This window comes from Herpailurus yagouaroundi, unplaced genomic scaffold (assembly GCF_014898765.1).
Source record: "Herpailurus yagouaroundi ecotype Mexico unplaced genomic scaffold, PumYag 159, whole genome shotgun sequence".
Classification (NCBI taxonomy): Eukaryota; Metazoa; Chordata; class Mammalia; order Carnivora; family Felidae; genus Herpailurus; species Herpailurus yagouaroundi.
In genome coordinates this window covers 36,476,264-36,540,159 of record NW_024412400.1, presented here as the reverse complement: position 1 = coordinate 36,540,159, position 63,896 = coordinate 36,476,264, and the positions used below count along the sequence as shown (strand labels likewise).

The 63,896-nt window shown below is 38.0% G+C and overlaps 1 protein-coding gene across 1 annotated transcript; it reads right to left on the bottom strand.

The window, feature by feature from the left end:
• Nucleotides 1-7,586: 7,586 nt before the first annotated feature.
• SLC25A36 (solute carrier family 25 member 36) lies at nt 7,587-44,884 on the bottom strand. Its single transcript, XM_040480336.1, has 7 exons — nt 44,665-44,884; nt 30,822-30,986; nt 27,089-27,166; nt 23,469-23,569; nt 15,680-15,746; nt 12,245-12,534; nt 7,587-9,698 (listed from the first exon to the last, which is right to left on the bottom strand). Exons 1-7 carry the CDS (start codon nt 44,703-44,705, stop codon nt 9,505-9,507), a joined length of 936 nt encoding a protein of 311 aa, XP_040336270.1. The 5' UTR covers nt 44,706-44,884; the 3' UTR covers nt 7,587-9,504.
• Between the last annotated feature and the right edge of the window lie 19,012 nt (nt 44,885-63,896).

Genomic DNA, 63,896 nt, shown 5'->3' with positions numbered 1-63,896 from the left:
ATGGCTCAGAGCCTGGAGCCTGTTTCCGATTCTGTGTCTCCCTCTCTGTCTGCCCCTCCCCCGTTCATGCTCTGTCTCTTTCTGTCCCAAAAATAAATAAAAAACGTTGAAAAATAAAATAAAATAAAAATAAAATCCTAGTTTGGCAGCACACTGGAAGAAATTGTTCCACTCTCTTCTACTATGCATGTGAAGTGAGTGGTCGGACTGGCTGTCACTGCTTTGACGGATATGTCAGGGGTAAAATTCTGGCTGTTTTTATCCCCAAACCTCTGCTTTTGGTTATCTAGTTTCACGATACTGTGTGTAGATACGGGTTCCTTTTTATGTATTCTGTTTGGGAATACTTAGGATTTTCAATCCACGGAGGCGAGTTCTTCATCGGTTGTAGACAATCCTCAGCCTTCATCACTTGAGCTGACCCCTTTGATCCACTCTCTCCGCTTCCCTGGAACAGCAGTCCACCTGCCGGGGGCTTCCTGTGTGTCCCGCCTGCATTTCACCGTCTCCTCTGTATCTTCTGGTGACTCTTTCGCAGCATTCTGCTCCATCTTTCAGTTAAACAACTTTTATCAGCCTTGTCCAACTGTGCTTTCTACTTTAGTTTTCACTTCTAGAAGTTATATTTGGTTTTCAAATCTGCTCAGCCATTTTTTAGCGTCCCATTCTCCTATTTTCAAGCACGCCTTATATTTTTAAAAATGTGCTCATTTGCATTTTACAATCCATATTTGGTAACTCTAGAATCTTTCTTTTGGGGAGTAGGCTGTTTTCGCTTTTAAGGGTTGTCACCAATGGTGTGGCTTCCTCGTGTGCTTATTATTGACTGGGTACTGCTCACAGTCCTTGAAATTATTGATATGCTTTCAACATGACCAGGGATGAGTGTTTTTCCAGAAAAGACTGGTCTTTGCTTTTACCATGCACTTGGGATCCTGTGTGTCTGGAACCACCTTAGTTCATGATCTTAGGGTCTCCTCCCCACTCTAGCAATGCAAAGTTGGACTTTAATTCTGCTCGGGAGTATTTGGTCTCAGGGATCGGCTTTTTTTTTTTTTTTTTTTTTTTTTTTTTTTTTTTTTTTACTTCTGTGTTCTGCTTAGCACCAAGGAAACTTTGTCTAGTCCCTTGTAGATGGAAGAATCCAAATATACTACCGGGGCCCCAACTTAAATGGGGAGGGTTCTATCAGACTCCTCAACTTAAGTGGGGCCTGGCCACGTATGCCTGTCTTACTTCTAGATGCTCATTCTTCATTATTATGTTCACTCTCAGATGTTAAGATTTTTATAATATATTTTTCCAGTCTTTTAATTGCACTCATTAGGTGCACTGGCCCTAAAACCTAGCCCACTGCAGGTAGCAGAAATAAAAATCTTCACTTCGCTTTGATGTTCTTCCTATCACATTTAGAGGCATGTTTTAATCCAAATTAGGATGCATTGGGATTCATGGAGTCATGGATTCATTTATCAACTCTTGGAAGGTTCCAATTATTTTTAAAGTATTGCCTCCTCTCTATTCTCATTTACTGAATATAATGACGTTATTTTAGACATTCTCATTCCACGCATTATCTCCTAACAGATCTTTCATAGCCCTCTTTATCTGTTTCTGGTCTTCTAGATAACTTAGATCTTCAAGTTTAAATCACTTCATTTACCTCTATTTTTTACTTACCCATTGAGTTCTTGATTTCAGGGCCTATAGTTTTCATTTTTATGGTTAACTATTAAAGTCTGTTTATTCCTTATTTCATATTGTATGCTTGTCTCTGTAATTACAGCTACTACCTACTCTGTACTTTGCCTCTAAGTCCTTGATGGTGTGAATCTGTTGCTTCTGTAATCACTCCCAGTGGCAAGTCTTATGTGTTTGGTAATAATTAAGCAATGCTCTGGGAATCTGTATGCCTAGCTTTCCAAGATTCTGCTTCTACTGGTACCCAGGGGAGTACCCGCCCCCCCCCCCCCCATCCTGGAAGCACCACAGCCTGCTGACTCCTTTGGGCCTGGACCCCAGATATAATTGCTCCTGGAGATCAAAGCCCCAGCACCAGTCTCCACCGTGATGAATCCAAATTTAGTTCTAATTGTTTGGCTTGGGGCTTGGGATGGGGAAGGAAAAGGGGAAAGTCCTTGAGGAACCCTTCTATTTTTTTGTGAGCAATGCCTCAAAAAGCATGTTGAGATCTAAGTGTCATGGAGGTACGTAGCTCAGAGGTCCTGCTTACTTGATACCCAAATCAGATACTTTTAAAACCTCCATTTTACTTCTTACAACATTAAGCACCCTTATTTTATGAACTGTATTTAGGTAATTCCGTTACCTCAAGTCTTCATGGGTTTCATTCTGTAGCATTCAGTCAAATTAACTTTTCCTTAAACATTTTACTTTGATTAAATTCTTTAAAAGCATGTTTAAAGTGAACAAATCTTAAATTTACAGCTAACGTATCTTCACAGTACGTACAAACCTGTTTAACTCTACCCAGATGAACAGGTAGGATTTTTCCATTTCTCCAGTAAGTTCCACCAGGCCCCTTGTTAAGTCAACAGTTCTCTACTGCCATGTCCGCCAATTTGACTTCTATCATGCGGACTACTCTTGCCTGCGAACCTTCATATAAATGGAATACATTTATGTATGTATTCCATATACATGTGTATGTCTGTGCCAGACTTCTTTCATCTAACATGTTTTTGATACGCCTTCACGTTACTGGATGTAGCAGTAATTCCTACTTTGGTTTTTGTTTCACAATTATTCCACTGCACGGATTTACAATTGACTTTCCCTTGATGTCCACATTGAGAAATAAAACAGCTATGAACACTTGTAGAGATTTTCATTTCTCTTGGAAACTCCCTTCTCCCTTTCCCAACAGTAATAATTCTGGATTATAGAGTAGCAATAAAGTTTCTTAAAAACTGCATCTTTCCAGGGCTGCCTGGGTGGCTCAGTTAAGTGTCTGACTTCGGCTCAGGTCATGATTTCACGGTTTGAGCCTCACCGTCAGTACAGAGCCTACTTTGGATCCTCTGTCCCCCTGTCACTTCCCTGCTCTCAAAAAAATAAACATTGAGAAAAAAACACTTTCATCTTTCCAAAGTAGCTATACCATTTTACATTCTTAACAGCAATGTAGCAGTTCGTTTCTCCATTTTCGGTGTTGTTTCTACTTGTTCCTGTACTGGGTATATTGTAGTGTTATCTCCTTTGTGGTTCTAATTTGTTTTACTAACCATGTTAAACATCTTTACATAGGTTTATTTTTTTAAAAAATGTTTAGGTTATATGTGTTTATGAGTATATCCTGTCTATTGTAAATATTTTCTTGTAGTCTGGGGCTGCATTTTTACCATTGTTGTTTTTTTTTGTTTTAAACTTTGAGGGTTTAATGGTTAGTGCTTTTTGTGGACTCTAACCGCCCCCCCCCCCCGCCCCCGCCAAGGTTGCAAAGATACTTCATCTTTTTTCAAGGTTTGCAATGTTAATTTTTGCCTTTAGACCCACAGCCACCTTTTATGCATGGTGAGGTAATGGCTCTTTTCATACTAATATCCAGTTGGTCTAGCACACTTATGGAGGGGGGTGGGGGGGGGAAACAACAAATATACGCATATAAAACAGGAAAATTTGGATCAAATAACCTAAGCCACGAAAACACCGCACAGTAAGTTCATACAATGGAGATCAATCTTACTGGATAACCTTGAAAGGGAGGATTCAGAAACAGCGACTGAAAGTGGGCCTTTATCTTTGATGGAAGACTCGAGGAATTGAGCTTTGGAAGTGTGGGGGACTGAGACACAGAAAACAGGTGTCTAGCACTAAATTTCACTGAGCTGGATGTGATAAGCTCCTCTGAATGAGACTAGATTTAGAATCCTAGATCTACCACTAGTTTCAAAATCTCAAGACAGTTACTTTTTGTTATCAGTTCCCAAGAGGGAATCAGAGAAAGTGGGTTATTTCTCCTGATGGGCTACTAGAACACCTTGATCTTTGTTTCAACAAGAAATGCCCCTCCCCAAATCAGCCTGTCAAATTGCTATTGTTCCAACGTTTGGTTTCAATACTGTTTTCTCCAGGCAACCTTTCCAGATCTTTCTAAAAGAATTAATTGCCATAACACTTCCAGAGAACATAGGACATACCCTAACACCCAATGAACCTAGTGTCTGACTTGCTGTTGTTACACAAATGCTTTGGGGGAAAAAAAAAAAATCCAATGGTTCTCAGTAGCCTCAGGATGTAATCTATGTAGATCAGCTTCAAGAACAGTAAACTGTAAATAGTAGCTCTATTTCTTATTATCCCCCAGTAGGTTTCATTCTGAGCCAATCCCCGTAGGTCTTTCCTCTAAATGAAGGGTTTTTGTTTTGCTAATCACCTCTGTGTCGTCCCAAATGCTACTGAAGACTCTAGTGTAGTAAATAAACATAGAACTAAAACTCAGAACAACACCAAGTAAAAAAAACCCCATTGTGACTGGTTTCCCCCTAATTATCACTTGGGTATTCACCCAATCTCTAGGCTGTTGGAAAACTTCATGAAATCACTGTATAAAGAGCACACTCTGTGAACTTAAAATTACTGAATTGATTCCACATATTAAGATAGTCAGCTGGTTTGTGCAATGCAAGAAAATCAGGAAAATAAAGGAAACCATTTAACTACATCTTGCTTTCTTGCCTGAGTTTATCGGTTATATGAAGGTCATACCTGAACCTCAAGAAATCACACACTCACAAATTCCTTCCTCTACCACAACTCCTGCTATTCACTAATAAATGAATAAATAAATAAAACCTGGGACACTATTAAAATATGCTGGTCATACCAACCTCAACTATTATTTTCCCAATGTCTTCACCTCATCCACTATTTCAGTCTTCAGTGGAAAGCAATCAAAAGGTTTGAGTTTTATGTTTGAGAAAAGGAACACAACAAATTTGTCCGATTTCCTTCCTCACTTACAAAACTAGGTGATGTTTGATGGTTGCTGTTAATTCGTGAAAACTTAAACAAATGGACAAAATGTAAAATGGGTAGTTACTATTAACATTTATATCTGTGTCACGTGCTGCAACTTGTCATACATGGATTCATTTGGTTATTATAACAAGTTTCCAGCTTTTTAATTTTTTCTTAGCTTTCTGAAAGGCTGAAACCAAAACTAACAAAAATTCATGATGTTAAAAAAAATCATTATAACCCAAGGAGTTATCAATCAAATAACTTAGTCGGTCTCCAACTTCTCAGATATATTTTGCAAACTGGATGTTTTGATACATAAAAAAGTATGGTACCTAAAGATCAATAAACCTGTGGAAAATATGGCAGAACAGAAATACCTTACTGAATTACAAGGGAATTCGATTATTTGACCTTTTGTTTCCTCTAGAGACATCACTATACGTCTAGCAGACAGGGGGCTAACACCTTGAAAATGGCAATGCACTTTGGTTCTTCACATAATCCTAAGAAAGTATAACATTCTCACCATAATATTAGAAGACATTATAGGAAAAAACCCCCATATTTTCATAAGGATGTTTTAATTTTTTAATTTAACAATTCAAATAAAATTCAGCTAGTTAACATAAATAGAATAAATGCACATAATTTACAGCCATGTACACAAAATGCAAGAATAACAAACCTCACGTAAACGGTCAAAAGATACCAACTCCTTTGAAGCTGATTATTTAGCTATGACTAATAGATCATAATTGTTCACATATGAGGGGTACACATTCAAATGTTTTTTAACGTAAAAACTGAAACCAGAATTTTCAGTTTCTAAAAGGGATAGCCTAAAAAGCAGTGTTTAGATTAACAAGAAGTGTAAGGGGATGATGGAGAAGAGACTTGAATGGGCAGAATGCACACTGTATTAAACACCTTCATATAATTAAAACTCCTTCTAATTTAATTCATTTAGAAATACCTTTACTCTTAGGAATGTTGAAGTCATGATCAGTACACAGAAAGGCTCATCTATTATATTTATTAAGCCAAAAGGGGTCCCTACAGTACTAAAGTTCTGGCAGAAGAGCATGTAAACAACAAAAGATAGGCATGAACAATGCTGAAGAGTAAGGGGATAGATTGATTTCTAGCACTTACATCCTTCAAGTTCAAATTGGTATTTTAGTGATTTCAAACAATCTAAAAATGCTGACATGTTTATACTCCAGTAAAAGAGTAAACACTCATCATTTTTAACAACCTGGTCCTAATACAATAATGCTACTCTGCAACGGGCATTAGGTTTTAGGAGACAAAAGCTTGGATGAATTAATCTAACAATATTCTATCCTAGTTTCAAAGTTATAAATAAATTACTTGTGGGCCCAATCTAGGAAGGCTGGTTCCACAAAGTTACATACGTAATGAAAATTAAGACAAAGCTTTGGTGATACAGTATTTGTTTTTTCCTCTATTTAAAAGCACTGTATTATACCCCAGTCACAGGGTTGGTAGTTCTCAGATTTGGACTTTGAGATTTAGCAACCTGTCTATGTGCTACAGGTACCAAAGTTCTATCTGCTGCTCTATGAGCATATCTTTCAGTATCTACTTCTTTAATGTGAATAAGTTCAATTCAATTTTCTGAGAAGACTGCATAATAAAAGTACAGACCAGTCTGAAGAGTGCTGCCTATCTCTATGCTAGAAATAAAGTCATCTGATAGAAAATAGATGAAAACAGTTAAAAAAAAAAATCCTTTAAGTATGCATTTTTTTAAACATTTGCATCAATGAAAAAAATCTCCAAAGAAATGTTTCAGAGACAAAATTTATACACAACTTTTATATATAGTCTTTTTTTTAAAATTATCTCTATCACACATAAAGTAAACTATGGCAGATTGTGCTTTGGGAAGAAAAAGAAAAAAAAAGCTTCATTGCTCCTTTCCAGTTGTTGTACAAAGAAACAAAGTCTAAGACTCTAAGATCTGGGGCGCCTGGGTGGCTCAGTCGGTTGAGCGTCCGACTTTGGCTCAGGTCATGATCTCACGGTTCGTGGGTTCGAGCCTCGTGTTGGGCTCTGTGCTGACAGCTGGGAGCCTGGAGCCTGCCTCAGATTCTGTGTCTTCCTCTCTCTCTGCTCCTCCCCTGCTCACACTCTGTAAATCTCTCTCTCAAAAAAATAAATAAAAACATTAAAAAAAAAAAGTAAAAAAGACTCTAACATCTGGTCTTCCAGTACATAGAGAATACTCTATAGCAGAATATAATGCACTAAAGGTCAACATAAGTTTTACTTGCTAAATACAAACCAGAATAGAATACATGTTCATCCTTGAAGGACACTTATTATGAATTTGCTACAGCTAAATAAGAAGATGTTCCTTAGCTGCTGGTTTTCAGATCATTCTTAATCATCTGTGGTGTACTGAGATCATTAAGATTAGGGAGAATGTCTGTCCTACATTCAGCACAACTAATGTTTATGCATCTTCACAAGGCAAATGGCACTGTATTAGGCAGTATAAGTGGCACCTGAAAAGGCAAACACTCTAGATTGAGACTTTCTCTACAGATTTAAGTGAGAACCCCCTATTATTGGGTTGCTTTTTTTTTTGGCATGTTTCTCACAATAAATGTCAAAGCTAAAAGTCACCATAAAAGGTATGAATAATCCCAAAGGTAATGAAACTGAAATTGCCTTTGGTCTCCAAAGAGATTGGAATATTTTTAAATTCCAATCAAAGCACCTCAAAAACATCCAGTTACTGTTGATTATAATGAGTTAAGAAGGTGAGGAATTTAAGAGGGCACTGTGTTTCACTGGTGACAACAGAGTAAGCTTGCAATGACGTGCTACAATTTTCTATGTTAGGGGCACTAGAGCGTACATAGAATATGTAAAACATTTATGTTATTAAAGATCTCCAAAGCACTGTATCTAAAACCCAGAAAAATGTTTTGTTGAACACTGTTTCTGCCTAATACATGACCAATGGTTAAAAAAAAAAAATCCTAAAGTGGAATTCTCTGTTACTCTCACCCCACCACCACCCCCCCAAAAAAGGCCACAAAGTGCATTCACAAAGAGTCATTCTTAAGATAAAGCCATTGCACAAAATGTACAGTTCATCTATACTGAAATGAGTACCACACTGGAGTTTAATTGTAGATGTTTTATACACCAGTATAGCAACATCCATTAGCAAAGTCTCTTAACAGAATTATAGCAAACATCTTCATAAAGGCCATACATATAATACATTTAAGTATTAAGAGGTACAGGTGAACTCAACAGCAAAATGTAAAAGCTATATCCTGTTAGCACACTGAATCTGAATTAACTTGAATCTTTCTATGATTTACCATTCAAGAAATTAGGATAGCATACATTTCTTGTCAAAAGCAGTTTGTTCATTTACAAAATTGTAAGTCAATTAGGATCACCACCTGTTCGATCAGATGGCAAAGGGCCCCTCTTCGATGTTGATACTGCCCCAGATATTTATAATGCCACCTTAAAAAAAAAAACCTATTACAGCAAAGCTGAAAATTACCATTTTCTCTACAAAATAAATGCAATTTATATTGATCATCTGGAAATAATTCAAAGGTTCAAATTCCTAATGGAGAAAGATTCAGAAGTGGTAAATTTTTTCCACTTTAAGAAAATAATACCTAGGTATGACAGATGATAATTTAAGTCCATAACTAATAAACCACTGAAAAGACAACTGAAGTCATTCACGTATCATAAAGATAGAAAAGATCGGAGGACACGCTCAAGTTATTGAAATGGCCAAGAATCAACATTTTACTGGTTTTTTCTGTCCCAAACTATTACCACTGAGTTTGATATGTTAACAAACAATTTAAGCGTCCACATTTTGCTAAACATCATGTTCCTGTTAGCAGTGGAAACCAAAACATTTTAAAGCTAAAAACACACAAGATATTTAGATACTATTTCATTAGCTGTCAAAACTAGTGATGAATAATGCCAAATAATTAACTTTAAAATACTCCAGATCCTCTCAAGGAAATGTGAAAACAATACTAAGGATCTCACTTATTGTTATTTTACAATTTTACAGAAATTACACAGAAGCCAGAGGTAAGACATTTAGGACTGTCAATACTATCTTTGGATAGTTACAATATTTATATAATTATGGATGGCTTTATTAGAAGACTGAAAAGTGCTCATGGAATAAACACTATATTGTGCCATAAATCAACAAAATGCAACTATGTCCCATGGACATGGTAGAGAAAATGGCAATTTGGAGGAAGTAGTGCTTCTAAAGGCTTTTTCTTGGGCAGCCTAGGTTTTTTTCACATTACTGAAAAGACCAAGTAATGCGGTTATTATGATTACTTTAATTCCTACAACCAAACTTTCCCTTAGGCATAGTTACATGTTCCCAAACTATTTTCTTCTGTCCACCATGCTGGCTTCGATACTGCATGGTCCACTGTCATCTTTTGGTCTTCCCTCTTCATAGTATACAGCAGCCTGAAGTTGCTATCCATTGAGAAGGTAGACCACTAATTCATAGGTGGCCATCATAATGGCTGTGTTTGGAATCTGTCTCACCAGATGAGTTGTTAGACCACGGTAAAGAGACCCATAACCTTCTTCTTGAACAACCAAAGACAGTGTCTGAAAAAAAGATCTATATTTTGTTCCCTCTTCACGTAGTCTTGTTCTTACGACTTCTGTTTAGGGGAGAAAAAGTCATTTTAAAACATTAGTGATATCTTTATACCCTCCTAATGCTGAGTATATCCCATTTACCAGTCTTTTAAGTGTACACTTCGGATAAGGAGTGATTTTTAATGCGTAACTGATTGAAACTGGTTATATTAGAGTAACACCAAACTTTTTTTATTAAAAAAAATTTTTTTTTTAATGTTTATTTATTTTTGAGAGAGACAGAGACAGAGCGTAAGAGGCAGAGAGGCAGAGAGAGAAGGAGACACAGAGCCCGAAGCAGGCTCCAGGCTCTGAGCTGTCAGCACAGAGCCTGACGCGGGGCTCAAACTCACAGACCGTGAGATCATGACCTGAGCCCAAGTCGGACGCCCAACCAACTGAGCCACCCAGGCGCCCCAGTAACACCAAACTTCTAAGTCAGCTGGCTAAAATCACTAGTAGTAAGTGGTAATTATAACAGGTTCCTTAATGGTAAAAGAATAAAACAAAAGTATCAGTTGTATACTAATATAGACAAAGGGGAGAATAGATTTTGTAAGAAAAAGGTAAAGAGACAGGAAAAGGAATGTAGGTGGTATCAAGGACGAATACACAAAGATATAGTGACAGAAAAGATTTTAAGTGGACCCTACAATGAAAAAATAGAACAACTAATCTATTCACCACAACTAATCTATTTGGTCCACAAATGCCAACATGAAATTTCATGTTCATGAGGCTGGATATGTTCAAAATACAGCCAATCAGCTGAAAGGTTCCATCTGGGAAGCAACTAAGCAAAAATTATAAAGTTTTAGAGCTCTAAGAAATCTAAAAGATTACGTATAGTTAGTCCGTATTTCTTAGTTTTGAAAGATGAGGAATCAGGACTGCTGAGAGGTTTTAGTCAGTTGAGAGGCTGGGACAAGAATTCAGAGCTCTCTACTGAAGAGTCTGTTTTTCCAACACACTACTCCTGATGGGCCTGAGGAAAATGGCCTAGAGACATTTTCACTGCAAATGTGAATATCTGAAATCTCTTGTGTCCTCTCTTAAAAATTAATGCCATTTACTTATTCCACTCCAAAATACTATTTATAAATTACCTCTTCTTGTAGTGACATCATCTGACTGGAAGGAACAGGGTGTTTACAATTCTAAAATTCTGTCTCTCACCTTAGCAGGCCATGGTTCTAGGCATCCTATAGGAGCCAGAACCTAAACAATGCTGATACTGTCCTCTTTTGACTTCTCTTAAAGAAAGAAGTTAGGAACTTCCCTCAGGAAACTGAGAGAACTTCACAGTGCAAATTGGTTAGACTTGGTTTTACTTGTAAATTACATCTTACGAGTAAAATTCTCATTTTACTCATAGCCCTGTTTCATTTATCTTGATACAGCTTTGATTACAGGGCTTTAGCTTCACAAGGGTGAAGCTAAATGCTCATCAGTGTAACAAGAGTGAAGCATTTAGATTAAAATTCCAAAGCGGGGGTGCCAGGCTGGGTCAGTCAGTGGAGCATGCAATTCTTGATCTTGGGGTTGTGAGTTCCAGCCCCATACTGGATACAGAGATTACTTAAAAAATAACACCTTAAAAGGGCACCTGGGTGGCTCAGTCGGTTAAGCGTCCTACTTCAGCTCAGGTCATGATCTCATAGCTCATGCATTCTGACAGCTCAGAGCCTAGAGCCTGCTTTGGATTCTGTGTCTCCCTCTCTCTCTGCCCCTCCCTTGCTCAAGCTCAAGCTCAATCTCTCTCTCTCTCTCTCAAAAATAAATGAACAAAAATAATCCCGAAGCAAAACAAACCCCAAACAACAAAATCAAAGGCTACCTTTAAACAAAACAATAAAAATTACAAAAAAACCCCCAAACCCTCAGCACATCGCAAGACGAATTCTTAAGTAATTTTGTTATCTATTAATGAAATACACTAATACTGTAAAACTTCAGAGAGAAATAAATCATATATACTTATTTGCCAACATGAAATAATGTAAAATAGGCTGGCCTTTGGGATTACAGACCCAATTTCAAATTTGGGCTCCTCCACTAAAAAAGGTATGTGATCTGAGTAAGCTGTGTGACCTTGGACAACTCAATCTTAACATTTCTTGTTTCCCATTTGAAAATAAAGACAAATTCTGGGTATGTATTAGCATGCTTAGACTTCAACAGAGACGGTTAAGTACTTCACACAAATTTTCTTGTAGATTAGCACTAATGTATATAAAGTATCTAGCATACCATAACCGTATCCATAGTTTTTTTTAATTTAAAGAAACTTTCCCAAAAGTCACCAGGCTATAATCTGACAGACTCTGGGCTGAAATGTGACTATCCAAAGCCCATGCTAAATCACCACCATGCTACTATAATATATACTGACCAATTAAAACCGTTACTTACAGATTTAATCCCATTATGATGAACTCCTAGGAAACCATATATTGTTTTACTGGAATTCAATAAAATTATAAATGTGCTAATAAGTGGGCCATTGGCTGACACAGGAAAATTTCTAAATTAATAGAATTTTACTCCTATAAACTCAAACACCTCTTACCATGTGGATAGGCTATAGTTGTGGCACAAGTTTTTGAGGTGGCAGCAGCTAGCATCATTCCCACAAAATCTGATGCTTCTTTTACAGACTCTTCATCATTTTCCATTGTAGAAGCAATCTTATACTCCAGTAGTTTTTGCTTAATACTTTCATAAATAACAAAATGGATAACAGTCTCTGATATGCCAGCATATGAAGCAGACATGCCCCTATAAAATCCTTTAAGTCCATCTGTCTGATACACTTTACGAATACATTCAAAAGCGCCCATTCGTTTTTCCCCACGGTTCCTGAAAAGCAAAAAGGAAAAATCTTATCAATAAAGTAGTATAGGTTTTTAAATAAGGTAAATAAAGTATAGACGAAATCTGCCATTCCAGTACAGAATGATCCCCTGTAACTCATGAAGAAGTGAAACCAAAATTTTAAAACATTCATTTTAGATTTCCTATTCTTCTGCCTGAACTTTGTCATATTAGATGGGTAACATGTAAATACTTTCTTTTACAAATGCAAAATACAGTATATTCAATCTTCAGTTTCATGTGCTCATTGAAGTTTGTATTGTAGGGATAAGCAACAAAATCCTTTGGTCCCAATACGCTGTGACTGCAGCTCAAGATAAAACAAACCATCACATCACATTGAATCCAGTTCAAATGAGAAGATTTCTTCGGACTTAATAACATAAAAGAGTGATTGAGACACCAGTGATGACAGTGTATCATAAAGCAAGTACAATTAATCTAGTATCTGTACGTCTGAGGGATTCTTCCAAACCCACTCAGTTCTTCCCTAAAAATGACTATGTGAATTAAAGTCAAATTTCCTATGATCCTTTTAAGGCAACAGCCAGTATCATGGTGAAAAGTGAATGAGGATCTCTATAGTTATCAAGTAGTTATTGAGTACTGTGTCCAATAAAACTTCCTTAGTGCTACTTAATGGCACAGCATTTACTCTTACACATATACAATTTTGAGTTTGTAAAAATATTACTTTATACTATGATTCTCCCAATAAAACCTTACCTATAAGAAATGGGTTTATTTATTTTTTTTTTTAATTTTTTTTTTTTCAACGTTTATTTATTTTTGGGACAGAGAGAGACAGAGCATGAACGGGGGAGGGGCAGAGAGAGAGGGAGACACAGAATCGGAAACAGGCTCCAGGCTCTGAGCCATCAGCCCAGAGCCCGACGCGGGGCTCGAACTCGCGGACCGCGGGATCGTGACCTGGCTGAAGTCGGACGCTTAACCGACTGCGCCACCCAGGCGCCCCAATATAAGAAATGGGTTTAAATGCTACCTACAGGGAAAAAAATAGAAAATTTACCTATTTATAAATTAATACAGCCTGTTTCAGACATAAAATAAAAACACAATTAAGATACCCACCTGATAACCTACAGATTCCTCCAGTTTTATGAACTAATTATTGTTTAGAGCTAATGACTGTCCTCAACTAATGACACTGTATGAATACTTTCTCAGTTGAGTGATCCATACAACCAGTTGTAATCAGTTTCTGCCATCAGAGACTTCTTCACAAGAAGTTAAAATGCTACAAGTCCAAAGGGTAATATACAAACACATCGGCCCTGTTCTTGATCTCAGTTATAAATGAGCATCCTCAAACCAGCCTTTCACTATTACCCCAAACCCACCCCATTCCCCACCACTCCCAAGCCTAAGAACTTGTGCTGTTGTGCGTTAAAATTAGAAGTGAAAAAAATAATAAAGAGTTTTAAGCCATACTTTTCTCAGGACCCCCTACAGATCCACCTTATAACATCCTGCAGTATACCCCTGGTAGCTTATAGTAGTATAATATGGACCGGCATCTCACATTTCTTTAACCTTTGGGTTGTTTTAGCTGCCACTACTTTTCAGATCTCTTAGCTTTAAGAAATAAACTTTGAGGGGCGCCTGGGTGGCTCAGTCGGTTAAGCGTCCGACTTCGGCTCAGGTCATTATCTCACAGTTTGTGGGTTCGAGCCCCGCATCGGGCTCTGTGCTGACAGCTCAGAGCCTGGAGCCTGTTTCGCATGCTGTGTCTCCCTCTCTCTCTGCCCCTCCCCCACTCTCACTCTGTCTCTCTCTGTCTCAAAAATAAATAAACATTAAAAAAAAAAAAAAAGAAATAAACTTTGAGTTTTGCTTCACCATTTAGGATTTCATTAAAAATTATTCAGATGAAACAAGAATTAGAGCTATTTCAAGTCTCCAAATAGCATACAGTTCAACATGATAAAATGTAAACAACAGATATTTAAGCAGGCATAATTATTAATGGTTTCTCAGATCAGTTTTATTTATAGTCTATGAGATATAACACTACTTTCCCATGCCATAAAATGTAAAAAAGGTGGAAATTTGTTATAGTCTACTTCAGAAAGGCTGAAAGTTTCAAAAGTCTCATTATTATTATTATAATACACCAAAAGGATCATCTCTCCATAAAAGTAATATTTTTCTTATCGTCCATACGAAAGACCAACAGGAATTGATATGGCAAGACTCTAAACTGCACTGCTTCTGGCCTTTGCTCAGTTCCCAGAACACACCAGAGGCCCTAACCTCAAGACCTATGAGGTTTGCACAGACCACTGCCTCTGCTTAAAAATGGGCTCAAAACAACATTCCCTAACTATTCCACCTAACGTTGGTCCCCAATGTCTCTTGGTATATCCCTAGAACACAGCAGTATCTGCTCAACATAGATCAAATGAATGAACTGTGCTACCATAAAGTGGTCAGTGGTAACAGATCAAGTCTATGAATATATGAGAGCTAAATCCCATGCCAGGCCTCTCTGTACATAAGGCTACTAAATTTGAGCAATGCTCCTCAAAGATTCAGTCTAGACCAGTTGCTCCTGTCGGTTAACTGTTGGGTGGTTGATTATAATCATTCATGTAGTGAAACTATCACTGCTTGGCCTAGATTAATATATATTCTTTTCCTTTTATTTAAAAACACAACACATAGGGGCACCTGGGTGGCTCAGTTAGTTGAGCTCCTGACTCTTGATTTCAGCTAGGTCATGATCTCAGGGTCGTGAGATCAAACCCTGTGTTAGGCGTGGAGCCTGCTTAAGATTCTCTCTCTCCCTCTGCCTCTCTCCTGCTCTCAGGTGCACTCTCAAGAAATAAAATAATAAGGAAATAAGCAAGCAAGCAAATAAATAAATACATAAATAGAAACACATAATCTACATTCTTCCTTAGCAAGTGTCATATTGCCAACTATTATATATATCTCTTTTGCTTCTGATGGCAGACCCAAGTTTCAAAAACCAAACAAAAAAACAAATTCAGCAGCCAAAAAAGGGAAAAACATAGTTAAGATACATGGCACTGAAATCTCACATATAAATTTATAGGAAAAAATTAGTTGAAACCAACTTTAATTTTGTTTTAATGAATTAACATACCTTGCATCGAGCTGTAACCGAGTCTTTACAAGCCAAATGGGGTTGGTCGCTGTGATTGCAGTAAAACCTAAACAAACATGTTTAAAATGAACTCTGGTAAAAATGAAGAACTATTAAGTTAAAGGTTTTAAATAGTATATAAATCTATATTAAAGAAAATGCATAATAAATATTTAAACTATTAAGTGATGTATACTTTACACTTTTATTTTACAAACCCATATAATCATGAACGTTTGTAGTTTATTTCCAATCTACATTCTCAAATTCTGACCGTAACTAAACAATTCTTTTAAGAGCAAATTCTGATTATATATAAATTCCTCTCCCACCATATTCAGAATATTCTCTGGGGTACCCATCTACACTCTACGCTAAATTTAAAACCCCATGTTTACAGACAAACCTAATAGAAATTTGGTATATTCTAGGGCTTTTTAGCATGCAAGCTCTACAACAGCTACTTGACATCCTTAAATCACAATTCCCTATCTTAAAAGTTACTATATATGATCTTAATGGGGCTGTATAACAGGACTGTTGTTTGCCCTTATGAATGCTTTATATAAACATATGCTTACTAATACTGTTAAAATAATGGTATCACAGAAGTAAGGTTTCTGTTAGGGTTAATAGGAAAAGATCTATTTTTCATCCACTTAAACACATACAAAAACTCAAAAGTTCGAAAAGTAACAAACTGAAACTTCCCTCTCACTTATAGACACTTAAGAGAGAAACTCAGAGTAGAAGGTAGTTCTAACTTACTTTAAAACTTAAGTACTATATATTATCAGTGCAGAGGGTGGTCACCTAAGATGGCTCATTCTAGTTAGTAAATTAACATTTCTGGAACAGGGTCTCTAGACTACTGCATATCTTTTACTTGCTATCTTCCTACTGTTACTGAAAAATAGCCCATGAAATGTCATCTTGAAAACGGGAATTTATGCTTCATCTTTATAAAACAGGGCTTTGATCTATTGCTTGTGAACACTGAAGATCACTACAGAAACCTCACAGAACTACTTCTACCAAGCTAGATTTATTCAACTGGCCTTTAAATCCAGTGAAACTTACATGCAGAAATGTCTAAGGATCTTAACTGTTTTAATACTATCAACTAGCTTTTAGAAAGGTGGAATATAACCAGCACATTTAATGTGAGTAAAGTGAATTCAGAAAGAAAAATGCTGGGGTGTACTTAAAAATAATTTTGGTTTCTAAGTTAACATATACTGCAGAACCAATCATTATCCTTCCTTGGCTTTTGAAGTTACTATGGGTATACCTAAAATGCAAAATAATTTTACTAAATTGTACAAAGTAGTATTTAGTCTCATAGGTTCTTTTCCCTACCATAATGTCAGACAGTTAGCTAACTCAAACGTTATTCCCTTAATCCACTGTTTTAACACCGTAGAAATAGCCAGATGTCTCACAAAAAGATGCTTAAAATTGAATCTATTTATAAAACATGATAAATGGAATAGAAATTTGGTTTGATAACTTGCCCAATTTTCTAATAGTTCTATAGTCTCCATTTCTCTTTAGTGCTTTTAATACTGCATACATATGTATAAAACTAGTATGGAAACAATTTTCTATGTGCCAGTATTAAAATAATAAAAATTTAAAGTGTTGGACCAGCTGTCAGGAGCATTTTTAATAAATAAGAGTTTCTTTTCATATATAAATTCTGAGAAAAGGAAAAGAGAAGAAAAATATGACCCTGTTAGATCAGTTTAAATATTCTGGAAAGATTTTTCTTGCATGTTCCAGCTTAAAGGAGAATAAAGTTAAAAGAATTTTTTTTTCTTTTCTTGACTCTCATTTTCCTAAGTGAAAAACTCAAACTTAATACATTCAAATTATATTTTAAAGTAAATGTGCACCTGACAGTATTCTGGCCATACCCCTAAATTGATGATTCTTTGTTTTTTAACTTAAATAGTTATTATTAGCTAAATATCTGTATAGCAATATTAGGGGGTTTATTAGTAGAAGCCCACAAAGCTGCACAAGGCAACAAAATATTCTGCATTATTCACAATAGCCTTTATTAATTATCCTGTGGAAATTAAGAAAAAATATTTGCTTTTCATTAAATTTTGAAAGCCTAAAACTGGGAATCCTTATGCCGAACTTTTACCTGTCTAGGTAAAAATCTCATTCAATCTATTATACTTTATTTGTAAATAGGAGCAAAGTTTTTTTAATATTAGTTGTATTTTAAAAAATAAACTTAGTACCCAAACTTGATACTCTCCCAAGTCACAAAATTCCTCAATTAAAAGCTGAAAAAAATACCATATGTAAACTTTAAAATGTTGCATTTAATTATTACTAGAAATTAAATTTTTAATATCAGTGAATAAAATTTTAAATTATTCTGTACACATTAATGAACAATGATAGGGTGCAAACAACAGGTATTTCTCACTTAACTAAAATTCATTTCCAGATACAAATTGATCTGTAGAACAGGACACATTAAAATTCAGGTAAGAGAGTGCTGCCATCTTATCTCTTTATAACTGCTACTATCAGTAACTTGTGCTTTAACTAGAGTTGTTCTGGCTCAAGTCCACCAGTAAAAAGCCAGATCTTAATAAAGACACTAGCCTAAATGCTGGCGAACCATTAGACAGAATCTAGGCATAATGCACAGCTTTTTAGCTATTGGCCTTACCATAGTTAAAATTCTAGTCTTGGAATTTGATGCTATTACATTCTCTTAACCACACTTTATTAAACTAACTAGATATTAGGCTAATTAAATCTATAAAAACATAGTCTATTAATTCAAGAAATGAAAGAAGTGGGAAGAAACAAAAATCTGTCACCAACTTAGAATTATACATGGTAGGGCAATTTGAAGTTCGCCAACAGCCAAAGCTAAACAGATCTTCCTACTTCTAAGACAAAGGTACTGGGAATAATCCCTGAAGTTTAGATATTTACTGTAGTTTTTTATTTTGGCATTTAAATTTTGTGAAATTTTGGTAATATGCTAGTTCATATTAATATTCTGAGTACCTGTTAAACACTAAGAGGTATCTGAAGGATCTACTTGTAAGATAATAAGAATTAATATTGCTCTAGTCCGTTAAAGCAAAGTGGCAATGTAATGGCCATACTGTTATAGTTAGTATGTATAGTAGTACAGTTAGAATGTTATTAGAAAAATGTTTAAAATTTTCAAAATGCAACTTTTAGAGTTCTGCTTCATCTAACACTCCATTTGATAATGTAAACCAGATTAAGAGAAATCCTGCTTATAGGAAACTTGCTGAAAATGTCTATTTCATTAAGTGAGTGATACCTGTAGTATTGCATTTTCTGTACTTTTTATTTCATCAAGTTCTGTAAGAACAAAGCCCACCTAACCTTCTAAGAAAAATACATTAAAATTATAAGGAAAAAAAAAACCCAATTAAAACTAAAACAGCTTAGATCCCACATATTCTTAACCTGCATTTATTGGAAAGTAATGTAGATAGATTATTTTTGCAAGGAAGTAGAAAGCTAGTAAGTATCAACAGACAAGAGAATAGAGAGCACTGTATTAGACTTTTAAAATCTGTTATGCTAAGCAAAGAGAACTATTATTTTTCCTGAAAGCTGTAGGATGGTATACCTTTACAACTATGTTTATCTTAAATACTGTCATCAAATTCTTTGGAGGTCAAGGCTATTATGGCCAAGCTGAAGACCCCAGGCTTTTATTACACGATGACTGAAAAATTACCCCATTCTTCCTTCTAGAAGGAATAGTATAAAGGGATCAGAATTAAAGTTTTATAAAATACTCAGAACGCACACACAAATTCAGGAAATAAAAGTTCTTCCCGCCTTCTATTAATTCCATAGCTATCATAAATTCCCAGGGTGTGTTTCTTAAAACTAGAGGCTGCAAGAGATGCTCAGATCAGTACTCACGAGGTTTAAGTTAGTCCATATTTCTACAGGAAGTGACCTGCGGATGGGGAGCATGAGATGACACGATCTCACTCTTTTCTCGGGAGAAATGTACAGTAAATGCCTAAAATAGACACAGGCTTTTCTGTATCATAACAACAAGCAGTGACCTCATCAGAAACATGTGTACAAAATGAATCCCATTGGAAGGATTTCAGAAATATTTACTGTGAGATCTAACTTTTTTGAAAATTTTAAGTTAAAAAACAAAAAGGAATATCAGAATGGGCCATAAATTTTTTTTAAAAAATGCACCGAGTACTGAAAATTCTGCCATCTGCAGCAGTTTCAGAGTCCAAATACTTACCTAAAAGATGAATTTTGCCTTAAAGAAAAAAAATGCTAACCTTGTCAATGGGGAATCTAAGAAAATATTTAGAAGGGATTATCATATCCCATTTTCTAATCACAGTTATCTACCATCAGAGGTGAAATCACAATTTTCTATACTTTAACCATCAGCTTACTTAGTAAATCCTTTTTGCTTAGTAAATCTTAAAAAAGAACCCAGAATATTCAAGTAACATTTTGTAATAATTTATAATTTTTTAAAATAAAATAAAGCATATGTTGCTAGAATAATACCTTTCACCTTTGCACTATGGCCAATAATATTGCACATCCATTTTTATGGAATATTTTGGATTATTTTATATTTAATTTCTTGTGTTCTACAAAACAAAAAACAGGAAGAATGTTTACATACAAACACACAAAACATCTGTCTAAATATCCATTTGGCTGAATAAACTGCCATGGAAAAATATTAAAAAATATATTTTATATAGGCAAGACAAAATTTCTTTGTAATGAGTAAAACTTAATCTTTAATAATAAACTAAGTCAGATAGAAAGATGTATCTTGAAAAATAACAGTGAATGCTAAATAAAAGCAAATAAGACCCATAAGGTAGTCTATAAATGACAAATGATTACATTACTAGTATTTTAAAAATATAGTGATAATGTTTGAATATCTAATCCAATAAAAATCAGAATTCTTTTCATTTAAATCTGTAATGTTGTATAGAAAAGCATATATATTCCAGATAAAAACTTTTGAAAATTAGGAATCACTATAAAGAAACAATACTATTTTTTGTATGCATATTTGTGTCTAGGGATATGCATAGAGATAAGCAAGTTCATTTAAACAAAAACATACAAATAACCTCAACGAAATAAATACTCTCAATCTGATAAAGGTTACATGTAGGGAAGGGAAAAAAAACAGGTAAAACATAAAGACTCAACAATACTTAATTTGATTAAATAGCCTTCCAATTGGAAATAATTTTTTAATTTATACCTCCAGATTTAGGTTTATAAATTCCTATAGTCTTCTCTTGAAACACTAAAGCCAGAATAAGATCCACCTTAAATTAACTGTCATTTTGAGAAAAAAGTTTTACTATCTGAACACTTGAGTTCATGAGGATAAAATACAAAATCAACAGGCTACCTGGAATAAAAATTACATACAAGGTCTACTAGTAAATCCTTAATGTTTTGTTTGATGTGGCAAAATCTTGCAGGCAGTATCATTACAGTCTATTTTAATGCACTTTTTGATACTAACATGACAAGGTTAGCATTTTTTTTAATAGCCACTTAAAAAACAATTTTTCACATGACTGCCTCTAAGCACTTTGTACCCCCAATTCATATTTAGAAGACTTCTAAAAGTAATGCTGAAGAAAAACCAGAGCAATCTGGTCTAGATTATTTCAAGAATGAAGGGGGCAAAAGGCTCCCTTAATGAGTCTGCACAGGGACCATTCAGTTTCACCAACCATGTAGTTATGTATAAAAACTGCGAAGCTAAGTGTTAATGCTCATGAATAGTGCGAGGAAGCTCTGAAAGCACAATTCTCAGAAAAATGTAACTGTAAACAAATGGAAGAAGTATTTGCAAATTACACAATAAGTATATAGTGTAATAATCTCTGAACAATAGGACCATCAATTTACAAAAACTCAAGGAATTCAAGTTGGAAAATCATATCAACGTATAGATATAAAACTATGAGTTGACATTTGTACACATTTGAGAAAAAAAGTACAAAATGACAATTCCACTGAAATTCTTTGCAACATGATACAATAGTAATAAATTCTGATGAGCTATCCTAATGAAAAAAGATGTTCCATTGGGAATCAAGATATTCTGAAACCCTAAATTTGCACCACTGAATATATAAAAACTATCCTCAAATAAAAATGACCACTCATCTACTTTCTTGACTTCAAGTCTTCCAAAACAAAACAAAACAAAAGAAAGATTAACATTTCTTTAATAATTTTCTGGGTTTAAAAAACAAAAACATAAACACTGGTAATCCAGAAATACATTCTTAAAGATCCTAATACAGTGGTTATATAATTTGAAATTAGCCACTAACTTTTACCTTATACCACTCAAATTTGTAGAGGGAAAATAATTTCTATTCATATTCAACATCTATAAGAAAGTACATTAAAAAAAATTCTGGTTGTAACTAGATGATCTCTATGGTATTAAAGAACTAATTCTCAAAATCCAAATCTTTGTAGTGCAATCTACATCCCTAGGATAAGGTAAGAGAGGTTCATACAAACTGTGTAACTTGCCCAAGATCTCTCCTCATGGGTAAATAAGAGTAGTTTACTACCTTGACCTCTAAGGTTTTTCCTTCCAGCTTTAAAACTTCAACAAGTCAGTCAACAATTACCGAGTATAAAAAGACTTGAGAATAATTGTAAAGTATATGGTAGATTATTACGGCTATTGACCTTTCAGAAATTAGTTATCTCCAACTTACACTTAGTTTGTTAAAGTATGTGGTTCAAATTGATCCAATTTATTTCTAAACAGAAAATGGTTAACAGTTTAAAGCACTCATTAAACACGTAATTGACACTCCATTTACTGCTCAACAGTTGATGAAAGTAGTCATAATCTGCTTAATAAAGTCATAGTATAATTTGGAAACATGAGGTATGGTTAAATACGCAATGAATCTCAGAAAACTGCAGAGAATGAACCAAACAAAGGTTGTGGCTTTGTCTAACACGCATTGCAACAAATGATTCCAAAACCAGACTAGTCAAATCAATCTCCTAGTTTATCTTTAAGGCAGTGCAGAGGCCCAGAACTAGCTGCTTTGATTCAGAATCATATATACCCAATAATAATGATAGAAGAGTCCCTGGAAAACATTTCTACAGCAGGCATGTACACATAGCCGTTGCCTAAATTTCAAGTGCTATCTAGTGTGATTTATATGGAGTGCTAAACATATATTTCAAAATACATAAATTAGTGACTCTTAGTTATCAATAATACATCACAAAAACTTCAGCATTTGAGCACAGGACAAAATGAATACTTTACCAAGAACTGCCGGCACATTTCAGACAGAAGCCAAAACATGCAGCAAAAAGGGAAAAGGCACTAACAGAAATTGAGGAGAGAAGAGTAAATTACAGCTCCATAACTTATTTATATGTAATTATGGTTGGATTCTTTAAACTGTTAAAAATGATCACTAAATATACAGTGGACTACACAAGACAATGTAAATATTATATTACCTGTATGCTATCACAAACCTAATTACAAAAATGCCAACTGGTATCAGATTTTACGTATACCTCCTGATGAAATTTACTATATACTAATAAATTTAAGAATTATGCTTGTAGATGCTAATCAATGAAGAGAACATTGTCTTAAAAGTACAAATGTACAATGTAAATTCATCGTAATTCAGTATTAAGTCTCTAGCTTTTGGAAACTTTTTTGCCTTTTAATATTAGATATTCATACCTGCCATTGCAGCAGAAATCATGTGTACCTGGGTAGAATCCGGATCAAATATATCATTCAACTTTTCCTTGCAGTTTGAATAAGCAGCAAAGTATATTGCTCTAAAATAAAGATTTAAATTTTATCAACAAGCATGTTGCTTAAATTCATAAGATTTAAATGACAAGTAAATTAATCTTTATAATTTTAGAGAAATCTAAAAACAAAGTCTTAGCCAAGTCTCACATAACCTCAGGTTAATTTCTATATTATTTCTATAATTTCTGTATTTTTTCCGTGAAGATCCTGAAGTACTTCTTACAATGACTCATTAAGAAAAAGACAAACTTCTGGGGCGCCTGGTGGCTCAGTTGGTTAAGTGTCCAACTCTTGGTTTCGGCTCAGGTCATGATCTCAGTCCATGGGTTCGAGCCCCACATCAGCTCCATACCAGTGGTACAGAGCCTGCTTGGGATTCTCTCTGTCCCTCCCCCACTTGCATGCTCTCTCTCTCTCTCTCAAAATAAAATTAAAAAAAAAAGAAAGAAAAAGACAAACTTTGATGTAAAGTTAATCAAATGCAAATCATCCTCTAACAAAAAGACACTCACTACCCCAGCCCCAATACTTTCATAGCAACTGAAATAAAAAGTATTTGTAGAAGATTTTGATATTGGGAAAACACATAAGGCTGGAAGGCTTATGTAATGGTAAAGCTTAATTAAAGACACTTGAGTTAAGTAAATATGGCATGAGCACTTAAAAAATATTGTTAAATATGTGATTAATATAATTAGTTTATATTAATATAAACTATTAAGATACATCATATATATATATAACATTTTTTAAGTGAGGAGAGGGTTGTAGAACTGACCCAATTAATCAAAATATATTAAACAAATTTGAGATACTGTGGTATATTCTAATCTACATTATACACAGAGTAGTTCACAGTATCCTTAAATAGACACAATTCCAAAGAAATCAGCCCTATCATGTCATATTTTTTAATGTTTGTAAATATTTCATTAAATCTGTAAATATTTCCCATTAACTTATTGACTGTGACTTTATGCATCTCAACTACTTCCTCATTGTTTTGCTTTCCAGGCTCTGAATTACCTGCTTGCTGCATCAAATATCCTATTATTTCCCAACAATCCTGATTATCTGTCTAATAAGGAACATAATATGCAAACAAGTACAAGAGCCAGAGTCTCACTGTTGTGCCTTTTTAAATGTGCTGAAGAAAAATGGAAATTAATATAATTTAAAATGAAACATGCTGAGGTGCCTGGGTGGCTCCATCAGTTGAGCGTCTGACTCATGATTTTAGCTCAGGTCATGATCCCAGAGTCATGGGATCAAGCCAGTCTAAGATGCCCTCTCTCCCTGTCTCCCCCACTTGTGCTCTCTCTCTCAAAAACAAAACAAAAACATTCTACTTTAGGAGTAAGAAAAAAAATACATTTAATGATGATGAATTGTGAGGAGGTATATACAATGCATTCCTAGAAATGAATAAGAAAAAAGAAAAAAGACCTCTTAATGAGAAGACAGGCAAAGAATATATACAGGTAATTCATGGAAGTGATATACAAATGGCAAATAATTATAAGAATGGTGGTGTGACTATACCAAAAATTAAACAAATGTATATCAAAACAGGGAAAATCACGTTTGGTCTCTTTAGCAAGTATTAAAAGACACGAATAGTTGCCAACATGAGCAGTATATGGATAATGAGCAACTAATTCACTACTTGAGAATAAAAATATGAGATACCTTTTTAGAAGGCAGTTGAACAATATTAATTTACAATAGGCCTATGTTCTTTTATATAGAAATTTTAACTTTTAAGTAAATATCATAAAGAAATACACTTGCTTAGATACTCAAAGATAAAACTACAGCTATGTTGACAAAACCACTGTTTAACAGAAAAAAATGTGGAAATCTGATAAATCTAAAAGTTTTATCAGTAAGGGAATACTTATTAATGACAGAATAGCCATACTATGCAATTAAAAAAAAAAAAACCTACATGATTTCCAATGGAAAAAGCTTCAAGGCAAATTTCGTGAACTACTTTTAATACGATTAAATTAATATAGATGAACACAGAGGAAAGGAAAGAAAAATAAGACAAAAACAGAGAGGGAGGCAAACCATAAGAGACTCTTAAATGCAGAACAAACTGAGGGTTGCTGGAGGGGAGGTGGGTGGGGGAGATGGGCTAGACTCGTGATGAGCATTAAGGAGGGCACTTGGGGCACCTGGGTGGCTCAACTGGTTGAGCGTCCGACTCTGGCTTAGGTCATGATCTCACACACAGCTCGTGAGTTGGAGCCCCATGTCGGGCTCTGTGCTGACAGCTTGGAGCCTAGAGCCTGCTTTGGATTCTGTGTCTCCCTCTCTCTCTGCCCCTAACCCACTCACATTCTGTCTCTGTCTCTCTCAAAAATAAATATTCAGGGGCGCCTGGGTGGCGCAGTCGGTTAAGCGTCCGACTTCAGCCAGGTCACGATCTCGCGGTCCGTGAGTTCGAGCCCCGCGTCGGGCTCTGGGCTGATGGCTCAGAGCCTGGAGCCTGTTTCCGATTCTGTGTCTCCCTCTCTCTCTGCCCCTCGCCCGTTCATGCTCTGTCTCTCTCTGTCCCAAAAATAAATAAACGTTGAAAAAAAAATTAAAAAAAAAATAAATAAATAAATATTCAAAAAAAATTAAAAAAAGAAAAAAGAAAAAAGGAGGGCACTTGTTGGGATGAGTACCGGGTGTTGTACCTAAGTGATGAATCACTGGGTTCTACTCCTGAAACCAATACTATACTGTATGTTAACCAACTTGAATTTAAATAAGTAAATTTATAAAAGAAAAAAATTAATGTAAATGGTGATAAGTATACATATTATACATTTTACATACACGATAAGCCAGAAAAATTAACAGAAGACTATACACCAAACTGTTTTAACAATAGTTATTGTAAAGAGAAGAGTAAGTATCTGCAGGAAGGCATACAGCACAAGAGGTGATATGTTTAAGATGGAATGTCAAGCTTTATGCTATACATTTTTTTAAATTTCTACAGTAAGGGTAAAATTTTTAGTATAGTTTTTTAAGAGAGAAAAGAGCCCATAAAAACCTGAAACCCAATAAATAATAAGACATGGACTTAGTACATGGGATAGAGAGAGCTAGATTTGCATTTTCATTCTGAATGTGAACTCTACAGTATTCTTTCATGGAAGAAGAAAGTCTAAGACAAAAGGACCGCAGAGAAAAATGACTAATGTATTAAGGCCTTTTTGGTTTCTTTAATAGGCAATGAAACCATTCTACCTGTTTAGCTTGTCCTCGAATTCAAAAAATAGGGTTAGTTCTAGAGTTCTAGGTATTCTTCTCACTGCTGGTTCCTTTAGTTTGGTTTTTGCCTTTTGAAACTTGGTACAAAAACTGCTTCCCAATGACCTCCACATGGTGCAAACTGCCCATCTTTTTGGATGGTTACAGATGTCTGTTCTTTACACCCTAGTGCTTTATCCTTACCACCTTGACTTCTCTTCAGCATCTTCTGTCATTAAGCTTGAAACAAGAAAGACTGCCACAATTTTGCTTAACTTAAAAAAATTCTTTACCTGGAAGGGGCCACCCCCACTAAATTGGGGCCTAATCCTCTGAACAAGGAACGAGGCCCCTCTTTTTCCAAGATCACCCTGAAAGAGAAAAATGTTATTTAGAAAGGAAATGTCTTTCAAAGTCTAGTACTTTATCTGTATAGCAAACTTAGACTTTTAAACCCATACGTTTCTACTATGATGTTGTGCTTTTCTGGTCAGTTTTTCTTACTTGTGAACATCTGTTTTTCCTGACACAGCACAGACTGATAAATGATAGTAAAAAGAACTCCAATCAGATTCTTTCCTAAAACTTTTAAAGACTACAGTATAATTTCTACATTTATTTTAATATGATCATGCTACTATGATCTTCGATATCCTCCATTTTACCATCTTTACCAGCAAATTCAATTCCCAATTAGAAATGCAGCTCCCCATCTAGTATTTAGGGTCCTTTCTTGGTATCAGACAATTCTCTCAGTACTGCAACATTATCTCATGCAACCATTCCTGTGAAATGCTGTCAAAATTTGTCACCCTAACCTCCTTTAGGGTACTAAAATGGTTAGCCTGTTACCATTTCTCTCTCTATTCATTTAACATTTACTATATTGAATACTTACTGTATCAAAACTGAGCAAAGTAGATAGAAAGAAGGTAAGGAACCTGCCACTGAGAAATTTGATAACCAGTTGTGGAAAAAAGAATTATACTGAAACCATTCAACAGACTATATTAATAAGCAAATGCTATACAAGCTAGATTAATATGCCCAGCAGGGAAAGGAAGAGGAAGCCTTTCTGAGGGTGAGGTATTAAGTTTTGAAAGTGAGAAGAAACAAAGAGAATAGCTATTTTAACTTATTTTAACTTAGAGTTAATAGGCTAGGGCAGTGGTTCTCAACCACCTATACACAGAAGAATAATTTCTTAAAAGGCAGTTGAGCATAATGGTTCAATAAAGGCCTGAATTATGGGGCCAGACTTCTTAATATGAAGCCCAGTTTTGGTAAATGACTAGTTATAAGAACATAAAGTAATGTCTTTTATCTTTATTTACAGCAGCAGTAAACAAAGAAAAACAGTACTCTTTTTTTGGGTTACTGTGAGGAATAAGTAAATTAATATATAAAGTGCTTAAAAGAAAGCACCTGGCTCCCAGTAAGCACTTGATAAATCTTAATATTGATTACTGATGGAGTGTTTTTTAAAATGCCAATTTCAGCATGGGTGTTATACATAAGTGATGAATCACTAAATTTTATTCCTGAAATCATTATTACACAATATGTTAACTAACTTGAAATTAAAAAAAAAAAAACAACTAAAAAAACCACCCACAAAACCCCCCAAAACACACAAATTGCTCTGATCTCACCCTCCAAGTATTCTGATTCAATAGGTATAGGACAATGCTCAGTAATTTGCATTTTACCATGCCTTCAGACGACTGACACAGGTGATATGGAACCCCTTTTGATAAAACTAGATTAGACAGAAGCAGAGTTAAAAATAACAAATTATAGAGCACATTTTAAAGATTAAATGCTTGTTAGCCCTTTCTGTATCATAAATCCCCTTGAGAAATTAAGGAAGGTAGTAAATGTTCTATTAAAAAAATACACATTTGCTAACACTCACAATTTTGCAAACAATTTCATGTAATTTATTGAGCTCTTGAAGTTCATCCATGAGCTACCTAGGAAACTAAGGGAGCCCAGCAGGGGATCCCTAAAGTTGCTGGTTAAGAAGCAATGAAACACTTTACTCACTAGGATGGTTTTAATAAAAAAAGACAGTAAAACAATGCAGAAATTGAAAATCTCCCTCACTGGTGGGGGGAATGTAAAATGATACAGCCACTCTGGAAAACTGTGTGACAGTTCCTCAAAATGTGAAACATATGGGGCGCCTGGGTGGCGCAGTCGGTTAAGCGTCCGACTTCAGCCAGGTCACGATCTCGCGGTCCGTGAGTTCGAGCCCCGCGTCAGGCTCTGGGCTGATGGCTCGGAGCCTGGAGCCTGTTTCCGATTCTGTGTCTCCCTCTCTCTCTGCCCCTCCCCCGTTCATGCTCTGTCTCTCTCTGTCCCCCCAAAATTAAAAATAAATATTGAAAAAAAAAATGTGAAACATAAAGTCATCATATGACCCACCAATTCCACTCCTAGTATATCCCCCCAAAATAAAAATGTGTATGTCTGTAATAGCTCTATTCATAATACCCCCAAAGTGGATACAACCTAATGTCTATCAACTAATGAGTAGATAAAGCAAATGTACAGTGACAGAAAGTAGGTTAGGAGTTGCCTAGGGATAGAGGATAGGGGGAGAGAAGAGAGGGAAAATGAGAAGGACTGCTAACAAGATAAGGCTTTCTTTTGGTGATGAATGATGAAAACGTTCAAAATTTAGAAGGTGATGATAGTTGCACAACTCTGTCAATATATTAAAAATGAATTTTACACTTTACATGGGTGAATTTTATGGTATGTGAATTATTCCTCAAATAAAGATGTTAGGGAAAAAAAAGCAGCCATGAATCAGACTGACTGGGACAGAGCCTGAACAGGGAAACAATGGGAATGAGAGTAAAGAGATGTTAAGGCAGAGAATGCAGACTTGGAAGTCACCTCAACACTGAGGATAGGTGAAACATGTTAAATTAGCTCTTATAAGAGGGCCTGAAAAACAGAAATTAAAATGAAGCAGAGAGGGATTCCTAATGCTGAGGAAAATCAGAGAAAGCAAAACCACTGAAAAAGAAGACAAAAAATACAGTACTGTTACGAAGGTCAAAGGAAGAAGTTTAGGAGAGATAATCAATGGTAATAAAGGCAAAATCATGATATTTAAATAACCTATTATTAGTAGATAAAATATTCTATTTTTAATCAAGATATTACTAATCAGGATTGATAATACTATTACTCATCAGATATTTATAACTTTCATTAATTGGTAGGTACAATTTTATTCTACCTATCCACGTACTTAGATAAGTTTAAAAAGAAAAGACTGATGAAATCCTTTGGTAACCACGGTAAACATACAGTATGAGTTTATTTGCTACCACAAAATAAACACTACTGAACTAAGTTCAAACAGATCATGTCCCAAGTGACCTGATAAGGCAGATACGAGTTACATACCTAAGTCTGAACACGTAAAACCTAATTTCAGTAGTTTTGAAATTTCAAATCTAATTTGCAACATAATGAAGTATGGTAAAACGTAAAAACAAATCTTTTTCAAACCACCAAAAAATTTCAAGCAAACAGTGAACGGTCTGTTAAAATCAGCAGAATTCTGCTTTAAATCTCAGTTATGTTTAGGTTATAGAAAAATCACAGACTGCCATTAATTGGATGTACTTACTTGTGTCAGTATGTTAGTACTTGGAAAATTAAAAGCACATACACAAAGAGTTAGCATTTAACACTATCACATTTCAAAGATAAATAAATAATCCAAAATAGAATACCTATAATAGCTTTAGAAAATAAATCCAGGATAAATGTAGAAAAATATTCCAAATACACATGATTTGGAAATAATATTACATTTTATATTATCCAACTAACTATTCTTCTCCATTAGGGATGATCATTTCTGACGAATATAATTGAGTAACTCTGTTATTAAGTTTGTAAAAAACCTTTTTAAATGTGGCAGAATATAAATGAACAAAACACAGGGGCATCACTAAGGTAAACAGACTAAAAAAAACAGATTCACGAATACTGTGCTCTCACTTTAGGCAATGGAGAGGTCCAGGAGACACTACTCGGTTGACACTGGCTCCAGCCATGGTGTTCAACTGAACTTCAGAGATGTAAAGCGTCACAGAAGATGATTGCAGCCGTGTTTTTACAACTTCCAGTGGACATGTCAGAATAGCTCCTACTGTACCACCACATCTGGGAAAAAATGAAAAGAACAAATCTACTTAGTACACACATTTAGACTGTAAAATGAGTGGGCAACTGGGGGCTTCATCAAGGCACTAAAATGTACGATTTTTTATTTTAGAAGATTAAACTATTTTAATGTTTCATTTATTTGACTGCATATAAACACCATTAGTAGCTAAAAAGAACTGAGTTAGGGGCACTTGGGTGGCTCAGTCAGGTAAGTGTCCGACTCCTGATTTTGGCTCAGGTCATGACCTTATGGTTCCTAAGTTCAAGCCTCTCATGGATAGAACCCCACATGGGGCTCTGCACGGACAGTGCTAGCCTGCTTGGGATTCTTTCTCCATCCCTCTGCCCTTGTCCTACTCATGCGCATGTGCGTGCTCTCTCTCAAAAATAAACTTAAAAAAAACAAAAGAAAAAGAACTGAACTTAATATTTACCTAGCAAAAATAATTAAAGAAGACTCCCAATGGTGGATATTGTTACTAAATTTTACTGGTAAGTCACATCATAGTTTGAAATACTTTTCTAAGGGTTTCTTTGGTGCTCCTTGCCCAAATATTACTCGTGGCTCTGTTGAAACCTAGATCACCATTTGAGTATTCTCTCTGAAACTCCTATCCAATCTTTCAAAACTTCGGAGAAATTGTCTTCAGAGCAATAAAAATTAACCATTGATCGTTAATCATACATTTCCTATTTTAAATATTCAAATATTCAGAAGTGTCTTATCTACAAAAAAAATTACATGTGAATCTCAAAATCAGTAATATTAGGCCCACATGTAGAAATCTGTACCAGGTAGGCAGGCTTACCTATAAGAATCTAATTTAAACATAAAAACTGGATAAATAATAAAGCTCTTAACAAATGACATCATTTAAACTTTTTAAAGGAATTTGAGATAGGCTGAATAATTATTCTTTTTAAGTGGAAGAGTGGGACATAATTAAAGCATTAATAAGTACTTAGTGAAACCCTGAGAATTGCTTTTAACCAGATGAAAATCACTCAGGAGAGCTCTTACCACAGTCAAAGAGAAAAGCAGACCAAATCAGAGGTAACCTGGACCTCCAAAATGGGCATTAAAGGAAGAAAAAGAAAAGCAGCCCACCACAGAAATACACTAAACAATTCTACCTCTAGAATTAAATATATATATATTTATTTTCATATACATATATATATATATTTTCATGGTGATTTTAATTCACATTTCCCTGATAAATAACTCTGAAAAGCCTTTGTATGTTTATTTACATCCATCTATACATATATATACATATACACACACACTCACACATACATATATATAACACATAATAAAAAATAGAGGCATGGCAATAATATCACTACAAATAAAATTTAAGAAAATATGGTATTATATATTGATGTAATAGTACATAACATCAAGGAAATAAAACCAGAACAAATTTTATGAGATAAAAGTGAAAAATACAACAACTTAAAAATTTGAGAACATCCATATGTAAAATAAAATTGGACTCTTACCTCATACTATATTTAAAAAATTAACTCAGAATGAATCATAGACCTAGATGTAAAACATCGAACTGTAAAGCTTCCAGAAGAAAACATATGGAGAAAAATTCTTTTCACTTTGGGCTAGGCACAGGTTTCTTAGATAACAACAAAAAAGCATAAATCATAAAAGAAAAAATTGATAGGGGCACCTGGGTGGCTCAGTTGGTTAAGTGGCTGACTTCGGCTCAGGTCATGATCTTATAGTTTGTGGGTTCAAGCCCTGCATATGGCTCTGTGATGTGCTGACAGCTCAGAGCCTAGAGCATGCTTCAGATTCTGTATCTCCCCCTCTCTCTGCCCCTCCCCCACTCCTGTTCTGTGTCTCTCTCTCTCAAAATAAACGTTAAAAAAATTTTTTTTAGAAGAAAAAGATGGATAAACTGGACTTTACCAAAATTAAAAATTCCCACTCTTTTAAAGAAACTGTTAAGAAAATGAACAGACAAGGGATGACTGGATGGCTCAGTCAGTTAATAAGCCTCTTGATTTTGACTCAGGTCATGATCTCACGGTTCGTGAATTTGCAGGTTCGTGAGTTTAAGCCCTATGTCAGGCTCTGCTGGCAGGGCAGAGCCTGCTTGGGATTCTGTTTCCCTCTCTTTCTTTGTCCCTCCCCCACTTGCTCTTGCTCTCTCTCAAAAATACATAAACACTGAAAAAATGAAAAGATAAGCAACAGTCTGTCTTTTGCAAATATTTTGCAAAAGTATTTGCAAAACACGTATGTGATAAAGTGCTTATATTCAGAAACACAACTCAATGATAAAAACAACTCAAAAGACTGGAAAAGACGCTTCACCAGATCGATGCAAATAAACATACAAAGGTTTTTCAAAATCATTTATCAGGGAAATGCAAATTAGAATCACAATGAGATACAATAGACATATAACAGATGTAGATCTATTTATTAATGGCTAAATTACTAAAGGCTGGCCCTGCACTGTCAGTGTGCAGCCCAACGTAGGGCTCAATCTCACGCACCATGGGATCATGACCTGAGCGGAAATCAAGAGTCAGATGCTTACCCAACTGACCAGCCAGAAGCCCCATGGTAGCTGTACTCTTAATAACCCCAAACTGGAAAAAACCAGTATGTCTATCAACTGAAGAAGGATAAACAAGTTATGGCGTATCAGTATAATGAATTATTACTATCTTGCAATAAAAAGCACCAACATGGATCAATCTCAAAACCATTATGCTAACTTTAAAAAGTCAGGGACAAAAGGCTTTTATTTTTTGACATTTCTTTTTTTATAACTTTTTGGAAAAGGCAAACTAGAAGAATAGAAATGAGATCAGTGATTACCAAGAGGTAGTGGAGGGGAGAAGAACCGACTGCAAAGGGCACAGAGGATTGCTTGGGATTAAAAAAAGTTCTATAGCTTGATTATAGTAGTTACAGTACCTTATACATTTGCTAAAACTCATTGAATTATGCAATTAACAAAGGGTGAGTTTTATTATATATACCTTGATAAATCTGATGAAAAAACTGAATATGTGAAAACTAGTAAAAAAAAAAAAAAACGTTAAGTATATGAACTACCTGCAATTGAATACAATTACACTATGTCAAAATCTTAATCATAATAAACTTAATAATGTCTCCTAAAAATTCCACTTATAGCTTTAAATAGGAAATTTAAAAAATTAAACCCCCAAAAAGAAAAGATCAAAACCATAATTATGGTGTAAGAAATTAACACATCAACTAGATAAATAGTAGGGCTGTAAGAGATCTGAAACAAAATTAACTAGCTCAAGGGAGACTCTATACTCAATAAACAAGGAACAGATATTATTTTTAAACAGCTATGAAATAGGCTTAAAACCTTATTATAGTTGACTCATAAAATACCATGGGGGTTAGGGGCACCAACCCCCTCCCACCCCATGCAGTCACAAATCCAGACATAACTTTTGACTCCCTCAAAACTTAACTACTAATAGCCTACTGGTGACTGGAAGACTTATCACTAGCATAAACAGTTGATTAATACATATTTTGTGTATGTGTTATATACTGTATTCTTACAATAAAACTAAAGAAAATGTTATTAAGAAAAATACATTTGCAGTACTGTACTGTAGTTATCCCCAAAAAATCTGCCTGTAAGTGGACCCTGTGCAGTTCGTATCAATGTTGATCAAAGGTGAACTTAAAAAAATTTTTTTTTAATGTTTATTTATTTTTCAGAGTGAGAGAGAGACAGACAGACAAAGCATGACTGGGGGAGAGGCAGAGAGAGAGGGACACACAGAATCCGAAGAAGGCTCCAGGCTCTGAGCCGGCCGCACAGAGCCCAAGGAGGGGCTCAAACTCACAAACCGTGAGGTCATGACCCAAGCTGAAGTTGAACACTCAACCAACTGAGCCACCCAGGCGCCCCAAAGGTCAACTTTATGTAAAAGACCAGAAGCAAAATCTTAAACAGAAGCCACAAGTTTGTTTCTGTTCATTGGTGAGGGCTAAGTGGCAAGAAATGTGAATCATCACAGTACATGCTATAGTATATGCTGCAGAACTGAAGACAACCTGTGCAGTAAAACACCGTATTCACACTACAATAGTGGTTTAGTTAGAGTACATCATAGCTGTTTTTAACGTGAAGTTACCTGGATTTTTTCTTTTTAACTACTTAGTATATTTACTTTGTAAATTTATTGAACATAAAAATGAAATAGGCCCCAAATTTTAATAATCATGCATATTGGTTTGGTTTTATATTCTGTAAAACATAAAATGTATTCTTGTGTTTCAGAATGAACATGAATTACTTCTATAATTAAAATAAATAAATATTGGGGTGCCTGGCTGGCTCAGCCGGTGGAGTGTGTGACTCTTGATCTCGAGGTTATGGGTTCAAGCCCCACACTGAGTGTAAAGATTACTTAAAAATAAAGTATTTTTTAAAAATTAAAATAAATAAAAAAAAAGCCAAGGTAGCACATAGGCCATGATTCTTACCCTACTCCTGATTCCAAGAAAATAAACCTATTATACACACAAAAAACAATTTACTGGGTGAAAACAGTCTTCTTGTAAAAATGATATATGATATAACCCATGTACAGTATTTCATCACATGGCACATAGAAAATACTAAAAAAATATTACCTACTGAAGTTATCAGCATCTATTACTGATAGTAATACCTAAAATTCTGTAACAGAAACTATTACAAATACTTTAAGGCCAGACCACAGACAAGATATATATATATATATATATATATATATATATATATATATATATACTGTAATTCCTAAAAACATAATTCAACAAGTAATGAGGATCTAAATTGTACAGAGCTAGGGAGTGATGTAAGTAGGTGTTCACACAAGCACTCAGGTTGTCCTGAAGCAGTTTTAAGTTACAAAATGCAACAGGTATGCAAGCACAGGGGTGACACTCCAGTATCTCTCATGCTGTTTTTATCTTAAAGTCATTTAAAATTATTATCCAAGCTGAAATTAAAATCGATGCAGAAAAAAACTCTTGGAGTCAATAAACACTTAAAATCTCTACTTACGAGGGGCGCCTGGGTGGCTCATTAGGTTTGGCGTTTGGCTTTAGCTCACGTCATGATCTCGCCGTTCACGAGTTCAAGCTCCGCATTGGGCTCTGTGATCACTCGGAGCTTCTGATTCTGTGTCTTCCCCTCTCTCTCTCTGCCCCTCCCCCACTCACACTCTGTCTCTCTCTCTCTTTCAAAAATAAACATTAAAAAAAGCTAAAAAAAATAAAATCTCTACTTATGACAACAGGAATTAACTATAGACTATTTCTTCTCCACGTCAAAAACCTCAACTGTCTAAAGAAATATGCTACAAAGACGGAGAACCAGGGGAGAAATGAACAAGACCTACGATTTCAAGCAATGAAACAAGTAGGAAGGGGTAACTGACTTAACAAAGAGGAAGAAAGGCTTAAAGAAGGAACTACCAAAGGAAAGCAGCAGTTTTGCCCTGCAGAATCTCAGACGCCTAAAGATTAAGGGCATGAAGTACTCAAGATGGAAGTAAGGCAAAGAACTGAAAATAGAAGGGCTGGCTGATAGGCTATATAGTGAAGTTGGGATACTGTAGTGGGATCTACCCCTCCCACTCACCACCATGTTACCAGTAAAACTATGCTCCCAGGCAGAAGCTTAAATCTCTAAAGAACATGAATTTAGGAATCTCTGAGGTCAGGGTGCCTGGGTGGCTCAGTCAGTTAAGCATCCAACTCTTGGTTTTGACTCAGGTCATGATTGCTAGGTTCACGGGCTGGAGTCCCAGGTTGAACTCACGATGACAGTGTGGATCCTGTTTGAGATTCTCTCTTTCCCTCTCTCATTGCCCCTTCCCTGCTCATAGTCTCTCTCTCAAAATAAATAAATAAACTTTAAAAAAAAGCTTAAAAGAATCTCTGGCCAGGTTTCACAGGTAGAATCAATAGATACTTAAAAACCTCACACCAAGTTGCACTACTACAATCTTTTAAAATATTGGGAACAAAGGGGTGGCTGGGTGGCTCAGTCGGTTAAGCGTCAGACTTCAGCTCAGGTCAAGACCTCACGATTTGAGTTCAAGGTCTGTGTTGAGCTCCGTGCTGACAGCTTGGACCCTGCTTGAGATGCTCTCTCTCTCTGCCCCTCCCCTGCTTGCTAAGTCTCTCAAAATAAGATAAATAAATAAACTTTAAAAAATAAAATAAAATGCTGGGAACAAAGATATTATCAACTTCCACAAAGAATAAAAGGTAACATAAAAAAAAAATTGAATTCCCAACAACTGCAGATTACTTATTCTAGAATTCTGTACCAAACCTGTCAAGCAGAAAGAATAAATACACTCGCATACAAAGAAATATTTAAGAATTTTCCTACCTTGTACCCTTTCTTACACAGCTACTAAAGAATGTGTTCTGCGAGTTAAGGGCTTAATCTAAAAAAGGGGAGGGAATATACCTAAAAACAATACAAGGCTCTACGTCAAATTATATCTCAATAAAATGGGGGCTGGGGAATTGAATTTAGGAACAGAATGAGTAACAGGAGAGGGAGAAAGGAATCCCAAGATATGTCAGGATTAGAAAATAACCAGTCCAGAAAGGATTTGGGTAACAAAGTTCAGAGGAATGAAGAACTTCAGGAAAAAAAGACTGACAGATGAATATATTTGATGATATAAAACTAAATATTCAAGTACTCATATTACTAAGCATTTTAATTTTTTTGTTAAAATTTTTTTTTTACCATTTATTCATTTTTGAGAGAAAGAGTCAGAACGCAAGCAGGGATGAGGCAGAGAGGGAGGGAGACACAGAATACAACGCAGGCTCCAGGCTCTGAACTATCAGCACACAGCCCGATGCAAGGCTCAAACCCACAAACCATAAGATCATGACCTGAGCCGAAATAGGACATTTAACCCCACCCAGGTGCCCCACTAAGCATTTTAAATGAGCAGCGATTATTAACTCCAAGGGAGGAAAAATGAAGTTATTCAAGAAAGAAAAGGTCAATAACTGAGCCCTACTATCACCAATATTTATAGTGTCACGATAAGGTAAGCACTGCCCATTGATTTAACCAAAAAACTGTAATGTAACTATCTACTGAGAATAGAAAGATAGGGGAATTAGAGAATGGTATAACTAAATCCTCATCTACCAGAACAGAAAGTATGAAGAAAATTCCACATAGCTAAGACATGTACTAGGTTCCCACTAGGAAGGAAATGTGGAGGGAGGGGAGATGGGGAATGCTGATTAATAAAAATCTTAAAGGAGCTTAAAAAAACACGATATGCATACATTTATTTTTAAAATAATTTTAATCAAAACTCTAGCAGTATTTGTTTTTTTGGAACAGCAGGGGTTTTTAACTGGAGCATATGGTTGAAGTTTCTGGGACCCACTCACTGGACCCCATGAAAAAATGATGTGTATGGTATGCAAGTGTCTTGGACTCAGTACCCTAAAATAAATCTGGAATCTTGGGGCAGCTGGGTGGCTCAGTTAGGTGGCTGACTTTGGCTCAGGTCACATCTCACAGCTGGTGGTTGAGTTCAAGCCCCACATCAGGCTCTGTGCTGACAGCTCAGAGCCTGGAGCTGCTTCAGATTCTGTGTCTCCCCTTTCTCTGTGCCCCTCCCCTGCTCATGCTCTCTCTCACGCTCTCAAAAATAAATAATAAAAACATTAAAAAAATTTTTTTAAGTAAATCGGGAATCTTCTCATCATGTCCATCCTGGTCTAAGCCACTGGCTTCTGCTCTAATTAGAGTTTAATACATGAACCATGCTCTTGCCTCAGGATCTCTGTTCTTGCTGTTTCATCTTCGTATTTTTGCCTCAAATATGAGAATGGGTTACTATCTCACCTCATCTTTGCTTGGTTGTCACTTCTCAGTGATGTCCTGTCTGATCGCCATATAAAAAATCCCCCACATTGGGGGTGCCTGGGTGGCTCAGCCGGTTGAGCATCCAACTTCAGCTCAGGTCATAATCTCACGGTTCGGTTCATGAGTTCGGGCCCTACACTGGGCTCTCTGTTGTCAGTGCAGAACCTGCTTGGGATTCTTTCTCCCTCTCTCTCTGCCCCTCCCCTGCTTGCACTCTCTCTCTCAAACCCCTACACTGACTCTTTATCCACCTTCCCTGCACTACTCTTTTCTACAGCCCATATTGTCACTTAACATATTTTATTTACTTTACCTTCTGCTGTGTTCCCTGATGCTACAATGTAAGCATCAGGAAATCAGCAATTTATATCCAATACCAATAACCCCAACATCTCTGCTAATGCCTGTGACATAGCAAGCACTCATGCTGAATGAGTGAATGAACATTGTAGCATTTGATAACTCAGGATTTAAGAGGTAGGAGACAGTGTATTTGGCCCAACTTCCTTAATCTGCAGATGAGGAAACAAAAATCTTCCAAGGGAAAATTAGTTGCTCCACGTTCACAGTCAATTAAAGAACAACCCAAATCTCCTGATTCTTAGTTCAGCTCTTTTCCTTTCAAATCTCTAACTTAAATCCAGAAGGAGTATTTTACATCAAGATGCAGTATATCCCCATGCACATTTTGCAGAATTTTTATCTTTTTTAAAAAATGTTGGTTATAAACCAAATTGATTTCATAATCCACTAATGGGTTGCTATAAATTTGAAGCATGCTGTTCTATACTAAGTTAGATGCAACTTAACCAGGAAGGATATAAGGAGAAGAATCTGTTCTTCTGTATTGTTATTATTACACATCTTAAGTGCTTGGGGGTAGAGGTATTTTTTATGCACTGGTCAATTTACTGCAAGATTAAAGCAGCATGCTAACTTAATAGCTGGAGGGCAGGGACAATGCATGCATATTCAGCTTCACAACTTAAATGTGAGTACAACTAAAATATATTAAATATGTACTGTCTCATTTATTAATTTGTAAGATTTGGATAGCACATTTTATTACGCCAACCAAGTTACAAAACAATTAATGGAAAAGACTAGAAATAATTTTTAAAATATTCTATATAAAAATAACATTTAAAATTGTTTTATTCTAGTCTCCCAAAAAGAAAGTTTCTTAGCAATGAATACTGATTTACGTATTTTTTACCGTTTATAATGAGCAAACTCCTCATGAATATTAATTTGTACAGCCAATATAATGCTTTAAAATTTTAGCAAGATAGGGTCAGCTGGGTGTCTCAGTAAGCATCCAACTCTCGATTTTGACTCAGGTCCTGATCTCACAGTTCCTGAGTTCAAGCCCTGCAGCCCCACATGGGGCTCTGCACTGACAATGCAAAGCCTCTTTAGGATTCTCTCTTCTCTGTCCCTCTCTCCTGCTCATGTGTGTGCACTCTCTCTCAAAATAAACATTTAAAAACTAAATAAAGAAAAAAACTTGCAAAATAGAAATGTATAATGTAGTGAGGCTGCGAGACTCCAAGATCAAGAAGGCCATGCATAAGATCCTGCCGTTTGCAACATGGATGAACATGGAAGACATTATACTAGGGAAATAAACCAGCACAGAAAGAAAAAAACTGCATGATCTCATTTATATGTAAAATCTAAAAAAGTCAAACAACATAGAAGTCAAAAACCACAGAAGGGTAGTTAACAAAGGCAAGAGGTGTGAGAAATAGGAAGGTATTAGTCAAACAGTACAAAATTGCAGTTATGTAGGATGAGTAAGTCTAAAGTTCTAATGTACAACATAATGATTAAAATACTACTGTGCTGAATATTGGAAATTTGCTAAGAGATTTCAGATGGTCTCACATACAAAAATGGCAACTGCATCAGATGTGATGTTATCATTTCACTATGTATACTTACATCAAATCATCATGTTGTGGTGTATACCTTAAATATACACAATTAAAAAAAAAGACCATGTGAAGAAGCTCCTCTGTATGAGATATTAAAGGCTAACAATCATCAGTTGGAAGAGTGTATAAGGCATACAGAGGCTTTCTGACATCCAGCTATCTTCAAGTCTCTGTGGTTCTGCATTCCAAACTTCCTCTCACACTTCCCCTGACCATTCCCACTTCAAGTGCCTTAAAGCAGGCTTTCACTTTCTTTTCTCGCCTTCTAACTGGTCCTGAGTCCCTCTGATCCAGTGACCTGACCAATGAGTTAAGATCAGCTGCAAGGTATCACCAATGTGATTTGCTACTACTAGTAATAAAGTACTAAATTGGATGCTTTACTGTTAAAAGACAAAGTTACAATTCAAAGCCACTTGCTCACTGGCTTTAAGTGCTTTGATTAGCAAGCAAAGAACAGTTAAGTTTGACAGCTGAACAGCATACAAGTTCATTATTCTATAACATCAAAAAAATCTAGAAAGGACAGTTTCCAAGAGTTATTCCTTCTATCTGAGACAATCTCTCTCAAAGAACAAAATAAAAAAGCAAAGTGCCTCTTGGTGCACATACGTAGCTGACATAATAACAGAAAATAAATAGTTCCATTAAAGAATTTAAAAATATATATCATACTGCTTATATCTTCACATACCTATAGTGTTATTAAAAGTACAGCTCAGGGGCTCCTGGGTGGCTCAGTCAGTTAAGCATCCAACTTGGGCTCAAGTCATGATCTCACCGTTCGTGAGTTTGAGCCCTGCATCTGGCTCTGTGCTGACAGCTCAGAGCCTGGAGCCGGCTTCAGACTGTGTCTTCCTCTCTCTCTGACCCTCTGCTGCTCATGCCTGTCTGTCTGTCTCTCAAAAATAAATATACATTAAAAAAAAATTAAGAAGTACAGCTTAAATAAATCTTATCTACATCCTTTTTGCAGGTTAACACGAGTTGCTTCCGTAACTTCCCTGACCTAACCAATGACCTTATAAATTCTGAAGATTAACTCTGGCAAATACAAAATGGGACCAAAGGGTGTACTAAAGATAAACCAGGTCCAGCACCGGTCCAGACCCAAGGTCCAGCACTGGTCTGTCGCGAATGTTTCTGATTTAATAACATAGCTACTAGGCTATTTGAAATCGCTCTGAAATCCTAATAAACACATACTTGAACATAATTATAATTATCAGGGAAATGATGCAAAGGCCATATACTCAATTTTTGCCTAAGATTAAATGCCACTATGAAAGGTTATTTAGTTGTTAAAATATATTGAGTTTTTAGAACTTAATCTAAATGATCCCTGTGTGTAAAGCTCATAAAAAGATATCTCTCCTTTTCTTCAGCTTATTACTATTAAAGTAAAAAACAAACAAACAAACAAAAAAAACTTTCCTAATTCCTAATTAATGTGATTCTATCAGGATAAAAATAATGAAATCTAGCTTTCTATGAAGAATGTCCTGAAAACAATTGCCTAAGTAAGCAACTTTCATATATAAAAAAATTCAACATCTCCAATTGAGAACGTTACTGGCACAACCCAATGTGTACTTCCACAATGCTTAACATACAGACTTCCAGAATATTCTATAAAATTGACTTCATATAATAGAGAGATAGAAGGATCTGTTAGACATTATTTATCTCTCAGTTTACATGAATGGAAAGCTGTTTGACCTTGGGTAAAATCAATACACCTCAGTATTTTTCCACATTTTTAAGGGGATGAGCCAGATGATCTTTACCATCCTTCCTAGTTCTAATGTTTCTCTGAAAACGATACACCAAGGGGGAAAAAAAAAAAGATAAACCAGATTTTATGGCAACAAATTATGCAACCGCATATAAATGTAAAGTCAAGAGATACAAAGGAAGGGAATTTACAAGGCTGATCACCTACGTTGTATCAGGCCCTACATCCCAGTACCTTTTAATGCTCCAAAATACCTGCAAATGCTAGGTTCTTTGTGGAAGAGAGGCTCCTAAATCTATTGTTTAGATGCTGCAAACACTCTCCATTTCTGCTTTTAGGGAAAAATCTAACAAGGAGGGCCTTTACATGTATTCATAACAAAAAAATGACCGATGATCTTAATCCAAATTGGGAAGTCAGTGCAATCAAGCTAACACTTCAAGTTACCATGCCCCACTTTTAACAAAACTTAATACATGAATCTTGAACGTAGAGTAGTAGAAATGTTAGGACCTAGGAAGGGCCTTAGAGATCATATAGTACACCTCCCTCACGTTACAAATGAAGCAATTAAAATAATGGACATTATTAAAATAACATAATGGAAAAAAGGTTTTGTCCATTTTTCACTCAAAATAGCAGCACAGTCTCCTAACTTTCGGGTATTACCTGTGATAGAATTACGCAAGGAAGCCCAATTGTTTGCATAACAAGATACCTTTACAAGAACACCTACCTACATGATTAATGGTTTTTTAAAAAAATGATTTAATTTGCTAAGATTTAGTTAACATATCAGAAAGATGGATCATTGGTAAAAGTCTCAGAAATGTGGAAAATACATCGCCTAAGCTTGGCCTCACAGATTACAAGAAAAACACTTTTTTATGCCACAACGGTGACTGGCCCATGGCTGGTGGTGCACAGTGAGTTTGTTGAGTGAATACGCCAACGGAAGAAAAGTACTGCCATCGTTGGCAATAAAGTCTTACAGTGGTCGATTTTAAAACAAACTGTACGCTTTAAGGGGATGAGACTATATAGTCATATAGACAGAAAAGAGCCTCAGCATATTTCACCGAAGCCGTTTTTGGAGTAACATGATCCCACAGATAAGTAACTCTTAAACTTAAAAAATTCTAGCATTCCCCAAATAACTTGGAAGGAATAAACCTAAAAAAGAGACTAAACTGGCTCAACAAAGTATCTGTAGCATGTAGGCTGGCAATCAGGGAACTGAGACTTTAGGCTGAGTCCTAATCTTGTACACACAGTAACTATGGCCAAAGCATCTGACCTCTCCCTACCCCCGACTTTCTCCTTTCACCAGACGAAAAGCAGCGGGTGCGCAAGAGGGTTGGTTTTCACAAAAAGAATCCGATCCCAAAGGCACGGACGCTTTGCACCGCATCTCGCAACCTGGAGAAACCCGGGCAGAAAATTTTCCGAGAGCGAGAAACGTACAGCTCCAGCCGGCGAGCGAACACCAAAGCCTCCCCGGGGGTGCCGGCAGCCCCCCAAAGACCCACCCCCGCGGAGTGGGCTGGGAAAACAGCTGCCCGAGGTCCGAGGTGCTGCGTGAGCGACGTGAGGAGGCCTCGCAGCACGCGCGGCACAGGGGGAGGGAGGAGGCGGCCCCGGCGCCCATTTTGTCCTCGGCCTCGGCACCTCCGCCCAGTACCCCCAGGCCTAGGAACGTCCGTGAGGCCTGCAGCCACGTTCCTCTCCGCGGCCCCGCATCTCGGACACCGGATAGGCCGCGACGCGTGGCCCTGGCCCGCGTAGTCCCCCAGCCCCGCCCGCCGCTCCTCAGGCTCGCGCTCCAGCCTCGCCCCGGCTCCGCGGGCCTAAGGCCTCACGCCCCGCCCCGGCTTCAGCCCCCAACCCTCCCCGTCCGACCTCAGCCTCCTTAGCACCCCCGGCTCAAGCCCCCTCACCCCTCCCCGCCCGGGTCTCACCCTCTCGGCCCCGCGGGTTGGAGCCCCCTCACCCGTGTCGCCCGCGTGTCAGGCCACGGCCTTCTGCCCAGCACCCTCAGCCCCAGCCCGCACGCCCAGTGTGGACCGTACCCCCCGGCAAACAGATGCACCAGCGTGTCCCTCTGGCTCATTCTCTCTTCCGCATGTCCTCCGGGCGCTGAGGCGGGACGCGGATCCAGGCACCCGCGAAGGCCGGCAGCTTCAGTCCCGGACTAAAGCTGCACAGTGCCCCAGGGACGGCGCAGGGCCAGCTAGCGGAGACGCGGCTGCAGAAGGCAACCGGCGCGGCCCTCCCCGCGGCGCTGCAGCCGCGCCGCCTCCCGCTCCAGCTGGGCGCTCTCGACCAGAGCCGGAGAGCGGCGCGGCGGCGGCGGCGGCAGCGGCGGGGTGAGGCTGCGCGCGGGGGCTCTGATATTCTGATGACCCCCGACATAAACAGAAGCTCCCATTGGTCCGCGCTTCGTGACGTCATGAGACCGGCATGCCGGCTTCACGTGATCGCCAAGGTTTCTTTCTTTTCTTTTTTTTTTTTCAATGAAGGGCCTCGAGGCGGGGCGGAGAGCGTGTCCCTAGGGTAGTAGGTCACCGTGCGTTTGCACCTAATCCGGGGGCTAGGAGTCTCCACCAGGTGCCTCCTCGGCCCGCCAGCGGGCGGGCTGATGGGACCCCACGCTCCGGCCTGGAGCAGGTGAGAAACTGCCTGGATTCCCGGTTCGCCAGCGTGCCCGTCTCTGACTTTTTTCTTTTAAGACTATTTCTTTCTTAAATAGCAGTATTAGGTTTACAACGCAATTGACAGGGAAGTACAGAGATTTTCCATTCACCCCTTGATTCACTTTTTGAATATGGGATTTTTGGTATTTCCGCTTCCTGATACCTACCTCAGACAGTGCATGGGACAGGCTTTTACGGTTGGTACAGTGTTTACAAATAATGCTTGTAACAGAAACTTGGGATCTGTGAGGAAGGGAAAAATAAATTCTGGAACATTCTTAGTGTGGAATATGCAGTTGTAACAAGGAGTAAGAGAGATCCATATGGAAAAAAAATTCCAAGGCGTAGCAGTTTAACAGGCAAATAGAATTTAAAAACCAAGGTTTATTTTAGAAAGAATAAAGAAAACTATCATTTGCTTATATATATGTAAATATAAATATATAGGTAAATATATATACGTATATCAAAGACTTAGCGAAAGAAAATGTGTTCTTTCTTCAGAACACAGTAATTAAATATTTTAATTTTTGTTAATTACTATTTCTAAGGTGCACAAAGGTACAGAAAATAATATAACACAAAATCTGTACTCATCACCACATTGTACAAATGTTATTTTCCACCCCTTTGTTTGGAAACTTCCATTCTACATGCAAGGCCCTCACTATCCTCTCCCAGCCATGTAGGATTAACCAGGGCCCATCTTTCCTTCCATGGCCACTTGCTTCATGAAATCCCCCCGATTGCCTCAGCTTTCTATGCTCTTTATGTGTCCCTAAATTACTACAAAATGTGCAGACTGCATGTCACTGGTAAATGTCACACTTAACACTCATCTGTAAAATGGGCATAAGTGTGTCCTACCTTACAAGGGAGTTGTGAGGACTAAATACATTAAAATATGTAAAACATCTACAGTAGTGCTATAAAAGCACTATCTGTAAAACTTAGTATTATTTTATTGTCTTTTATTCTTAATAATGGAAATGTCAGGGAGAGCCTGGCTGGCTGAGTTGGTAGAGCATGTAACTTTTTTTTTTTTTTAGAAGATATTCAAGACACTAAACTTTATTTTTTTGTAAAGTTTATTTATTTTTACTAATCTTTGCACCCAACATGGGGCTCCAGCTCACAACCCCAAGATCAAGAATCACATGCTCTTCTGACTGAGCCACTAGGCTCTGTGTGTATGTAACTCTTGATCTCTGGGTGGTAAATTCAAGCCCCACATTGGGCATAGAGATGACTTGAAAAAATAAAAAAGCTTAAAAAAAAAAAGGCAGCTGATATTTCTTGCGCACTTACTAATATGCCATGCTCTGATCTAAGCAGTTTACAGCACTCTCTTATTAAATTCTCCCAACTCCCCTGTGGTAAGCAATATATCGCCCCAATTTTTCATGAAGAGCCGGAAGTGTAGAATAATTAAGTAGTTTACCCAAGATTATCCAGTTAATTCAGAAGGAACTTGGATTTGAATCCAGCTAGATCTGTCCGATTCCAGATCTTCACTTGGTAATCACTGCCCATTAGAGGGGGGGACATTTTGGGAAAAAAAACCTAGAAAAGTAGAAATAAAAATTGCCACCCAGCCATACTTATCCAAAACTGTTTCAGTAACATTTGGGGACCATTTCTTTCTTTATAGCAGTTTTTTTTTTTTTTAAGTTTATTTATTTATTTAGAGAGAGAGTGCACTCACTGCCAGAGCGCTGCGGGGCTGTGTTTTCAGCACAGACCCTGATGTGAGTCTTGAGCTTACGAACCTCAAACCTCGAGATGGTGACCTGAGCCAAAAGCAAGATTAGGATGCTTAACTGACTGAGCCACTGAAGCACCCCTACAGCAGTTTTATTGGGGTATAATTTACAATGCCATAAACTTCACCTATGTAAAGTATATAATTTAGTGGTTTTTAGTATATTTTCATAGTCACACAACCATCACCGCTATCTAATTCTAGAACATTTTCCTCACCCAAAAGGAAACCCTACACTTGTTAGCAGTCACTTTCATTCTCCTCTCCCTTATCCTGCAGCAACCACTAATCTACTTTCCATCTTTCTGGATTTACCTAATCTGGACTTTTCATATAAATAGAATCATACAATATGTGGCCTTTTGTGTCTGGTTTCTTTCACTGAGCATAATGTTTTCAAGGTTCATTCGTGTTGTAGCACGTATCAGTATTTAATTCCTTTTTACAACTGAACAATATTCCTTTGTATGGATATACCGCATTTTGTTTATCCATTCTCAACTGATCAGCTCTTTGGACTATTTCCCCTTTTTGGCTATCACGAATAATGCTGCCATGAACATTTGTGTACAAGATTTAGCACGGACATACATTTTTAATTCTCTCGGTAATACACTTGGGAGTGGAATTGCTGGATCTTAGGATAACCCTATGTTTAAACCCTTGAATACCTTCCACTATTTTCCAAAGTGACTGCACCATTTTAGATGTATTTCTTTTAAGACAATAGCTCTAGCTGCCTGTTTTTGACATAGTGAATGTAAATTACATTTAATGAATCTTCTATAACTGGTGAGGAGGGAGCCAGAACTCTTATGTGTAACAGTTATTTCCTTTATGGGCAATAACAGTTCATATGTGATCCTTTGCTTTTGAACTTCCTTCAGATGCCATCGTGGAAGGAGACTCTGACCCCTGCGCCTTAAGGCTGGTACGACATTGGCACCGCCCACTTGCGTGTGGTTGCAGAGGTCCTCATTCTTATGGGGATCCAGGGTTGAGTTGCCTGTCATGCTTGAAGTTTCACAGCACTGCCATCTGCCTGTTCCTGTTGACTAGAGCACGCCTTCAAGTGATTCCTTCAAGACCAGCACAGAGAGGTTTCTTGAGCTTCCAGGTGCTTTTCCAGGAGAATGTTAAGGCAGGGTGAGTGGGGCTAAGATCACGTGTCATCTCCCCCAACCTGCCTATTCCTTTCCAGGGGACTTCTGGGAGTTGTAGTTTTTAACTGAATCTAGAAAGAGAAACTGATGGGGAAGGGGTGGCCTCAACAGGATACTTATCTCAAAACGAACAAATAAATTTACTATAGAGAGCACTGCTACTCTATTTCCTGATTGGTACTGACCTCGAATTTTAATTACTAATGGGCTAAAGAAAAGTTCTCAGTAGCAATTTGTGGGAGAGTGGAGGAGCATGGATGAAACACCGATGCCAGCCTCCCCTGCCCCCCACACACTTAGATTTTATTGGTCTTGTAGGTACAGCCAATTTGTATGAGTTTCGAGCCTTGGATTGGCAACGTTAGCTTTATTTTTTTAAGTTTTGTTTATTTAAGTAATCTCTACACCCCACCTGGGTCTCAAACTCAGGACCCCAAGATCAAGAGTCATATGTTCCTCCAACTGAACCAGCCAAGGGCCTGGGCAACATTAGTTTTAGATGTTTGGATAGTATTTTTTTTTTTTTTTAAGTAAACTCTACCCCCAAGGTGGGGCTTGAACTCACACCCCACAAGGCACATGCTCTACTGACTGAGCCAGCCAGGTGCCCCAGGATTTTTTTTTTTTAATGTTTATTTATTTATTTTTGAGAGAGAGAGACAGAGAGAGGAAGAGAGAATCCCAAGCAGGCTCCACACAGTCAGTCCAGAGCCCAACGGGGCTCAGTCTCATGAACTATGATATCATGACCTGAGTGGAAATCAAGAGTTGGACACTTAACCAACTGAGCCACCCAGGCACTTCCAGGATTTTTTTCTTTTAATCTCTGTACCTTCTTAACTATTTTAGTGGGAAGTTGGGAGAGATATTTTTACATTCTCTTAGCCAGATGGCATTTAATTTATTTTCCTATTTTGCTTTTAATAAAAAGTAATAAATTCAAACAACACAGAGGTGCATGAAATAGAAATGAAAATCCTCTCCTCAACCTCCCTTCCTAAATCCCGTTCCTCAGAAGAAATCATTGGTAGGAGCTCAGCGAGTGCCCTTCTAGGTACTCTATGCCATGATGGCAATCATCTCAGAAGAGCCGAACTCTGCAGCACTCGTCCTGTGCTGGGCATTGTTGCAAGCTCTTCACGTGTACTTAAATTAATTCTCTCTAGAACCTAATGAGGGACAGGTCTGTAGATGAGGAAACTGAGATACAGAAAGGTTAGAGGATTTGTCAAGGTGACTCAACAGCAAGTAGCTGAGCTGGGATGAAAATCTAGGTAGTCTGACTTCAGAGGCTGTAAGCTCATCCTCTGTTCTACACCATCTCAATTGTGTTTTTGGTTGATTGAGAATGTTAGCTATAGTTACTCCAAAAGGGCAAGGAGTGGGGAACTTTTAGAGGAACTTACAAAGAGGTGGTGCCCACAGGACAAATGTGCTCTTACATCTGAGCCCCAGATAGAGAGTCATGAGAGCAGTTGCCCCCCTCATGCAGGTTTGATCTCCCACCGAGCACCACTTCCATTACGCACTGTGCGTAACACTTACATTCAGAGATAAAAGGTCCTTCTCATGAAAGCAGAGCTTGTGTTGGAGACAGATAAGGAGGTTAGAGAAATGGGTTTTACCCAGAATAGATCAAGAGTTTGCTTGTAGGAAATACTATCCCTCAGGGTGCAGTTCAGGAATGTGTCCCAGGAGGCTTGGAAAAAACAAACAAGCCAAAATCCAATTTTTCCTACCCTCCAAGACAAGGGTATTAGAAAGGTGAGGAGAACTTGCAAAGAATTGCACAGATTTTGTTGAGATAAGGGTACACACTTTTTAAATTTTGTCTGGATAATGCCTGGAACTTCAACAATCTGTGGTAATATGGAAGAAGTACCCCACTTCCCATTTAAGAATCCATCTAAGGGCCTTACCAGGGGTCCCTGCTTCGAAATCCAACTTTCCTGTTGGCATTTGGATCTTGCTTTTTTTGGGGAGGGAAGGGATCTTGCTTTTAACATTAATTCTTTGTTTTGATTACAACGTAATAAAGGCAAACAGCTCAATTCAAAACATAGGTAAAGGACTTGAATAGACATTTCTCCAAAGAAGATATACAAATGGCCAATAAGCACTTGAAAAGATGCTCAGCATCACTAATCATTTGGGAAATACAAATCAAAATCACAGTGAGATAGTACCTCACACCCATTAGGATGGCTACCGTAAAAACAAAAAAAACACAAACGGAAAATACCTGGTGTTGGCCAAGATGGAGAAACTGGAATCCTTGTGCGCTGCTGGCGGGAGCGTAATATGGCGCAGCTGCCGTGAAAAGCCCTATGGCGGTTCCTCAAAAACTTAAACATACAATTACTATATGTTCTGGCAATGTCACCTCTAGGTACATACCGGAAAGAATTGAAAGCAGAGAACAAACAGGGAAGTTGACACCAGTGTTTATAGCAACATTATTCACAACAGCCAGATGGTAGAAGCAACCCAAGTGTCCATTATCAGATGAATGGTGTTTAACAAAAATTCAACTGACTACACTCTAAGGGCCTGATTGGCTTTATTAAACGATTCATGAATTGTGCAGCATCCCATCTTGCCAATACAGGGGCCTTCACGGAAATGTACAAAATGGAAGGTTTTTATAGAAGGAGGGTGGGGGTGAGAAAGTTATTAGCATAAGAAGAGGATTGTTTCAGACAAGGTGGCTTTCCCTTAGGGGGAAAGGCAAAGGGTCTTATGCTGATGACCTCATCTTTCTTTGGGGAAGTGGAGAGGGCCCAAGTGGCAAACTGGTTGACCTTGACTGAAAAATTCCTGACTGTCTGGTTAAGACTCCATTTCTCGGGGAGGTTGAAACTAATTAGATAGTGTGTCAAGCCTTGGTTTGGGAACTGGGTCTAAGTGGCACCATTTTGGGTCTGTGGCTTTCTTTTTAACCATGGAAAAACAAAATATGATATACACATACAATGGAATATTTATTCAGTCTTTATTTAAAAGGAGGGAAATTTTCTTTTCCTTTTTAAGATTTATTGTTAAGTAGTCTCTACACCCAACATGGGGCTCAAACTCACAACCCCAAGATCAAGAGTCACACACTCCACCAATGGAGCCAGCCAGGCATCCCTAAAAGAAGGGAAATTATGACACATGCTACACCATGGATAAATCTTGATGGCATTATTTATGTTAAATGAAAAAAAATCATAAAGGGACAATTATTGTATGGTTCCACTTATATGAAAGTTCTAGAATAGTCAAATTCCTAGGGAAAGAAAGTGAAAGAGTGGTTACCAGAAGCTAAGGGAAGAGGGGATTGGAGAGTTAGTGTTTAGTGGGTATGAAGTTTCAGTTTGGAAAAGTTCTGAAAATGGATGGTGGTGATGGGTGCATAATAATGCGAATGTACTTAATGCCACTGAATTGTACACTAAAAAATGGTTAAAATGGTAAATTTCATGTTACAAATATTTTTCAAAATCAAGTAATGTAAGCAATGCACATGGCTGTTATAAAGTAAATACAGTGTTAGAAAAGTTATAATGACAAACACCAGGTTCCTGACCCATTTAATTTTGTCTCGTTTTTGCTCCTACAGCTAACCACTTTCAACTCTTTTTCTTCAGTTCCATATTTCTCAATGATAGCAGTTCATGTTGTTTTTCTTGGTTGATTAATTTTGAACCCTCTTGTTTTAACAGAGGCAGAGTTAGCTCCTCTCCACTTCTGCCTCCCCTTCTCCAACCCCGCCCTGTTGTCCCTTGTTGCAGCTTCCCAGTCGAATCATCATTCAGTTAACTCTGCAATTATCTTATTATGACTATGTCAATTTTGTCCCCTGCAAAGCCAAATGGCATACATGTTTTTCTTGTACAACTTTTTAGTCTTCTTGGAGTTAACAATTGTTTCTCCCACTGGTTTAATTTTCTATACCTATCCTTAATGTTTTTCACATACTACATCACATCTATTGGTGGCCTAGAAATCTTATTTTCTAAATGTTTAAATAGCAGTCTTTCAACCCCATTTTTTTGCTCCCTCTGAAGACCTACCTTCCTCCTAGATTCTTCCATCTTCCTGCCTCAACAGGAACTAGTAGCTCTCTTGGCTGCCAGTTGTCATTCTGGGATTTATACAGCCCCCTACCTGTTTGCTAGAGCTCATGTTTTGTTTTTGTTTTTTTTTTTTTCCTTTATCTGCCACTTCACTTTGCTGAAGTACATCCTTCAGCAGCTGCCAAAGAAAAAGGTATATAGGAAGTATTATTATGATAATACATGCTTTTATTTTATCTTCCCATTTGATAATTTGGCTAAGTATGGGATTCTGGGTTGAACATCATTTCCCTCTGGCTTTTTTTTCCTTTTCAAGATTTTATTTTTAAGTAATCTCTACACCCAACGTGGGGCTTGAATCCACAGCCCCAAGATCAAGAGTTACATGCTCTACGCACCCAGACAGCCAGGTGCCCCCCTCTGACTTCTGAAGCCATTGCCCCATCGTTTTCTAGCTTCCAGGACTAATATTGAGAAGTTTGACTCCATTTATACGTCTGGTCTTTTATGTATAACATGGTTTTTGCTCTTTTAACCTTTAGGGTCTTTCCTTTCTCATGAAATTCCATGACAAAGTGCCAGGATGGTGGTGGGATTCCTACATTCATTGTGTTGGGTACCCAGTGGGCCCTTTCAGTCTGGAAATGAAAATCTAAGATGTACGCTTAGAGAGCTCTTTAATGGTTTCACATAATGCTAGTTTGGTCTTTCGGTCCTCAGAGCCAAAATAGTACTTGATATTATCTCTCCCTTATAGTACCTGGGAAGAAGTTAGCACTAAGTCAGTACCTAGGGTCAGGGGCCAGAAGTTAAAAGGATAAATTTCTGGTTTGGCAGCAATGCTCTGAGAAGAGGCTCTTGACAAATGTTTGGTGAAGAGTGATAACAGCTTTATTTCACAAGTGGCCAATTCCCTTGAGCCTGGTGTGGGAAGAACAGGTTCAGCAGCTTTTCACTTCTCCAGCCTCTACTCCAGGCCATACACTCTTAGGTTGTTTAATAGTTGAGTGAACAGAAGGGAAATGGAGAACAGGACTGGGGAGTCCCATTGTACTTGGGTTTAGGATCAATGATCAGTGCTGGTAGGGAAGCCCCACACACCATAGTCAGAATTACCTTGGAAAAGCCCTTAAATCTCCCGGAAATACAGGATACTAAGAACTTTTTAGACTTAAAATGTTTCTTTCTGTCCTCAGTTAATCCTTTAATGTCTTGTTCCAGAATGTCGGTGAGACTGTCACCATCCAGTTTCTTGGCCACAGCTAAACAATGTGTTTTTCATCTTGTCATTGATTGGAAAATACTTGAAGTTGTTTTCACAGCTTTTCCATAATTTTGGCTCTGTAAGACTTCCTTCCAAACAAGAGGGAGTACCAAGAATCAGAAATATCATTAAAAACCAGGCGAAATATATAAGCCAGTGATTTTTACGATACTTGACATCAGGCAATGGGAGACAATGATTCCTGAGAGATGGGAAACAAAGCAGGCCATGTCATTGCCTCAACTTATTGCCTGGAGAGAGTTTGTAGCTATACCACAGGAAGAGGAAAACCAGGCACAGCTGGCAGACTCCCTGGATCGAGGACACAGAGCTGAGAATTCAGGGAGACCAAGGCAGCCAGAGTGTGGAGCACAGAGTACCAAAAACTCCAGAGGGTCCTCCTTAAATTTCCAGCTGAGTATTAATCCCATGAGGAGACTGCCTGAGGGAGGCAATACATCTCATAGAATTAGAGGGAACATCACGTCATTCTTGCAGGGCCAGGAATAGTGCCTATTCCCATCAGCACGGTGGAACACCTCATGGATCATGGGGTGATGGGTCGAGTACTCGGAAGAGTCTTGACTCACAAGTGGAGAAGAATAGTGGGGAGGGAGTAGCCCTAGACTAAACACTGATCTGGTCCTGCATAATACATCTTAAAAGTGAGGAATGGAAGGACTAAACTATGGGCAATTAAATGCATCCCAGAACAAAGGTCAAAAATATCTATAGGAGTTCAGAAACAACCAACACCCAACAAGATAAAAGTTACAGTGTTGGCATCAATCGAAGATTACCAGGCATGCAAAGAAGCAGGAAAATATGCCCCAAAATACGCTATTATAGGTTTCTTACATATATGTGGAAGAGTATAGCATCATTTGAAGGTAAACTGTGATAAGTTAAAAATGTCCACTGTAAGCCCTAAAGCACCCACTAATATAACATACACAAATATCTTAAAAGCAAAAAGATGAAAAAAAAGATAAACCATGCTAACACTAGTAAAAGAAAGCAGAAGAGCTGTATTATTCGACAAAGTAGGTCTCTGCACAAAGAATATTATCAGGGATAAAGAAGGTCATTTCATGATGATTAACAGTCAATTCATCAAGAGGATATAACTGTCCTAAATTCTTATTTAGCTAAAATAAAGCTACAAAATACATGTGGCAAAAAACTGTTAGAACTGCAAAGGAGGAATAGGCAAATACAAAATTACAATCAGAGAGATTTCAGTACCCCTCTTTAAATAATTGATAGAACAAGTAGACAGGGTATACTCAGCAAGGGTATGCAGCTTTGAACTATCAACACACTTGCACTAATTGCATAGAATACTTGTATAGAACACTTCTCTCAATAACAGCTGAATGTACATTCTTTTCAAGTGCACAGGGAACATTTACCAGAAAGACCAGATTCTAGGCTAACAATATATCTGGAAGAATTTAAGGGGACTCAAGGTATGTGAATTATGTTCTCCAACCACAATGGAATTGAGTTGAAATTATGAAAATGATTTTCACTGAACTATGTGATTGTTTCAAGCTTGAGTGCATCCACTGCTCCTATAATTTGATTCCTATAAATTAAGTGCATGCATGATTCTACTCTTACATTGGCAAAGACAGGATATACAAACACAGTGTAGTGGTGAGCTGCTAGATGTGTGTGGTAGTAGGTAGGTCATCGAAGAAGCGATAAACTGGTGGAATTGGGAGTGTGGATTAGAAATGGTACACCATCCTTTCTGGTCCAAGTAATGAAATGTTTATTACAGTTATGCAACTAACTTAGAGTCAAGTAATTTTTATCAGTTAGGGACCCAACACACGGGTGGATGTTTCACATATATTACCTCATTCTGTTCTCACAACACATCCATTTGGTTGGGTTTATTTTTTTCCCTCCTTATCAGGGAGAGGGAGGGATGGAAGGGGAGAGAGAGAGAGAGAGAGAGAGGAAGAGGAGTGGGGAGAGGAAGCCTCAGCTCCCTTAGCCTGGCACATCTACCTCTCCCTCCCACTCTCCCACCTCTTCCTGCAGGCACAGGCCCTTCTAGGCCAGCTAAACTGCTGGCATTGCCCACACTTGAACAGCTGTACTGGCCTCTGAAGATCATGCCCTGTCCATTCCTCAAGCCCATGCACCCCCTGAGCGGCAGGATTCCTGGCACACCATAGAGACCACCTTCTCCAGGTTGGGAACCATTTCATATTTGTCTTTGTAGCCTCTTTAGCACTTGACATCGTGGACATTCACTAAATATTTTCCATGTGCCTGCTCTGTGCCAGGTACTGTCCCAGCAGTGCAACAAGACACTGAATGGACCAGCTCTGACTGGACTTCTATTCTAGACAATATGCTGTTAACAAATAAAATAATTTTGTACTATGAAATTTTTCAGTGAAGAAAAACAAATGATGGGAAAACGTAGTTTAGACTGAGTGGCTATGGACATACTCTCTGGGGACATGGCATTTGTTGAGAACTGAGGGTGATAAGAAGGAACCAGTCATGTAAAGATGGGGGTTTGTATTAGTTTCCTAGGACTGCCATAACAAAAATAGTACAGCCCGGGTTGCTTAACCAACAGAAATTTATTTTATCACAGTTCTGGAAGCGTGAAGTCCAAGATTAAGGTGTTGGCAGGTTTAGTTTCTTCTGAGGCCTCTCTCCTTGGCTTGCAGATGGCTGACTTCTCATATGATTGTCCCTTAGTCTGTGTGTGTCTGTGTCCTAATCTCTTATAAGGATACCAGTCATATTGGGTTAGGGTCCACCTGTATGACTGAATTTTGCCTTTTTTTTTTTTTTATTCTTGTATTTTGCTTTAATGTCCTCTTTAAAGACCTTATCTTTCAAATACAATCTCATTCTGAGGTACTGGGAGTTAGGACTTTAACGTGTGAATTTTGGGAGGACACAATCAACCATAGCAGAGGTGAAGTGCCCTTTCAGGAACAGCACGTGCAAAGGCCCTGAGTGAGTTTAAGGGGAAATGGGGGCAGTGGGGCAGGAGCAGAATGAGCACGGAAAGACTGTTTGGACATGAATTTGGCTAGATGGCCAGGGGCCAGCTCAGTAGGTATTGTAAGTCACAGCAAGGATTTTAGCCTAATTGAGGTGAAAGCCCCCTGGAGGGTTTTAAGCACAGTAGTGCAAGGACTCAGTCTTCAGTTTCAAAATATCACTCTTCTAATGTGGAAACTGGATACAAGGAAGGCAAAAAAAGAAATAGGAAACATATTAGAAGGCTATTGAGGTGGTGGCTTGGACAGAGGGCTGTCAGAGGAGTAATAAGTAGGCTGGGGGGAGGGGAGGAGTAAGTGAATGGGGAGGAGGAAGAAAGTATATGATATCTTTTATAAAAATGTGATTTTCAACCGAGAGTCATCATAGTGAGTAGAAGGTGCTGTTAAGCACCTTCCATGAGTATAAAACAAGGTGTTTGGATAATGAGTCTTGGAAAATTTGATTGGAATACTAACTTCCATTTATTGAACCTCTACTGTGTGGCAGATAATTGCTTTATATGCAGTATCATTTCATCCTCAAGATAATCCCGTGAGATGGAATTGCTACCGTCCTTGTAGAGATGGAGAAATGCAGGCTTTAGTGAAACCACAGGTGAGCATCAAAGCTGGTAACACACTTTCCGCTCTCCCAGTCCCCTCCTGATACCCTGCAGTACCCTGCTCTTTCCCCTGGGCCTTCCCAAGGCCATACCCGCTGCTCACTGTTGGGCTCAGGGAGAGGTGTTGGCTCCTTCATCTCCTCTGAACAGCTGAGCCCACCAGATCTGCCAGTGGAGTGAGCACCATGGTGGAGTCCTGAGGCTACAGGCTTTAGTAAGATAGGGTTGCTAAAAGGGAACAATCAACTGCATGTCTTATTAATTTGTTCTCAATGAAATACTAATCATGAACTCTTGCTAACACAATGTCTAGGGAGCGGTGAGTAACTTTGACTTGTGGCAGTCTTGAAAGTACTGAACCCCAGCCCCCCTCCGATTCTGCTTTGCAGCGGAGTTCTATCTCGCGATCCTCTGCTCTGTCCCACCAGAGATAATCACTCTACCCAGAGTATTCTCTGCTCAGCTCCATTCTTCAGCCCTCCTGAGGAAAGCTGCAAGCTTATTTTTATGAAAAGGAAAAAAAAAAAAAAAAACAACGGTCAAAGGGAAAGAAAAGGAGAAAGAAGCCTAGGAAGGGAAGGACTGTGGCCAGCAATATTGGGAAAGCAGAGGCAGTCCTGGAGGAAGTGGGTTATGGGACGTAGAGACGTCTAGCTGAAGACCTCCTCATCCTGTGGGGGGCCACTGAGCAGGGTAAAGTGTGCCTAACCAGAGCTGCCTGGCTGTGGGTGAGGAGAGGCCATTCTCCACCCCCAAGTGGTTTTTTGCTGGCCAGGAGGAATGTCAGCAACGGACAGCAAACAGAAATGGTCTTTATTTTTACTTGGCCACAGCACACACTGCCACCTTCTCTTCAGGGAGTCCCAGGGCCAGGAATAGTTTTATGAAATAGTCAACAAGGAGGAAGGAGTGGCTGGTGTCTTGGGCAGGTATCCAGTGATTTTCAGAAGGTGGTACAGCCTCTGCCCCAGGGCATTCTCACCAAATAGGATCAAAAAGGCCCTTTCTCCTGATGGAGGAGGAAACTTCTTACTGTGTTACCTAACCTGCTGGAAGAGGAGGTTACTGTATTGCTGCATGTAGAGAATGATCAGTTTGAGAGAGTAGACGAGTTCAAGGAGCTCCCAAGCTAATGGTGTCTGTTCTCAGGGAGCCCCACTGAGTGGTTATACAACCGCTGTTTGCAATAAACTCTAGGATATGGTGAACACATGCATATACCTTATCATATTTGGAGAAGCGTTAGGAAGTGTATAAACACCTCTTATTTTAAGTAATCACCAGGTACAGACTTTTAAAAGCATTCTGTTTTTTAGATCCAAATACATATAAGAATTTAGTGTAAAAGTGGCATTTGAAAACAATTTCACGTTGGGCTTACCAGATTATCCCATCTGCTAAAAACAAACAAAACTTGGGCTCCCAATGTCATTCCTTAGATCAAAATTAATTCCGGTTGGATCAAAGATTTAAATACAAAAAGATAAGCCAAATCAAGTTAATGAAAAGACAAGCCACAGACTGGAAGAAAATATTCGCAAAACGTATACCTTGTAAAGAACTCTTATACAAAATATACAAAGAACTCTTAAAACTCAGCAATAAGAAATGAACAATCTGATGAAAACATGGACAAAAGATCTGAACAGACACTTCACCAAAGAAGATATCAAAATGGCAAGTAAGCATATGAAAAATGTTCAATGTCATATGTCATCAGAAAAATACATACTAAAACGAGATACCTTTAAACTCCTACTAGAATGGCTCAAATCCAAAACACTGACAACTGTAAATCCTAATGAGGATGTGGTTCAACAGGAACTCTCATTCATTCCTGTTGGGACTACAGAATGGTACAGTTATTTGAAATACGTTTTGGCAGTTTCTTATAAAACTAAACATACTCTTATCCCATGATTCAGCAATCATGCTTGGTATTTACCCAGAAGAACTGAACACATGTCCTCACAAAAGCCCGCACACAGATATTTATAGCAGCTTCAGTTAATTGCCAAAACCTGGAAGCAACCAAGATGCCCTTCAGTGGGTGATGGATAAATAAACTGTGGTACGTCCATGCGTGGAATATTACTCAGCACTAAAGAGAAATGGCCTATCAACCCATGAAAAGACATGGAGGAATCCTAAATGCATATTACTAAGTGAAAGAAAACAATCCGAAAAGGCTACATACTTTGTGATTCCATTTATATAACGTTCTGGAAAAGCCAAAGCTGTGGAGACATTAAAAAGATCAGTGGTTGCCATGGGTTGAAGGAGGGAGGGATGAATAGGCAGAGCACAGAGGATTTCTAGGGCAGTGAAACTATAATGGTGGATACAGGTCATTATACATCTGTCAAAACCCATAGAATGCACAACTGTGAGTGAAACCTAACATAAACTATGCACTTTGGGTGACAAAGATGATGTAGGTTCATCAATGATAACAAATGTACCACTCAGATGGAGGATGTTGACAATGGGGAGGTTGTACATGTGTGGAGTGAGGGGTATATGGGAATTCTCTACTTTCTGTTCGGTTTTGCTGTGCACCTGAAACTACTCTAAAAAATAAAGTTTATTTAAAAATTGAAATTATTAGGGGCACCTGAGTGGCTCAGTCGGTGAAGCGTCTGACTTCAGCTTGGGTCATGATCTCACAGTTCGTGGGTTGGAGCCCCGTGTTGGGCTCTGGGCTGACAGCTCAGACCCTGGAGCCTGCTTCAGATTCTGTGTCTCCCTCCGTCTGCACCTCTGTTGCTTGCACTCTGTCTCTTGCATTGTCTCAAAAATAAATAAACTTTAAAAACATTTTAAAAATTGAAATTATCAGAAAAAAAATAACACTAAGCCAAGTAACTTTATTCATAATATCTCCAAACTGAAAAATACCCAGCAGGTGAAAGGATAAATGAATTGTGGTTTATCCATACAATGAGATACTACTTAACAATAGAGAAGAAAGAAAATGCATGCAATAACATGGATAAATCACACAGACACGAAGCTCAGTGAAAGAAGCCAGAATCAAAGGACATGTTGTACAATTCTAATATGACATTGTAGCATAGGCAACACTAATCTAAAGGGAGAGAAAGCAGATGGATGATTGCCCGGGGTGGGGGTTGGAGGTGCTGATTAACTGTAAAGGGGACAAAGACTCAGTGGAGGAAACTTAATGGATGGAAATGAATCAGGTGATGGAAATACTCTTACTCATATGGCTGGTTACTTGGCTGTATATATTTGTCAAAATTCATTGAACTGTATGGCTGAGCCGGGTGCATTTTATTGTATGTAATTATATCTCGATAAAATTGACTGTAAAAATGAAACCATAAACATTTTAGAAGAAATCATGGGAGACTCCAAAAAAGATGTAATTTGGGTATGAGGAGGCTCTTCTAAACATGGCACAAAACCTGGATGGCATAAAAGAAAGGGCTGATAAATTTGATTCTAAAAATGCCGATTTTCTATAGTGCAAAGAAATATCATGTACAAAGGAAGAAAACAAATGACAAACTAGGGTAAATATTTACAACCTGGTTTCTCTTGTTCTTAAAGTACTCTGAGTGTGTTAATACAGACCTAGGTGGTCTCAAACCTGAGCCTGATGTGGGATGTAAGGGCATATATGTTCTGAGGACTGGGGCTAGGAACTGGATTTGGGCTAGGTTGATCACAAAGGGCGTGGCTTGCTGGAGGAAGTGATTTATATTAACAGAGCATATCCCATCTGTGCTATGTGCAGTGCCCCACCTGGGCGTCAGACTACCAGTGGGCTACTACTGTTGCCACTGCTATTAGTGATCATGACCTCACATGCTTGGGTGTATGGTGTTTGTGCCAATCCAGGTTAACGAGGGTGGCGCTGGGATTGAGGAAGATTTCCATCCCCAGGATATCCTCCTTCCCTACTCCTGTGTCTTGATCATGATGTAGGAAAAAACCCCTTCTTGTAAGTTTGAACTGTTATCTCCAATTAAATTTTAAAAAGGAAACAACTGCAAAACTCCTGTGCACTGCTCTCCTCCCCCACTGTCTTACTTCTAGAAACCTAGTTTCTTTTTTTTTTTTTAAGTTTAGTTACTTTGAAAGAGAGAGAGAGAAAGAGCGACAGAGAGACAGAGAGAGAATCCTAAGCAGGCTCTGTGCTCTTAATGCAGAGCCCAATGTGGGGCTCACCAACCGTGAGATCATGACCTGAGCTGAAATCTGGAGTCAGATATTTAAATGACTGAGCCACCCAGGCGCCCCTAGAAACCTAGTTTCTGATTAACCAAAGCCTAGTACCAGATTAGACTGGCTGACCCTGCTGATCTCACACCTGGGCCCTGGCTCCTTTCCCTCGAGGTTGCTTTGTCTGGCTCCTAAATAAAGAACGTCTGGCTTCTAGGCCAAGGTCAATGGGGCTGGCCTGATGTCCAGTTCTGGTTGGATGCTGTGTCCTGTCCTGAGCTGGCTTCCCAGTCTCAGGCCTTGGGCCCCAAGTCACTCTCCTCAGCTCACTCTGATATTTCCACTCTGAGGCAGACAGCCTAGTTGCCTTGATCTCTGCACTGCCCCCTGGCTTCTCTGGGAGGAAGTCCCTTTCCTGTGTGTCCCAAAGATTCTCTCCTTGCTCTTCAGACCAGTCACCATTTGCTTTGCAGTTGAGTGTTTCTCTTCTCCAGGAGCTTTCTATAGACCTGAGCTTCCAGAAGCCCCTTGAAACCTTCCTGGGTACCTATTAGGTACTTAGCTAGATGCTGGGATCAGCTCTGCCTTCAAGTTGCTCACAGTTTAGTGGAGTGGATAGACACATTGAATGGGCATAAAAACTCATGGCTGTGATAAAGGTAAGCACGGGGTGGGGAGGAAGAATGGGGTCCTAGAAGACAGAACAGTTTGGCAAGCTGAGATCAGGGGAGATTCCTGTAGGAGGTGATGTTGGAACCCAGTTCTTAAGGGCAGACAGGACAACATGTAGGGAAAGATGCCCTGGGCAGAGAAAATAGCCTGTGTGGAAGCAAAGAACAAGGGGGTGAGCTTTGGGACCTGGAGGCAGGAGAATCAAACAGCTCGTTTCCTCTGTTGGGCTGTATTGATCAGGAGCATCTTGTTTGCCTGATTGTTAAAGCCTGTCCTCTTCTGTATCAGCTGTCTAAGATCTAATATAGAATTTAGCAGCCTACCATAGGAAATATTTATTATCTCATGCAGTTTCTGAGGTCAGGAATTGGAAGCAGCTTAGCTTCTGGTGGTTCTGACTCAGGATCTTTCATGCAGTTGCAGTGAAGCCATCTCCTAGGCCAGTGTCATCTTAAGGTTTGACTCAGGTTGGAGAATATGCTTCTTGGCTCACTTGCATGGTTGTTGTCAAGCTTTTCACCATGTAGCCTTTCCATACGGATGTTTGTAATATGGTAGCCTACTTCAGGGAAAGAGAGGGAGAGAAAAGAATGAGGAGGAGAAGGAGGAGGAAGAGGAGGAGGAAGAGGAGGAGGAGGAGGAGAAAGAAGAAGAGAGCTCATAGAAGCCAGTATTGTATAATCTAATCTCAGAAGTGAGATCCCATCACTTCCATCAATGCTATTGTGACACAGACCAACATTGGTGCACTATGGGAGGGGACTACACAAGAGTGTAAATCAAGGAGATGGGGGGGGGGACGCCTGGGTGGCTCAGTCGGTTGAGCGTCCGACTTCGGCTCAGGTCATGATCTCGCAGTTTGTGAGTTCGAGCCCTGTGTCGGGCTCTGTGCTGGCAGCTCAGAGCCTGGAGCCTATTTCAGATTCTGTATCTCCCTCTCTCTCTGCCCCTCCCCTGCTCATGCTCTGTTTCTCTCTGTCTCAAAAATAAATAAACGTTAAAATAAAAAAATTTTAAAAAAATCAAGGAGATGGGATCATTGGGGCTATTTGGGAGGCTTGGTACCACATAACCTATGCTTAAACTGGATTGACATCTGTGATCCGAGATGTAATACCATGCAGACTTGGTCTCCCAGGAATCCAATGGTTTCATTTGGGCCCCTCATCTTTACCCAGAATTCCATAGCATTGGGTCAGTCACCTTTCTTAGAAAGCTAGACATTTCCTTGCCTCTTCCTACCTGGGGAGTAGGGGTTTTCCTTTTGGCCTCCTACCTCTTGTTTTTAGTTTGTAGAAGTTCCCTCCTTCTGACCCCACTCCTTAGGGAATTTGGGACACCCTCTGAGCCAGATGAATGACCGGGTCTTCTCTGACTCAGTTAACAAAACATGTCTACCTTTTGAGAGTCTAGGAGCAGCTGGAGTATGGCTCTTTTTGAAGCTTATTACTCAAGATTTACAATTCCAAAATATTAAAAGAATTGTCATCAGGAGAAGAGGAAGAGTGCTGTGTCCCGCATCTTGGGGAGTTGGTTCATGTGGTGTGGTGGAAAGAAAATGGGCTTAAGTTGCAGAGAAACCTGATTCCATCATTGGCCAAGGTCTTTAACCTCTCTGAGCCCCAGTTTTCTCATCTGTGAAATGGGTCATTCTGACGATTAAATGAGATAATTCATACAAAGAAAGTATTTGCTGGAAATAGGTTGTGAAAATTGGTACTTTATTTACTTACTTAATTTTTCCCCCTCTAAGGGCACTGGTTTTAATATTAATATTATCACTACCATCTTCTTTCAAGGTCCAACTTGATCTTTACCTCTATTTCAAATCTATCACAATAATCAAACCAACATTGCC

Excerpts from the sequence above, each read along its gene's own strand:
- SLC25A36 (XM_040480336.1), bottom strand. The coding sequence starts at position 44,705 with ATGAGCCAGAGGGACACGCTGGTGCATCTGTTTGCCGGGGG. Across the intron at positions 27,167-30,821 it reads GGACCTCTCCATTGCCTAAA|GGTGATCTTGGAAAAAGAGG; the intron begins GTGAGAGCACAG and ends TTTCTCTTTCAG. Across the intron at positions 23,570-27,088 it reads GTGGGGGTGGCCCCTTCCAG|AGCAATATACTTTGCTGCTT; the intron begins GTAAAGAATTTT and ends TCTTTATTTTAG.